Source organism: Stegodyphus dumicola, chromosome 11 (assembly GCF_044657685.1).
Source record: "Stegodyphus dumicola isolate Sdum_Otavi_A_Nest chromosome 11, ASM4465768v1".
NCBI lineage: Eukaryota > Metazoa > Arthropoda > Arachnida > Araneae > Eresidae > Stegodyphus > Stegodyphus dumicola.
In genome coordinates, this window is record NC_140778.1 from 67,966,921 (window position 1) to 68,039,009 (window position 72,089).

Here is a 72,089-nt window from a genome sequence, read left to right on the forward strand (position 1 = left end):
TTGACTTCGTCTTTGTAACTGATGATTATTACTTGCAAATTATTCTCTTGCTGGTGAACTATTAACAACCCTTTCTATTATTAAGACACAATAACACGCCGAATAAATACTAATTCAGAAGTCAAACAACAAAAATCAGCGTTATATTTACAAAATTTTCACAGGACTAGTTTCGATGGATTTACCGAACCACCATCCTCAGCTGCAATACCGCCCAAATGATCAGCTGCAAAACCACCCAGGCGGTTTTGCAGCTGAGGATGGTGGTTCGGTAAAACCATCGAAACTAGTCCTGTGAAAATTTTGTAAATATAACGCTGATTTTTGTTGTTTGACTTCTGAATTAACCCTTTCTATTGCTGAGTTAGGGTTAACAACCTTCGCTCTCACTACCGCCTGCCTTGAACCTGGGCTCCTTGTGCACATGCGCGAACGTAGGTGGTGTGAATGGCCTGTTAGCTATTCGCACCGTCGGTGCGATTACCCACTGCGTTCCTAGTGACAGCGGTTATGGAAGATAGTCTTTAAAGTGACTGGGGAACTTCATATGTCTGCCGGTTCTAGTAGTCTTGGTTTCATGATGAGTTTCTGAATTTTCTTCAGTGTTCCTGAGTGCAGGTGTTTCCCCAAGTTCCGCTTTCTTGGAATGGAAGTTTTGAAAAGGAATATCAGAATCTTGCACTAGGAAACATGGCTTTAGTCTGTCTATTGAAACTCTTTTAACTTTTCCTTGGATTTCAATATCGAAATATTTATCTTTTCTTGCTCTTACAGGATACGGTCCAAGATAGACAGGCTGTTGTGAGGAATTTTTAATGTTGTTGTATAGGAATACGTGAGAACAGTTGGAAAGATGTTTAGAAACAAAGGCTATGGGTCTTTGTCAAAGAGTCTATTTCCATGGGTGGTGGTAGAACTTGTCTTCATAGCTCTTATTATTTTATGAAGGTTTTGAGAAAATTCAGACTGTTTCATATGAGGTACTGTTGAAAAGAATTCACCAGGTAATGCTAAAGGGGTTCCGTATACAAGTTCTGCGGATGAGCAACCTAAGTCTTCCTTGATGGCAGATCTTATACCTAAAAGAACGAAAGGCAATGCTTCCAGCCATGATTTTGATTCGAGTAGATGACATTTGAGACTTGCTTTTAATGTTCGGTGTTGTCTTTCGATCAGGCCATTTGCCTGTGGATGGTACGCAGTTGTAGTGTTTGTATGAAAATCAAGATATTTTCCTAAAGCTTAAAAACGTTGGCTATCAAATTGTCGACCTTGGTCAGATGTTATGCGATTCGGAATTCCAAAGCGTGAAAACCAAGTATAAATCAAAGCTTTAGCAATAGATTCTGCTGATTGATGTTCTAACGGTACCGCTTCGATCCATCGTGTATAACGATCGATGATGGTTAGAAGATATTTAAATCCTTTACAAGGAGGTAGCGGACCCACCAGATCTATGTTTAAATGCTGGAATCTGTGTGGAGGTACTTTGAATTCTCCCAAAGATGACTGTGTGTGTCTGTGAACTTTACATCTTTGGCAAGATAAACATGCTCTAGTCCACAGTTTTCAGTCTTTATTCATGTTGGGCCATATGGAACATCGTGTTATCAATTTTATCGTGGATCTTATTCCAGGATGAGATAAATTATGGATTGAAGAAAATATTTTCTGCCGAAACTTTGCAGGGATGTATGGTCGATTATAATTTGCAGAAGTATCACAGTAAATTTTCTTATCGCTGTCCGGTATAGGGATCTGTAGGATTTTTAAGTTTGGGTTGATTTTAAGTATCTCCAAGTCTTCATCTTCTTGACAGTCTACTATAGTTTAAGTCTATTGCAGATGGTACAGAAATGGTGTCTATGCGAGAGAGAGCGTCAGCGACGGTATTTTCATGCTTTTGTATGAATCGGATATCGGTTGAGAGCTGGCCTATATATGATAGTTGTCTAGCTTGTCGTGGCGAAGCTTTTTCCAAATTTTGTTGGAAGGCAAATGTTAGTGGTTTGTGATCCGTGTATACTGCAAAAGTATACACGGACTTGTTGAAATGTTTTACTGCTTTAGTGCTGGCTAAGAGTTCTCTGTCGTAGGCACTATATTTTTGTTGTGCTGATGTCAAATTTCGGGAAAAGAAACTTAAGGGTTGTTTTTCATTATTCACAATCTGATGTAAAACGGCTGCAATGACAGTATCGGAAGCATCGGTTGTTAGCGATATTTCAGCCTTTTCGGATGGGTGAGTTAAGTTTGTGGCATGAATGAGTGAATCTTTTAAGATCTGGAAGGCGTTTCTTGTTTCTGCCGTCCAGGTTATTTCTTTTCTGAAGTTCTTTTCAATATCACTGAGCAATGTTGTTAAAGGTTGTTGCAGTTTCGCACAATTTGGTATGAATCTGTGATAAAAATTCACCATACCTAAAAATCGTCTTAAACTAGTAAATGACTTTGGTTCTGGGAAATTTTTGATGGCATCAACTTTCGTTAAAAGAGGTTTAAGTCCTTCAGCTGACAATTCGTATCCCAGGAATACAAGTTTTGTTTGACCAAATTTACACTTTGCCGCATTAATACACAGGCCATATTCGTTTAGTCTCTCGAGGACTGCTCGTATATGTTTCCGATGAGTTTCTTCATCTGGAGAGGCTATTAGAATGTCATCCAAATAGCAAAACACGAATTCTAGTCCATTCAACACACTGTTCATGAAACGTTGGAACGTTTGGGCCGCATTTCGTAGGCCGAACATCATGAATGGGAACTCGAATAAGCCAAAGGGGGGAGAATGGCCATTTTCGGTATATCTTTTTCGCGAACTGGAATTTGTTGGTACGCTCTAATGAGGTCTATGGATGAGAAAACTTTTTTCCAGCTAAAATGGAACTGCAATCTGTTAAAAATGGGAGAGGGTATCTATCAGGAATCGTGACGTTGTTTAACGCTCGATAGTCTCCACAAGGTCTCCAATCACCTGATTTCTTTATAGCGAGATGTAGTGGGCTCGACTAGTTACTTTTGGATGGCCTGCATAAACCCATTTGGAGCATAAATTCAAACTCCTTTTTAGCCGCTTTGAGTTTCTCAGCTGATAGTCTCCTGGCTTTAGCGAAAACTGGTGGACCTCTGGTTTCGATATAATGTTCGATGTTATGATCTTTAACTTTATTACTAACTACATTTAGTTTTAACAAATCCGGAAAATCGTTAATGATACGTTTATATGGATCATTTACGGCATTTAAAATCGGAATATTATTATTGTTATTTTGAAAACAAGGAGTTCCATTGGTTGTTAAGAATGTAGTACCATCAATCAACTTGCGATTTTTAGAATCTACCAAAAGGATAAAATTTGAAAGAAAATCCATGCCTATCATCGGTTTGTTTACCTCCGCAATTACAAAAGGCCATGTGAATGATCGTCTGAGTCCAAGATCAATCTTGAGTAATTTTTGGCCATATGTTTTAATTTTTGTACCATTTGCAGCAAAGATTTCTAATTTTGAGATGTTTCTTTATCTGCATGTAAGAGAGGAATGACAGAAATTTCTGTCCCAGTATCTATTCAAAATTGGGTAGCCGATTCTTTGTCGCTGATGAAAAGACGATTCAGCTGCACCCCTTGTCCCTCCGTCGTTAATGAGAGACGGGGAGCTAGTTTTCCGGACTATTTGTCTGTGATTTTGATGAGTAGTTGCAGGGTTGTTAACACTTAAATGACTTGTCACCGAATTTTTTATGATAGTAACAAATATCACTAGATCTGTTACCACTGTAACTCCTATCTCTTGATTTGGATCGGTTACGACAATAGGGACGACTGTGGCGTTGCTTGTAAGCTAAGTTCACTAACCTGTTTTTGTAAACTTTCAATCACTTCCGTTTTTACCGTTATGGATGATGCGGCAGCTGTTTGGGGAGTAACAGGGTTTAATTCCCAAATCTTATCGGCCATTGTAGCAACACCGACTCTACAAGCCAGAGACGTCACAAGTTGTGGTCATCGGGGATTTGATGCGTCGTCCGTTGTAACGAACGAAGCGTTGTTGTTGCCATCGTTATTTTACAGTGTTCTTTTGTTGACATATTTGTTGGTCGATTCCAAGGAGGTTAGAATAGAAGGAGGGAGGGTTCGCAGTTTCCTCCACTATCGGGGAATGAAACTCTACGGAACAAGCGGCTTCCATGTGTGTTACTTCAAAACATTGCAATACGGTAGTGAAACCTACGTGTTTGTAAGCTGTTCTATGCATGAATTTTTCAGTAAAAATATGTTACATTTAGAATGAAATGCTTCGCTACTGTTAGTTTTTTGTGTTAAAGTTATACAGATGATATCTGTAATTTACTAAGTACAGAAAATCATTAAGAAATATTTCGAAATCTAAATGCATGTGCATAACATTAAAGCCTTTAAAAATTATGTTTCTGCATAATTTCAAGAATTTTTTTTGGTTTTATTAGCAACTTCTCGGGTATACTTTCAATTTTTTCTTTAAGAAGTGATATTTCTGATTTATTCGCAATATTATTATAATTTATTAAAGAATCATTTTTACCTGAAATTAATAGCAGATAATTACTTAAAAAATGGTAACATGTTGCTTTTTTTTTTAAATGAAAGTTTTAAATAGATTCTTTTCACAACCAACAACCTTATATCAACAAGAAAATAATTCTTAATAAAATAAAACAGATTTATGTGAATTCAATGATTTCAGTTTATGCGCGTTTCATATTTATGAATTTCAAAGAAATTACCTTGAATTAAACTGAATTACAGAAATATAATTATATAAATTTTTGGATATATCTTTTCACATGTTCAATTGTGTAAATATTTTACTTATGTTTATCGCTATACTGCCCAGAAATTTGTAAGCTTATGCAAAAACATTTTAACAGAACAGTTTATTAAATTATATTCGTAGCAGTTCACAAAACTTAAGAATGAATAATAATTAATACATAAAGAAAAGCGTTGCTTTATTTAACACCTTTACAATTCATAAAAATAGTAACAATTGATTTCTTACTTTTCATGAAAATTATAAAACGAATTATCTAAGCGTTCAAATTATACAGCAAGCATATAATCCTAGCATATATCATTGTATGTTAAGGAACGAAGATACCAGCTGTAAGCAAAAGCATTAAAATGTATTGTATTTAACATGTTTCGATTATTATTAAGTCTTTTTTGTCACATCTGGAAAGAAAACAACATGACATTGTGACATTTTTTTAACATATTTATGAAATTACATAAAAAAAAAAAAAAAGAAAATCAATACTTACGAGTGAACAGTTATCCCAGGAATATTTTTCAAAAATCTATTTGTGCCTCCATATGGAATATAAGCTGATATGCTTCAAAAAGAAAAGGAAAAAAAATGTTACAATTACAGACTTCCTTGCACAAGTCACAGCGATAACACTAACATGGCCGCCAAGCTTCACCGTTTGAGTTGAACCTTCCCTCCTTCAATTCTAACCTCCTTGGTCGATTCCGACTTAATTTTCACAAAGATGGGTGGGTGTGTTGCATCAAATTGTTCCAATCATTCAAAAAAATAAGGGTAAAAGCGCAGAATAGGCTGCATCAACAAAGTTCAGTAGGAGGAGCTGTGTGACGTCCATAAATGGGTGGGACTAAGCTTATGACGTCACATTGTAGTCTCGCATTTACACTACGTGTACTTTCTATTTTTTCTTAAAAATAACAATAATAAATTATTTATTATTGTAAATTAATATCAAATTCTTTACTTTTAATTTACATTTATAACATTTAAGCTTAGGCGTTACTTATAATAAGTATAATAAATTGTTTATATTTAAAATTACCATGATACAGTGAGCGAATTCTACCAATTATTAAAACGATAAACAACGTCGCATTCTCTAATACTTGTAGAGCTTCAATATTTTCAAAGATTTTTATTAAAATATTATTATTATTATTATTATTATTATTTATACAAATAAATTTTTTTTAAAATTTAAATTCATATTGTGGAACATTTCAATTTTATCATTTTTACAAATTACCTTCTTGCTACGTAACGACATAATTCCTTACATACCAATAATTAGACAATTTTCATTATTTCTAAAAATTCTAAACTTTACATTAATAAAAAAACAAGAATATTTTTTATTGCATATGAACATCATTACACAGATTTCATATCAGTTTCTAAAATTCCTAAATCACGCCATATTCTGTGTAGGCATGCTAGAATTCTACGCATTAATAAATAAAAAAATCTAATTTCTCAGAATGAAAGAAAATAATATAATAAAATAAATACTACAAACTTGGAACACTAAGCAATGCTTCACATACGCACACACACACATATTATAAATGAACTCATATTATCAAGTGCAATTACGATACCAAACACTACGTATTAAAATATGAGGTAAACGTTACGTCAAGAGTTAAAGTTAACAATTTTGCTACTGTTGAGTAGATCGTCGGGCTATCGATATATGTCGTAAGACGGAAAGCGTTATAAACATATCAAAGTCAAAAAATTAAAAATACAATTTAAATGAAAAATGACGTCTTAAATATAATTCACAATTAAAACAATAATACAAATTTAAAATACACTAACGATATGTTAAACATTGCACATAAATAAAGTTACATTACTGCGGGGCATCGCACACAACCTCGTTTTCTCTTCTACACAACGATCAGTATTCGCTCGAAAAACATCAAAGAATTCCACAAACTCGGTGTCCATGCGCTCATCCATCTATTTTCACTTAAAGAAGAATTGCTCAAACTCGGCATTGCGCAACACATTAAGTCTGACCATGTTTACATCGATCTATTTTCACTTCAAAATACATCCCAGAATTGCACAAACTCGGCATCGCGCACAGCATTGGCTTTGACCATGTACACATCGATCTATTTTCATTTAAAAAAAATCCCAGAATTGCACAACCTCGGCATTGCGCACCACATTGGCTTGCCCATGTGCACATCGATCTATTTTCACTTCAAAAAACAGGCCAACCAGCGACCGAGCGGTAAAGTCGCGGAACACTAGTAGTTCGGTCCGAGGTTCGAATCCCGGGAACGGGCTGGCTGCATGGGTGTTTTCATAATTTTTCCCATGTGTAACGTGTATACGAGCCAGTTCCCTTAGAAAGTCCTCCACGAAGGCATCCCTCCCATTAGGCAGATAGCCCTAGTGAGCTTTGCTTTAATTAAATACACCACCACACCACCACTTCAAAGAACATCCCAGAATTGCACAAACTCGGCATCGCGCACAGCATTGGCTTTGCCCATGTGCACATGGATCTATTTTCACTTCAAAAAACATCCCAGAATTGCACAAACTCGGCATCGCGCACAGCATTGGCTCTGCCCATGTGCACATCGATCTATTTTCACTTAAAAAAACATCTCAGAGTTGCACAAACTCGGCATTGCGCACCACTCAAAATCGTCTATACGTCTCAAAACCGTCTCTCTACTAGTTTCATATTTGTTCCACAAATTGGGCACTTATACGATATTGTAATCAAACTTTTCTCCATACACCACTCAATAACACTCTTTTTGTTTCTTCGCTCCAACTGATTAAAAAAATCCAGATTCAGATACTCATCCATTCTGCAGTAAGCACCGATTTTGATACACTCATCAATAATCGAAACAAGCAAGAATTCTTTTCTGTATTTTCAGAAGTTACGGTTGTAATTTTTAACTCATGCATTCAATATTTTCAATCGTTTGGTGATGATCGTTTTAAATCGTTTGGTATCTTAATAATACATTTGTCAGAGATAATTCGTTGCGTTAAATGCTAACACTACCACACACCACACAAAAGTAGATTTATAATTAAAAAAATCTCGCGCAGAAGATTATAAACCTACCATTTCAACTCAGTTAAAACTTCATTTAAGTTTTCTTTAAATACGAAGCTACACCATACTTATAACTTGTTTTTAAGGAGAGGCATAACCAATATTACGTCATAAAAAGGCGTGTCCAAGCATAAGAGAAATAAATACAGCATCGACTGATGCAGCCTATTCTGCGATTTACCAAAATAAGTTTAGGAACGTTTCGCCAAAAATGAAGAAAGACGAAGAAAATGGATAATTAATTCTCGTCAAAATCAATGGATTCCGGTCTCGAAAGCCTGTTTTTGAGGTAAGTTCAACTTCGAATTTTCCCGTAGAATGTTAGAATAAATTACTCTTCGTATTTCTTTAAAACGTGCGTTTTCGTTTAACTATCATTTATTGATGATCAAATGATTTTATAAATACAGAATAAACTGCGGAATGTGTGTGTGTTTGTGCAGTAAATTATAGCCGATACTGTTTGTGATGTTTCTTTTATTATAGTGAATAGTTTATGCTGTTTGTAAAATTGTACACTACATTTCATGTAAATTTTGTGCTTGGTTAGAAATGTGATATGCCTTTCCGTGTTTCAATTTTACTCTACGATTAGTAATTTAAAGTCGCATGCTATATTTTGATGTATTGTCACCAAACCTGTTGGTTTGCACATTTTTTAAAAATTGGATACATAGTTATGATCTAAATTATAAATTATTCAGGTTTTTCGTTATATTAAGATAAATAAATTGTGTATTTTTCTAGGCATTTTGAAGAAGTATTAATTTTAATATTCTATGCATCATTTTGATCCTATTATCATGCTTTTATGTTATAGTAAACCTTCATGTTGTATTTCTAACTATAGTTACTTTAAATTTATTTTCAATGTGTGAACAGGAAATATGTTTTAATTAGCAGTATTAATTAATTAATTTTGCAAATTTAGGTGGGGTTTAAAAGTCCTGAAATTTTTAAATTATGCTTTCTATGTGAAAAAATAATTCAAAATTTTCGACACAAAATAATATGTGGAAATATAACTATGGATGAAAAATTTATAAATATGCAAAATCAGATGAGGTAAATATTCCCTCCTGTTACAATATCAAAACAAAGATAATAAAATGTTTGACTGCACGTGGAATTTTTTTTTTCAAGAAGTTTATTCAAAATAAAAAGCAGCATGAGGAAAGTTTTGAAGCTCCTGCTTTTAAAAGGAAGAAACTAAATTAGAATCTGAATCGACAGTTTAAGAAGTTTTTACTGTTCAGTTCTGTCTGTGAAAAAGTACATTAGTTATTGCTGAAAAATTTTTGCTTATCTCTTAGAACAATAGTTAGGCCCACGAGTAGCTGAATGGTTAAGGTTACTGAATGCTAAGAGTATATTTTCTGTTCTTTTTCTGAACATGTTGGCTGCATGGTTGTTTTTTTTTTTTTTTTTAAAGTTTTTTTTACGTATAATGTGAATACAAGCCAGTTCTCATTAGAAAGTCATTCACCATGAGCAGATAGCACTTTTGAGCTTTGTGATAGTCAACTAACCAAACTGTTATGAATATTAGATAATAAGTTAACATTGGTGAAGATCTTTCTCGTAAATTTGACATGGAATATCTCTTGGTCTGCTAAATCAAATTTATTTTTGTGTGACCTTAAATCAAAGGCACCAATCGTGAATCTGTTTTGGCGTGTTATTAAGAATTATGAATGAAAAATTTCTTGCTATTGTGGAAGAATGCTCAACTAATGTTTACCTTACTAATCAATTCTTATGGTATTGTAATGGCTTGCTCTATTGCAAATTTTTCGCTAACCAGAAACTTTCAGTAGTGCGTTTCCTTTAATTGTGTTTTTGTTTATGCCCTTTCAGTTGTAATTCTTATAATCATAGGGATAATGAAAGTATTTAATTACATTATATTTAAGAAATAATTAAGTTTTTTTATTTATGGTAATATTTTGCACAGATTATAAAGTAAACATTTCACACAAGAGAGCACATATTTTCAGGAATATTGTTTAAAGTAAAAATTATTTCAGTTTTTAAACATTATATATATATATATATATATTAAGAAAATAAAATCAGGCTCTAATGTAGAATTGGGTGCCCCTTTGATTAGCGACATTTTTATTTTGGCAATGAAACCTCGCTTCTGGTTACCATGATAGTTTTAACTTTGTTTTAGCTTGCTTATTTAAATGAAAATAGATTGATGTGTACATGAACAAATTTAAGGCAGTGCGCAATGCCTAGTTTGTGCAATTCAAGGATGCTTTTTTTAAGTGAAAACATATCGATGTGTACATGGACACAGAGTTTGTGCAATTCTTTTTTTTTTTCTTTTACTTATTACATGCTTCACCTTTAGGCACTACAGGAAAAGGAGGAATGCCCCGTGGAGGTCTTGGTAAAATCCTAGTATACGGTGCAGCCTTGGCGCAATTTTGAAAATTATCGCCAACACCAAAATGACCCAAAGAACGTCTATGTATATGCTATACACTACATACATAGTATATGCTATGTATAACTATATATATTTTGAATGACCTGTTTACTACTCATCGTATATGTCCCGTTTTTACTGCTCATCATAAAGTCGCCAAATCCCGTGTGCACCAGATACTAGGATTAAACCGGGTCTTTTTAAGGGAAACTGGCTCGTATCCACGTTACACATGGGGAAAGCCACGAAAACGCCCATGCAGCCAGCCCATTTGCCGGAATTCGAACCCTGGACCGAACTACCAGTGTTCAGCGGCTTTGACCACTTGCCCACTGGTGAGCTTGTGGAATTCCTTGACTTCTTATTTTGGTTTTGTATAGCGACCATTTTGAAATTGTGCCTTCCTGACGCCGATCTTGGCGTCAAAAAAGAATCGCCAAAATTCAAGGGACACCCAAACTTTTACCTAAAATCACTACTCATCATGACACCAAATTTTTTAAAATCAATTTAGATCAGTAAAATATTCAAGCCTATGCAAATTGTAAACAAAAACCAATGCACGTATAAAGAATTCTTTATTTGATTGCAGTCTTAATGTGACATGTCAGAACACTTTTTATATTTCACATTGTATTTATTCATTGAAAATTATTATGCATTCAAGTTTTTCATTTTAAACTTAATTTTGGAAAGGCATAATAAATTATTTTCCAGAATATAATATCTGTTGTAATGTCCATAGATGGATTTATATTAAAATATAAAATTTTATTTGTTAGAAAATAATACAAATTTTCGTAAATTCAACTGCTAAAGAAAAATACACAACAGTACATTTATAACAAATTTTATTACAGCATCTTTACACATATCATTATAACTGAAATCCGACACAATTTATTCTGTGTTGACACAAAAGAAATACAATGCAAGAATATAAAACTTGATCATTATACGAAATGAACATTCATAATATGAATTATTTATTATCTTCATAATAAATGGTTTTCTCTCCTTTTAATGCAATATTCAGATATAGAATCCAGTACAGTTCTGTTATGGGGAAGCCATCGGCAAATTTATTGCTAAACTCGCTGTTCTATCATAAATTATAATATGACATTTAGTTTAAGACAGCTTCTCCTTACGCATGCGTCGTTCGCATTTATCCGCGCGGTGATGATGACGTAACTGCTTATTACGTATGTATGTATATGTATACCATTCTTACTTCTTCGCCCTTTTTCTCTGCTGTACGCAACTATGTTTAAGTTAATCTCTGTTATTAAAAATTTTCATTGATATTACAATCTATTCAGACTCGTTTATTTCTTCACTCGCCAAGAGACTGGTTCATACGAAGTCGCCAATGTTTACTTCTAAAGTCATTATAATGTTAACTTTTTTAAGAAAATGTAAAAGAATGTCTTTTCAAAATTGGCAATGAGAATGCAAATTCCAAAGACGTAATGGTCACTTGTGTTTCAATCAACAGGCCTTCAACACAAGTTTCCCATATTCTATTATAAAATCTCTGGTTTCAATGATAATTGTAAGAGAATACATGTCAATATAGAATAATGACAATACACCAATGGCATTTTAGAAAAAAAAAAAAAAGTTTGCTTATTATCAATAATTAAATTCACAATTATATAAAATAAAATAAACATACCCATTAGGTATGCATCACAAGGTAATTTGTTTAAGAAATATTTTTCCATTCTTATGATACTCAGTTTCATAATAGCCACAATTATCTGGGATATTTTTTACTTCTTCAGCACATAAAGCTCTTTCTATCTATTTTACAATACTGACGATTTGTTACACAAGACACCACACTGATAAGCAGAAATGTATATTACCAAATGAAGAGTTTTTGTTGAAAATAAGGAGGATGAATTATTCCAATACTTATATTTGGAATTCAATCACGCACACAATTAAGTTCTAGATATTCCTTAGTTAATCATTTTCTTTATCATTCAGGACTGATCGATATTCTTGAACAGAGTGGTGTGACAATGGATATTGCATATATTTTTTAGTCCACAAAGCACCAAGTCTTAACTTCAATAAAATAAGATATATCCTATGTATTTTTACACCTGAGAGCCATTTCATGATAAAAACACTCCTTTCTTTGTTATACCTGAAACAAACAAAGAAAAAACAGAACAAATTTATTTTTTAGTCTTTAAAATCATATATCATATAACTATTATACAGGTGAAATGTTATAAAGACCTATGTATGTAACTTTGTAAAGACTTATAAATTAATATCATAATATATTTATAGAGCTTGGGTCAAAATTATTATTATGAAATATAATTATTGTTGTATGTCTCTTTCTTTTTAATAAACAACAAGGTGTTAGCCGAGGTTTCCAAGCCTCGTTACCAAAGTGTACGTGGTAGAGCCTTATCATGTCAGGAAAAGTGCAATTACAGAAAAGGATACCGGACGTCCCTTGCAGTCACACTTCATCATTCTTTATTTACTTATTTCAATAACTTTTCAAACTTTTAGTCTGTTTGCTTATTCTTCAAGTTCCAAAACAGAAAGTCCCTAGGCCATTTCCAAGTCATTTTCCAGTAGAAGCAGTCCGGCTAATTCTATCTTTGGATTTCTTAACAGTGAGATTTTTCATGGGGTCGTGTAGTTAGCCCCAAACCCAACCCCCAACCTGGAGGACCAGTTCCCTGATATAATCCCCAGGGGCAGGATGCCCGGCTATAGCCCCAGATGCTGGGTACCCATTTTAGTCGCCTTTTACGACATGTATGAGCTACACTGGGACTATTCTTTCACACCCGGTCACCACACGGGTATATTAGTAGATTGATTTGTGCTTATTCACTGTGAATAATGTGAAGAGCAAATATTACTTGAACTGGTACTTGAGCTGAACATGTAGTACTAACCAGAAAGAGTCCATACAATTATTGCATAAATAGAAATATTAGAGTTAGATTGTGCAGAAAGAAGACATTATGGAATTTATCTTCTTTCTACACTACTACACTATGCCATGTAATATGTTCTTTCTACACTTCTCTACACTATGACTACACTATGCCATGTAATTGCAGGATACAAAATCTTAAATAATGACAAACATTTTAAGAAACACAATTGAAATACAAAATAGAAACTTTGGGAACTTGAGAAGTAACTGAATATAAAGAAAATGTTAAATAATATAAAATCTTCAGTAATACCGAAAACTTGGTTAAATAACTAAATAAGCAAAGAATAATATCTACAAGTCCAGAATAAATTATGATATTTAGCATTTAAATGTATAATAAACATGCTTCTTAAATCTCAGCTGCTCAGCAACGATGACATGTAGATATTTAGCAAAGGCGCTTGTAAATACAATATAGAAATTTCAGGACCTTAAGAAGTAACTTAGTATAAAACAAATTAAAAATAATATAAAATCTTGAGTAATATTAAAAACTTGGTTAAATAAGCAAAGAATAATATATACAAGTCCAAAATAAATTTTGGTAAAGCAATTTAAATGTATAACAAACATGCTTCTTAAATCTCAGCTGCTCACCAAAGATGACACGTAGATATTTAGCAAAGATGCAGTTTGAGAGAACTTTAAAAATTACTTTTAAAGACAGCATCAATGTTACTTTGCAAGTGTCTGAAGTTTTCTTTCTTTTTTCTTTTCTTTATTGGAGTTGATATCATCATTTTTCCTATTGCAAAGATTCTTGAGCATGATATTTGTAGATATCCAAATTATCAGTTTGCTTATACTTTTGTATGACCATTATCACAAATAATATCATCAAAGAGCATTTCTTTTAATTCTAAAATTTTAAAGTCAAATTTGCTACAGTTTTCCTCTGATTTTGTTCCAACAAAAAATCTTTATATTCTTCACTACACAGCTTATTTACAATTAAATAATTATACATAATTATATTTACAATAAATGGTTTTGGCCACCTGAGTCCACCACGATCAAGATTCTTTATAAGATCATACGTTTGATCATGATTAACTGTGGAATTTATTGCAATGTTTTGTTTGCAGCTACAGCATTTTACTTTCTTTAAAACTGCATGACAACAGTAACCACCCAAATAAGTCAGAACTGGCAGATGGCTACTAATGCCCTTCACATCACTCTCCGTAATATTTAATGATGGGTAATATACTGTATTATCTAATTCTATAATATCATGAAGATTATCATCATATTCAATGATGTTAAAGGGACAGTAGTATTTTTAACAATCAATTCTAACTTAATACTTGATTGTATTCTTAATTTTTTTTCACATTCTACTACCTGTCTCATTGAAATATGATACTGAGAACCAGAAAGTTGTCTGTATTTACCAAACCGGGCTTCAAGAGCATCAGTCTGAATTTTGACTGGAAGTATATATTTCATTCCAAGCTCTTCAACACAATATCTAGTTAACTCCAGTAACCATAAGTAGTTTGTTTGAGAGCTGCATTAGTTTCTTTTGTAAGCATGCCTGTTGAACATTTCATTGATTCCCATGCATCTAACCAGTTAAGAAACTGATTGAGGAAAATAACTTTTGGATCAGAATCATCTGCTGTTAATGGCTTCATAAATTCACTCTTTTGATGTATACCTTTAAACATAGTTTTAACATTCATAATATCCCACCATTTGCATATTATGGATATAAACTCAGATGTATCTGAATAGTGTGGTATTTCATGCAAAGGACCCAAATGAATCAGACCTTCAATAGCAAATTTATTGAAAATCTTAAGAACCAGTTTAATGTTTTGTTTCTCTAAATTAAAAGGTGAAAGACTTTTTAGAGTTAAGGCCCGTCTACACGTACCGATTTTATCGGCCGACTTTCTCGCAGAGGAACAATTTTCAGGATGTGCGCATGCGCTAAAAATCTGTCATGTTCTCTTCGACGATTTCAGAGCTAGTGTTCACCGCTCACTAGCCGACGATAAAATCGGCGACTCTAGCCAATTAGATTGCTTCCAGAGATCACGTGCTTTTCTCTCTCATTTTGGAAACATGGCGCTTTTTCGTTGGAGCGAAAATCAAATTTTTCAATTGATTGATTTTTATAGAGACCCTGCTGTGTTGTGGGACACAAATAACATAAATTATAAAAATAAAAAGTTAAAGGATTCCCTTATTTTGGTAAGTTATCTTCCCGTTACTTTATCATCAAATATTTTTTTATTCGTGATGAAAATTATTTTATGTTGGTTAAACAAATTACAGCTCAATTTAATATAATATTGCTCAATTTTATTAGCTGATTAACTGATATAGCAATATGATTACAGTTTTCAGAACTGTATTAGCTATTAAACTATACCGATAGTATTTTTTAATATTCAGTATGATATGCTATTTTAAGATTTTGCATATTTATATTTCTTATTTGAAATTTTTGTATTGAAATTACACTATTCCTTTCTACTATAGTAATCTTTATTCTGTATTAGTACTTTTTACTCATATTGTTGCGGTTTTCATAACATTATTGTCTATTTATTTAATAGTAAAGGTTATCATTTAAAGCACAGTAGTTATTTACTTTTTCTGAAGCATGGTTATTTTAACATTTCAGGACTTAAGCACACAAATATGCGTTCCAGAAAATGAAATTAAAAAAAAATGGAGTAACCTGCGTACTCAATTTACAAAGGAGAAACATAAAGAGAAAAAAAATTATACATCTGGTGCAAGCACTGCCATGCAGTACAAATCGGCATGGCAGTTTTACACATCGTTACAATTTTTAAGTGATGTCGTGTCCTTAAGGAATACTGTGACTTCTTTGGTAAGTGATTACTTTTTAAATTTATATAATTTGGCTTATAAAGTAAATAATTTCCCTTTACTATTTGAAAATTTATAGAATTGTTTTTAATATAGGCAAAACTTTAACAGTTTTTGTGATAAATAAAATAATATTGTTATACATACTTAGCTGTGTAAATTATATTAGCCAAATCTTCAAGCTCATGCAGCAGATGGGTCATCTGCAAAAGTTCACACTCACAGCAATTTCTATATAACTTCAGTACAAAAGTATTATTTTATTTATCCTTTTACAACTATGTGTGCTATTTAATTTCTTAAATGGAATCTTTATATTTAAAGACTATTCTTAAGCTCATTTACTTAAAAATAATCCCATTTCCCATTAAAGTATAGGTGCAATACCCATTAAAGTATAGGTAAAAGTGGATAGGACCAGGGCTTAATTTCTAAAATCAGAAGTTATATTTTGAATTTATATGAAGACCTAATCTTTTTCTTAATTTCCAATGAATGATATTCTATTGATAATTTCCAAAATAGCTGAGCAGTAAAACTGCTAAATAACTGGTAATTTGACCAGTGTTCGAATGCCAGCAAATAAGCTGACTGTAAGGTTGGTTTTTGTTTTTTCCTATGCAGAACATGGATACGAGCCATTTTTCCCTAAAAATTCTTCTATGAAGCATCCCTCTCTATAGGCAGATAGTCCTTGAATTGCGTTGTCTTAATCAATTAGTCTAACATCCAGAAAAGCATATGTAATTTATTTTGAAATGAGAGTTAAGGTACTTAAATTTCTCTTCGTAAGTCTATTTTGGTACTCATGTATTAACACAACCACCTTGTCACATATTTGGTGGTCTTTATAAATGTAAAGGTAAAAATTACTTACTGGTACAAGTTAGTGGTTTTTATGACTTTTTTTTAAAAAAACCATTCCCAAATATCTGATAGTAAGTCAGCAAAGTATTATCGATATACCGAAAAAAGCCGAAAATTCTAAACATGAATTTTAATTATTAAGTAAAAATTATATGATACATTAAAAAATAGGTTCTTACATGTTATCACAAGCACTTTAGTACAAGCTCTTTTAAATTTCCAGAAGGTGCTAAAATCTGTCGACCATGAGCATAACAATACTTTAGGCAACCATGCTCATAAACATTCCTTCAGTCAAGCAACATTACCCTCATTCTTTTTCATTTATAAAAATTTGCCAAACTTGAGGTGATTACGCTAATATGTTAAGTACTAAAAAATAAAACACTTATGAATTTGCAAAATACTTCTCTAACTTTTAGCGTTATTCTTTTCTCCATGTACACAGTGATCTGTTTTCACTTAAAAAACCAATAAATTGCATAAACTTGTACTGCACATCAACTGTTTACCAAACACATCTCATCGCTGTTTGCGTTAACGGTTTTGTGACAAAATACTATATTCTGCAGAATTTTTACTGCAGTTTCTTCCATTGCTGGCAGATTCCACAAGTGATATTTTAAAAGTAAGTTAAAGGTTCCCAACTCCCCCCCCAAAAAAATTACGATGTCTGTCAAAATCATTAGAATTCCAAATACAACAAAAATAAACAATTGAAACATTGCTTGACTGAAGGATTTTTATGAACAAGGTTGCCTGTGAAATTTTTATGTGCAGAGTATGGCAATTTTTATTAAGGTGGTTGAGATAATATGTGACTAACTCTAATTTTAAAATATTAATAGAGAAACATGAATTCTTATTGCATTTTAAGTAATTATTACTATCAAAATCTTACTCATATTGTTCAAGTTTTTACAAGTAAATGAAGTCCAACTCCGCTTCACATTGAAAAGTTATAAAAATATGGGATGTACATGCACAGATACTGTTCTTTTAAAAACACTCAAATTATTTCTTTTTACTGTAGTAATTATTAGCTTTGCTTTCTTCTCAGTTTATATATATATACCATTTTCAATGATAAACTTATATTCACAGCTAAATCAGACATAAGTTAGTCAATTTTCTTACTTTTAACATACTTAAACATAAGCATTAACTTCTTATATATTTTCTTTTAAATATATGTATTGCATGTTTTTATTGATACCAAATACGCTACAACTTAGACAGCAGAATTACGAGGTTTTTTCGTATTCTTATTCAAGATATTTGACTATTCAACTTTGATATCTCTTGAAAAATCAAGCTTAGGAAATATATTCATTATCCTTATAAATATTTATTTCTGCATGTTTTCCCATAGCTTGTTAATTATGATTTGTTATATATGAATGAATGATAGCTGTAATAGTAAAAATTAAAGTGTTATTTTAATTTTCAGGATTTTAATGATACTGGTACACAAGAAAGAAGTGCAGAAGTTACCAGTCATTCTGAGGAGATGTTTGACATGAACGATTTTGAAGACACTGAAGAGACACAGAGAGAACTATGTCATACACAAACACTACCACAGCTAAAAAGACACACATCAAACACTACAACTTCAAACAAAAAACAGAAACACGATCACATTTACACAGCAGCCACAACAACACTGGAAGAAATTTCTACAATATTAAAAGTCGATAATTGAAAATCCTTTGCTGAGGAGAGATATTTTTACCAGGATATGGCTTCATCAGATAACATTTCAAAGGAAACGCCTCATCTGCAACCATAAAATAATTCACAGGCTCACTACTTGGAATCAAAGGTGTTGGGCTGGGCAGATCAAGCAAGTTATTGTCTAGCATCGAAAATAAACTTGTTTGGGCAAAAACTCCTCCGTCTGATATTCGTCCATTACATCCAACATCAATAAATGTAAATTTATATTCTGCATCAACTGATGCCATCAGAACAATGCTGTTGAAACTTTTATAATTGTAAAAAGTGCTGCCATCCCCTGCTGGTGCTTTTGTCATAACGTGTTTTCCATCGATGGCACCAACACAGTGTGGCAGGTTCCACTTTTCAGCAAAAGCTTCTTCTATGGCTTTCCACTCCTGAGCAGTGTTTGGTGTCTACGAAATGAGAAAATAAGTATTAATTATGAAACTGAAAAAAGGATGCGAATACAAAATATAAATGCAGAAAATGCTATTTAAATATTGGCAAATAGTAAAATCAAATATTTTATCAACGAATATTAGCTACTCATTTGTTATAATAAAATTCACATCAAAGAAATAGATAAAAAAATGTGCTTATATATTTTGGTTGTGTTCCTATGTTTCACTTTTTATCTAATTTTTCCCCATTTTTTTCTCTCTTGTTTTTGATTAAGCTACACCATAGATTCTATTTAAAGTTTTTAAAGTAATGAATGTGTCAGATACAATAAATGGAATTAAAGCTAAGTGACTGTGGGTAAATGAATGTTTTTGATCACAATACCCATACAGACAGAAAAACTGATAATTTTTGGAAAATAAATGATTAAAAAATAAGCTGTTATTGTACAAACAATAATACAATAAACAAAAAGGGCTTATGCTTGTTTGTACACAGAAACAGAATTTTCATTTAAACAAGATGTTTAAACATTTTATAACTGAATATATATGCTTCTTAATTTGAAGAAAACTCAAAACTAAAAGTGTCTATTGAAGAATTTTGGATGAACCCATAGGTGGTCAATTTAGCAGATTCATTATGTGTTTTATACAGGGTTGATACTAGGTTGTCAATTTGCTGTCCAATGCAATCTCTGCAGTTCCTACATTCTATTGCTAGATGCCTCCTTAATTATAAAACAATGTTTATTATGATTTTTCCAAAATCAAATAATCATATCTCTTCTTATAAATGAAAATTTTATTTAAATATACTGAAAAGCATAAACAACATTATGACAGACATTCCCATTGAAAATGGTTCATTCTAGAATCTGAGTCAAATTATAATCTAGAGCATGGACCAACAAACTGGTGCCTGCAAAAGAATTGTAAAATTTTAAGAAGCTGATGAGATATTTTAATGTTGAGTGGGAAAAACAATTTCATTTATAACTTAAAATTATTTTCTTAAACTGTTGGTCGCGACCCCCATAGGAGGTCGCCAAAACATTTTAGCAGTTTTTGATAATCCTTTAACTTATTCCAATAATTTTACAATTACCAAATATTTTTACACAATGTATCTGAAAATAGATAAAGATAAGGCAATGCATAAAGTTCTCTTTCTAACTGAACAAAAATCTGATTTTGTGAATTTAATTCATAATAAGTTATGGCTACAAAAGCTGCATTATTTGAGTGACATATTTGAAAAACTAAATGATCTAAATTTGTCGTTTCAAGAAAAAGGTTGCAACATAGTCATATTCAAATTAAAAATTGATGCTTTATTAAGAAAATGACCATATGGAAAACTATGATGGAAAAGGGTTTGTTAGAAATGTTTGTCGCAACAACTGAATTTTTAAATGAAAATGATGAAATAGATAAATCAAAAAGATGATGTCTTGAGAAAAACTTTAAGAAATATTTCCCTTCAAATTTTAGTGTCAAAGAACTAATATGGATTGTGAAACTATTTAGAATTAATGTGGAAAATATTACTCATTTGCCATTAAAATCACAAGAACAACTTGCTGATTTATCAAATAATTCGGATTTTAAACTTTATCTTTAATACGAAGTCTTCAGATGATTTTTTGCTAGCAATTGCAAAAGATTTCCAACAATTTCTGAAACTGCCATAAACTTTTACCTTTTTCTGCAACATATTAGTGAGAGACATTTTCATCTCTAACCACCATAAAATCAAAAAAGTTTAAAAAGCCCTGATTTATTACATGGTAAAAAGTGCATGCTTATGCAACTGAAGTATAATAGTTAGTGTAAAATATAACTTGGAGAGACATTTCATCAGTACGGTGTTTGTATAACATTTTCAAGAGAATGTTACATGAGTAATGAAATTCCAATTGCTATACTAAATCTCTCTCTGCTAGTACTTACAAAGAAAAAACTCAAAGTTATCCGTTATACAGATACCCCAATGCAACTATTATTTTATGACTTTAATTGTAAATAGGTTACTTAAATTTAAATATCACAAAGCCTCGAGGACTATCTGTGTAAGAAGATTGATACCTTCGTAGAGGCCTTTCTAAGGGAAACTAGCTCATATTTATGTTACACAACCACAAAAACCAACCATGCAGCCAACCTGTTCGCCTGGGACGGAACCCAAGCCAGGTCGAACTACCAGTATTCAGTTGTCTTAACCACTCAACCACTGGTGGGGCTCTTAATTCTAAATAGAAAATTATACATTGCACTCCTGTAATACTCTTTTTAAATGAATCACATTTCAAGGAAAACAAGCTCTGAAGTTAATTCAATATTACAAATTCGAGAAAAATTCAACTTAACATTAGTATCCTGATCCTGTAAAAATGAACATTTTTTTTTAAAAATTAAAAGGTCATGATGTTGTTGTGAATTATAAGACCTCATATGTAACATTGATATATTAAGTTTTAACTCACCTTTATGTAATCTTGCATGCATTCCCATAAAGCATCCAATACTTCTGGTATCACTCTTGAGAATGTTTGTTTAGGTATTCTAAACAAATACTGTAAATTTGAATAGGAACACCCTGTAACATAATAAAAAACTTAAAAAATAAATTTATTAAAAATGATGTAGTGATATAATTATGATATTTATTCATTATAAATTTCTCAAAATTTAAAAAATTGTGGTTAAAATTATTGTTTGAATTTGTATTTCAATTTTTGTGAATTTGATTTATTAATTTTATAAAAATTAATTGATTTTTTTTCAATAAAATAAAAATTAACTTACCACCAGCTAGAAAGCGTAAAGTAACATGCAGCCTCTCAGATGGTGAAATTGCACAACGCATAATCGTATCCTGTTTTTTAATTTTGCTGCTCACTAAGTTTAATAAATAATCAAAATCGCACGGCATCATTCGCAAATACTTTCCAAATTCCACCCTGTCTTCAAAACGCAGCTCTTGGAACAGGGTATTATGGGCTCCATGAATTTCTCTGCATTTCACCCAATTTCTCGTCCAAATACGCTTTCTTTTTTCTTCTTCTGCAGCAGCAGCAGCGAGGATCAAAATCGCAGATGTTGCTACAGTAGCAATTAACGGGAAATCTTCATCCATTTTTATTATTGTCGCCTAAATTCACTCCCGCACAGTTTTGTTTTCACAGTTGTTGATAGTGTGACGCTACATAGGGCGGGAATTCTTCCTCGGACAGTGATTGGTTAAGGCATTTCCTGTACCGACGACAAAATCGTTGCGTGTGGACAAGCAAGCTCTCGCAGATAAAATCGTACGAGAAAGTCGGCCGATAAAATCGGTACGTGTAGACGGGCCTTTAAACCATTAGAAAATGTAATCAGTTGGTCATTTTCAATTTCATGTAGCTTTCTCAAAGACATAAACGAAGCAGTTTTGAAGTGCTTCTTTGAAAGATCTTCAATATTTGGAAAAAGCATACATGTACCAGGATTTTTCTGGTACAGCCAATTGTTCCTTATATTTTTAAATAAATGAACTGCATCTATTATGTAGAAAAGAGGCCTATTCCCATTCATTGGATGTTTGTAAACAAATGAATTACATGGTGGATTTGAAAACATTGCTTTTCTATTTATTGCATTGTTGTCTGTAATAACACAAATAAAAATAATTCCCATATTTTCAAGACCTCTAATCACTTTTTTAATTACATAATGTAATGTTTCAAAATTTATTGTGTTAACAGGCATAATATGTACTACCTCTTTGAATGAAGATACCAAACTGGATATCATAAAGGTTGCCGGACTGAATGTTGGTTATGCACTGTTTGCTGGACTGGAAGAATCAAATGCAGCCCCAACAACAGAGCCTCCTTTGTAATCAAAATATAGCTGAACATAAATTTCATCTACCAAAAGAATCACTTTTCTTTCTCGATCCTCAAGGAAAGTTACACGATTTTTTATATATTTAAAAAAAAATTCATCAATAGTTTCATTACATGGTGACAATACTAAATTGCTACAAATTTTTTTTAAAGTCGAAGGATGAGGCATAATAATACTGCCACTATCCCTTAAAAATTTATATGCGTGTGGTGATATAGTATTTAACAAGCATGCTAACACTAGTATATCAGGATTATATCTAAAATTATTTTTAGGGCAAAGTAAAAGATTCATCTGGTCTTGCAAAAATTTAATAATGCTCTCATTTTTGTCATTAGAGATAGTTTGCAGTAATTCATTAATTATATCAATTGTTATGGTTAATTTTGAATTTAACTCTTTGGTTTGAAGATTAGCCAATTTATTTAAAACAGTCCTAATTTCATTAAAATTTGTAACTTTATGTGGGAGTGTGTAAGGAGATAATTGCATAATAGATTTTTCTTTAATAAATACAGACATTTCTTGATTGTCATTCACAACTAAGAATAACAACACAGAATAATCAATTGATGGCCCAGGACTAAAAACAATATGAATAAAGCAAACAGTTGAGGTATCTGGAACCGTGTTTACATGCCAAAATGCTGATATTCCATAGCAATCAATACATGACAAAATATCATTAGAACAATTAATTTTCAAATCATTATTATACATTTCATATTCTTTAAGGCTTTCATGCAATGCTTTCTGTAAATTATGGCACTCGCGGTCAGTTTTTTTTTTTGCATCAGGATCTTTTCGTACAATGGTGCTACTTTTTGAACTGTATACAGATGGATAGTCCTTAAATATCGATGGCACTGTATTTTCTTTTAATCTACGCACCTGAAGTGGAGCAGAAATTAAAATTCCATTCTTAGAATCAAATGCTGAAGCTTCAACTTTAAAATCACTTTCCCTGAAATGCAATTCACAAACCTTTAGAGAGAAAAAAAAAAAAAAAAACTTACGGTTATAGTAATAGTTTAAAAATCAGAGGGTTCATTCTGAGCATTTGTAGTAAAGAATATTCATTTCTCAGATAGAACCAGAGAATATCTGCAGTGATTAAAGCTCTATTTCAATCCTTTATTTCTGTCTATCCTGGTTTATGTAACAAAATTTTATCATTTAAAAATTTCTGAATGAACCCTTGTATGTAATTAGAATCTACACTGTTAATTAATAACTCTACTTTACTTACCTTTGAACTCTTTTTGGGTAAAAAGCCTTTCCGTTGGATTGCAGAAAGCCACTCTCTCTTCAAATCTTCATTTTTAGGAAAGGAGAATACAGACACTTTTCGTCCTGTTGAGTAGTTTCCCTTACATAATGGTACACAGCATCTACCCGGCATTTTAATAACTAAAATGTTTTTATTTAAATTAATATACAAAAAGGAGTAAATAGTTATGTATAAAATATAAATTAATTATTTTTAAATATAAAAGGGAGTAAATAGTTATAGTGTATAGCTAATGGCATGTAAAATTTTAAAAATAAGCTGTCTTAGCTTGTATTATAACATCAAACTTATACAGATCCATAAAAAAATGTTTTATTCTGAAACAGATCAGGTTATATAATTATGCAAAGCCCGTTTGTTCTACGATGGGCTGACACAATATTATTCAAAAAGAAATTATACATAACACAGCAGCCTTGTCTCTACCAGAAATAACACATGTGTACTAGAACATACGCCTAAAAATGTTGATATAATTAGAAAAATATAAATTTACAGAAGTAAAGTAATGTATTCTTATCTCTCTAAAATACATCCAACCTTAAAACCATAAAAAAATCAAAAGTATTCTGGTTCAGCGTTCGCACAACGTAAGAAGCTTCAGCAAAGAGCCACTGCATGCGTTCCGAAGTTTATTATGACCAGAACATGGACGTTATAAGAAATAGACTAACCCAAACAGGTTTTTCTCTCTCATCTGAGGCATTGTCGGCTGCCACCTTGATCACATCCGGAGGAGTAGGGACAACTTGCAGAAATTTAACGTTGGTTGTCTATTCCAGCATGTATAATTGTCAAGAAAAAGCTCGTTGTAGTGCCTCATTTCACAAATTAGAGTTTCTACATAGTTTTATTTTTGAAACTGAGATTGATTTTTAAAAATTTAGCATATTTATCAAGCATAATTAACATTTCAAATAATTATAAAGCTATTGCATGCTTTCAGGACTGGATATTTTTTTAGCTTTTCCTACGCTGTAAGGAAATTTGTAACTACTTCTTTTAGAAAATGATATTTTAAATCTGAACTAATAGAAAATTTCAAATCAAGCAATTTTCTCTTGCAATTTTTATGCTTTTTATTGGTGTAAATAAGTAAAAAATACTAAAATACAGTCAAAAGTCGTTAATCCGGACTCATCGGGACTTTGGCGATTCCGGATTATAGATCATCAGTTTAAATCACGTTAGATGGAATGCAGAAATTCTAAAATTAAAAATATGAAACTGTAATTTAAGAAATAAAGAACAATTATGATCTAAAGGGTATCAAAATTTACAAAAAAAAAAAAAAGCTTAATATTTATTTGTTTACTTTATTAAACATTTCTTTCAATGTAAGTTGTTTAAGTTGCTTCGTTTTACGTGATAATACTTTCTCTTTAATTCTATAAACAGACATAATTTTTTGTTCAGTTATAAAGTTCCGCTGTTCAAGTCCCGTTAATTGCTGTGCCGAGAATACTGACTAACTTGTCAATCGAAATTTTTTTGTTTTCACTAACTCTCTGTCACATTCTTCATGTCTTTATTCATTTTTTTGCAGCAATTCCACTTTTTGTTTGATGGGCCTCGAAACATACTTTCGTTTTGTACGATCCTTTGGGAGCTCCAGAATCGGAAATTCTATTTGACATAATCGAAAGTTCAAGTTTACTTTTATAGTATTGCTCTTACAGTCTGCAAAAAATAATAAGCCAGATCCAGTTCGAAAATTAAGGAACAACGCAATCATCAGCATTACCTGAAATAGATAATTAGACAATTTTAGCTTATACTGTCCGTTATACATAAACCGCGCACGCGAAAACGTATTCTGCGTTTGCGCACACGCAAATGCGCAGTCGTAAGAGGTATTATGCGCACACGTAAACGTCTATGCGCATGTGTCAACACGGCACATGTGCAGAAAGTTTTTATCTTTGAGGTCCGGATTATAGATCATTCCGAATTATGGGTGTCCGAATTAACGACTTTTGACTGTATCATGTATATTCATGTAATTAATTTTATCTCAGAGACAAAAGTGCATAGTAAAATCCTACCTTAGTATTTGAACATACTTCTGTTACACATGTTTGCATTTAGAGTTATAATTCTGCATGCAAATATATTTATAAAATAGTTTTTATTTCACTCTCCTTCATGATTTTTTCTTAATCAACAGCAAAATCAATTTTTTAAAAAAATAAGAGGTAAAAAAGTTATAGTACAGTCAAAGTCGTTAATCCGGACTCGTCGGGACTTCAGCGATTCCGGATTATAGATCATCAGTTTAAATCTGGTAAGATGGCATGCAGAAAATATAAATTAAAAATATGAAACCATAATTTATGAAATAAAGAACAATTATGATCTAAAGGGTATCAAAATTTACAAAAAAAAAAGCTTAATATTTATTTGTTTACTTTATTAAACATTTCTTTCAATGTAAGTTGTTTAAGTTGCTTCGTTTTTTATGTGATAATACATTCTCTTTAATTCTATAAACAGACATAATTTCTTGTTCATTTACAAAGTTCCTATAATTGCTGTGTCGAGAATACCAACTAATTTGTCAATCAAAATTTTTTCGTTTTCAATAACCTCTGTCACATTATTCGCTATCGGAAGCGAATTATAATGACGAGGAATTTGATTTAAATCACATCAAAGACGGAGTACATCGAGATGAAATACTACATTTAGTAAGGAATTATAAGCCAAATAAAACAAAAACAACTGCCCTGAAGATAAGGTAGTGCTGACAGATCAACTTCCAAATCATTGCGCGCCGTGGCGTTAAAGATAAACAAACGTTAAAGTTTAGATAAACAAAGGATATGCCTTTATCCATTTTTTGCAGCAATTCCACTTTTTGTTTAATGGACTTCGAAACATACTTTCGCTTTGTAGATCCTTTACATATTAGTAAATATATATCAGAAATTCTATTTGACATAATCGAAAGTTCAAGCTAGATCCTTTACATATTAGTAAATATATATCAGAAATTCTATTTGACATAATCGAAAGTTCAAGCTTACTTTTATAAAATTGCTCTAACAGTCTGCAAAAAATAATAAGCCGAATATAAATCGAAGATTAAGGAACAATGCAATTTGCAACATTAACTGAATTAGATAATTTTAGCTTAGCTTATTCCGTCCGTTATACATTAAACGCGCATTCGTAAACGTATTTTGCGCACGCGCACATGCATATTCGCAGCCGTAAAGGTCTTACGCGCATGCGCAGAAAGTTTGTAGCTTTGAGGTCCGGATTATAGATCATTCCGGATTATGGGTGTCCGAATTAACGACTTTTGACTGTATTTAAAAACGAATTTTTGAGATTTGGGTTTAAAATTGTAAATTGTGCTGCTCTTTTAAAATTATAGATGAGTATTGTAGCACAATTTCTATAAAGGAATTTTATTTCAATTATATTTCATAATACACCATAGTGATAAACACTTTTAACTCCTTAAAAATGTTTATACATTTAATTCTAATATTAAAATTGTATTTAACCGTAATAATTAATTTTGCTTGTATTTTATAGTGATTATTTTTTTAAATTTATTTTTAGTTTTGCATAAGATTTTTTTTTATTTACTGTTAATTTAATTTATTAGCCAAAATGGGCGGTAGCCTAGAAAGGCTGTTAGTTTCAAAGCGGCATTTTGCGTTGTGCAAAGTGTTGTTACCAAATATTATCGCCCTGTATTATATGTAAAGAAATTAAATAATGAAGAATCTGCATGAATACATGTATGTTTCTTGCACTGTGACAAAAACGACAGTATCTAGAGCTATCAAATTTTGAATAATGTAATCCTCCACCCGAACATAGACATCTGGACAGCCGAATTTTGAATTTGTTTTAATCTATTTCATATTTTGTAAAACTTTAATGAATTTTTTATTAACAAACTCGAGTTCAGAGCGTGCACTGTACGAAAAATAACAGTTTTATCTCCAATGCGGAAATTCTAAAGGTATGCTGTTTTCAAATAAATGTATATGTTTTATGGGCAAAGAGCATGATATTCAATAAATATAGGTAACAACACACAAACTTTAAAAAAAGGTTCCTTTTGGGTGTAATATAAAATCTGAGTGCTTCTAGATTTTATTTTATCTTTCTTTTTCCTTTCACTACGCTCAGAAAATTTTATGCTCCAAATTTTATGAATAATTAAAATAACTTTAATGTTAATAATTTAATGATCATATATTCAAATAAATATGATCGTTTTGTAATGTTATTATAGTTTGGAAAATCACTGCCTGAAAATGTTCATTTAATTAAAAAAAAAATTATCATATACAACTTTACCTTATTTATTCATCATGTTCTATCAATCTTATTTAACTTTACGTTATTTGTACGCAAAATTAAGTTCATAAATTTTATGCTTAGAGTTTTTACCGTTTTACCAAAATAAAGATGTTTGTACAAGAATTACGCGTGAAAAAATGCGCGAAATGGAGTAAAAAGTGCTTTAATGAGATATATTAAATCTTATTTGGAAAAAACTGTGGTTTTCATAATCTCATCACTATACAACGTATCACATTTAATAATTAAAAAGAGTTATGTGATACAAACGCCATAGGTTTCAGTGTTAAAAGTAAACCAGATCGTCCCTACTCTTTCTTCCCGACATGTCGGTGACGCGCGCCCCACCCACTGAGTTTGTCTTTCTCTTATAAGGTCCATGGACCAGAAGTCGTGACGTCACAGGAATTTTCAAACAGCGCGCTTAGGCTTGAAGTAGAGTCGGTGTTGATTGTAGCCACTTTTGACAAATCTTTACTACTAACAGACATAATGCTACGCATATTAACGGGTAAACGTTGTAGCCACAATGTTTTTAGGAAAGTATCTGTTACTTTATCGCCCACCAAATTATGCATTTCACACAGCAATTGAGATGGCTTTTTGTCACCCATTTCTAATTCACTCAGAAATTTTTGGGTTTTTTGAGTCTTTGAACTAGCATATAATGAAGTTAGTCTATTTTTTGTTGCCTCATATTTATTATCTTGTGGTGGACATAGCAAAATATCAGATACCTGTGACAAAATATCGGGTTCAATGAAACTTATAACATAATCATATTTTGTTTGATCTGCATTTATTTTTGCATTTCTAAATTGTGCTTCTAGTTGAATAACCGGTTTAATCCTATTATCCGGTGCACACGGGATTTGGCTACTTTTGGCGACTTTATGATGAGCAGTAAAAACGGGACATATAGCATGAGTAGTTAACAGGTCATTCAAAGAAAATATACAGTTAAACATAGTATATGCTACGTATATAGTATATATACTATGTGTGTATATACATATACTATGTGTGTATAGTATATACAGTGCCTCACAAAAGTGATGGGACACTTGTGCTTTACAAAAGGAAACTGTAATAAAATAAATTAAAAAACATGTAAAAATTTTTTGTGGGTGTGTTTCAAACTTAAATTTAGTAACAATTATTACACAACATACATTTTCTCAAAATATTAAAATAATAATTTAATAAAAGTACAATTGTTTAGAACGGAGCAAAAAATGGCTCACGTAAGTGATGGGACACCATTAGATACTACTACGTACTACAATAAAAATATTTTTTGGGGTTTTTATTTTTGCTCAAAAGCAATTAGCAATAATTTATAAAATCGTCTGCAGTCTTTCTCTCCAATTTGTTTTGGAATTTTTGTGTTTTTTAGCTCTGTGCAGCCATGAATGCTAAACGAAAAGAAACTTTGCCTGAAATTCGATAATTAGTTATTAATTTGCATACTGAACGTGAAAAATCTATTAGAGAAACTGCTGAAACAGTTAACATGAGTCATTCAACAGTTTTCAGTATCATTAAACGATATAAAAAGAATCATATGATTCAGGATAAAAGAAAACCTGGCCTTCCATCAAAGCTATCAATGGAATAAAGCGAATTATTGTTCAAAATATTAAAAAAAATCCAAGAATGAGTGCTCCTAAATTTGCTGCTGATTTACAAGCATTATATGGAGTAATTGTTAATCACGAGACTATTAGAAGAGTAATTCGATCTGCTGGATATCACGGTAGAGCAGCCAGGAAAAAATTCTTCGTAAGTGGAAAGAATAGAAAACTCAGACTGGCTTACGCAAAATCCAACATAAATAAGAACTCTGATTACTGGAATGATGTTATATTTGCTGATGAGAGTAAATTTAATAAATTTGGTTTTGACGGTAGAATCTTGGTGTAGAGAAAACCCAGGAAAGAGTTTCGCAAACAGAACTTGGTGCCAACAGTAAAAGATGGTGGAGGAGGAGTTATGGTATGGGGGTGTATGTCGTCCGCTTGAGTTGGTAATCTTGTTTTTATTGACAGTCTAATGGATCAGGACAAGTATATTGACGTTTTAAATCAAAATTTGATATCTTCAGCACGAAAATTGACCCTTCATAACGATATTAAATTCTACCAGGACAATGACCTCAAGCACACTGCTTTGAACGTTAGACTCTGGCTGCTGTATAACTGTCCTGAAATAATAAAAACACTACCACAATCTCCAGACTTAAATCCCATACAGAATATTTGGCAAGAATTGGAATCAAGAATTCGCAAACACACCATTTCTTCAAAACAACAATTAAAATCATTGCTTCAAGAAGAATGTGGTAAAATCACTCCAGAAATCACAAAAAAATTAGTCGAATCCATCCCAAGAAGATTAAATCACGTTTTAAAAGTAAAAGGAAATCCAACAAAATATTAAAACATTTTAAGAAGTAAAATTTTTGGATAAATATTTGATGGAAAAGTAAGTGTCCCATCACTTATGTGAGCCACTTTTTGCTCCGTTCTAAACAATTGTATTTTTATTAAATTACTATTTTAATATTTTGAAAAAATGTAAGTTATGTAATAATTGTTACTAAATTTAAGTATGAAACACACCCACAAAAAATTCTTACATGTTTTTTTAATTTAGTTTACTACAGTTTCCTTTCGTAAAGCACAAGTGTCCTATCACTTTTGTGAGACACTGTATATATATATATAGACGTTATTTGGATCATTTTTGCTGTTGGCGATAATTTTCAAAGTCACGCCAAGACTGCACTGTATACTAGGATTTTACCGAATAACCATATTTTAGGATATGGCTTCCAAAAAGGAGGATCTTTAACGCTTACCTTGGCGACAGACGCAGTTGTTACTATAATTTCGGTTTCCTCTTCGTCAGTCATTCTAGAATTCGATGCAAATATACGAAAATAACACTTCTCTGACTCTAATAGAACAAATATTTTATTCCTTACGAAATTATGGATTCTTATTCATAAGATTTATTTACATTTTACATGCACGTTGAATCGCGTGACAGAAAATCGAAGTTTTCACGGAGACTAGAAAGTGTTGCCATTCCGCTTTAACTAAATTTAATTAGAAACTTGAAGGAACTGAAGCGAAACTACACTTTGCTGTGTGAATAAGCACATGGTTGTTTAAATCAAGGAGGTTAGAATAGAAGGAGGGAGGGTTCGCGGTTTCCTCCACTATCGGGGAATGAAACTCCGCCGAACAAGCGGCGTCCATGTTTGTGACTTCAAAACATTGCATTACGGCAGTGACATGTACGTGTTTCTAACCTGTTCCGTGCATTTATTTTCCAGTAAAAATATGTTAAATTTATAATGAAATCCCTCGCTATTGTTGAATTTTTGTTTTAAAGTAATAAAGATGATATCCATAATTTACTATGTACAGCAAATTATTAAGAAATAGTTCGAAATCTAAATGCATGCGCATAACATTAAAGCCTTTAAAAAATGATGTTTCTGCATATTTCACGAACTTGCTTAGGTTAGAAAATAAATCTTAATAAAATAAAACAGATTTATGTGAATTCATTGATTTCAGTTTATGCGCATTTCATATTTATTAATCTAAAAAAAACTGCCTTTAATTAAGTTGAATTACAGAAATACACCTATATAAGTTTTTGGATACATCTTTCCACATGTTCAATTGTGTAAATATTTTACTTAATTTTATCACGATACTGCCCAGAAATTTGTAAGTTTATGCAAAAAATTTTTAATAACAGAACAGTTTATCTAAACTTAAAAAAATGAATAATAATTAATATATAAAGAAAAGCATTGCTTTATTTAACACCTTTACAATTAATAAAAATAGTAACAATTGATTTCTTACTTTTCATGAAAGTTATAAAACGAATTAACTAAAACGTTCAAATTATACAATTTAAATCCTACCATATAGCATTGTATCTTAAGGAGCGAAGATACCAGCTATAAACAGAAACATTAAAATGTATTTAATATATTTTGATTATAGTTATATTAAATAACCTATTTTAAGTCCTTTTTTTTCACATCTGGAAAGAAAACCACATGACATTGTGATATTTTTTGACATGGTTGTCATATTACATAAAAAAAGAAAATTGATACTTACGTGTGAAAAATAATGCTCGGAATTTTTTTCGAGAATCTATTTGTGCGTCCATATGCAATACAAGCTGACATGCTTCAAAAAGAAAAGAAAAAAATGTTGCAATGACAGACTTCCTTGCACAAGTCACGGTGATAACAGGAAGATGGCCGCCAAGCTTCACCGTTTGAATTGAACCTTCCCTCCTTCTATTCTAACCTCCTTGGTTAGTATAGATGGAGTAAGCATGACGTCACAAAATTGAAGCCAAGGAAGGATCGACAGCGTGACGTCACGACTGATGAGCCAGCATGGCTGCCGTGTAGCGTACGGATAAGACGAAAGCTTTGTTTATGATTGTATTAAAACTGCTCAGCCAGATAAAATTGGTGAATGTAGTGAAGGATGTCAATCATTCCCGCTGCTACGCAGCTAATTTCATAAGTAAATGCCATAAACAGGTATTTTAGTATTTCTATTATTCTGACTTTATTGCTACTCGCTATTAGTTCAGCTTTGCTTTGTTGATCGTTTCGACCTGATTTTGAGAAATATGGATAGATGTGCTGCACCAAATTGTCAAATCATTCTAGAAATAACTTTAGGATCTTTTGTTTAGAAAAAAATGAAAAAAGACGAAAAAGAAGTAATTCTTTCTGGTCGAGATCAATGGATTTCGGTCGCAGGAGCGTGTTTTTGTGAAGTAAGTGCAGCTTCGTATTTTTTCATAGCATATGAGAAAAATTCCCTTATTATTTTTGGAAGCACTTCCGCAGAGGATCCGTTAAATGTAAACATCGCCAAAATTGGCGATAACAGTTCAAAGTTGGTAACCCGGCGAATTCGGTGATCGTAGGTAGCAACCTGATTCTTCAAACGCTTAGACAACGAATCTGTTCTCGTATGTTCTGTGCGTGCTCCGTTTTGCCGCTGGCTGGTGGTGCATCGCTACCGGATGAGCAGGTGAAATTGCGGCGGAGGGGGGGGGGGCTTATTGATAATTGGTAACACGCCTTTCAGAGTAGTATGACTGTTCTTAATAATTAAAATACTAAACACTCAGAACCATAGGGTACCCGAGTCCTAAAACATGATTAACGTGGGCCGCAATAATATAAGGTTTTAAACAATTAACTAAAGTTTTTATTTTTATTACTCTTATTTTTATCTAAAATAATAGGAATTACATCACTTTTCATGCTTAAAAATTTGACATATTTTTAATGTATCTTAGCAATTACCTTTCAGAAGATGCTAGGTGTTTATATATGATAGATGATTAGAATGAAATAAAGAAGTAATAATGAATAAAAAAAAGTATTATTGGTTCTCTGAGATGAGATTTAAAAAAAAAAAAAATTAAGATTTTTTTATTGGTCATCAAAGTTAGTAAACCACTGCTTTGAGTAATTAATCAAAGTTTGACTTTTGAAAGATAACAAAATGTATAATGTTCTTATAGTTTTATTTACAATGCTACTCTAAAGGATTTGAATATTATTGAAGATTCTTGGCAATGTCCAGTTTATTGTGAAAAAGGCAGTTGTTTCAAAATAAAATATTTTAAGCTATCAGCAAGTAAATTCAAAAAATAACTTTGAAAATTGCTTGCATAAAATGGATATTTGAAATGTATTATTCTGTAATGAATCCATTAATCTATTATATGTACAGTAGCATTTAACATATGAAACACAATTTTGGGAATATTGACAAGCAAAGCACTTAATGAAAAAGACACTTTTAAATGTACTAAAATATTAGTATCTGTATGAACAACAGAGAATATATGTAATGAATAATACCATGACCAAATACCTATATAAACAAAACAAAATTAAGTATTCTCATCCTCGACACTTGAAAAAGTAATCCTGCTGTGCAACATTTAGTGAATTTCTGATTGCATAATATTGCAAGCATTTTTTTAGATTTTTCCTACTAGTGCTTAAGACCATTGAATACTGGTAGTTTGATCTGTGTTCATATCATGGTTAAAGGGCTGGCTGCATGGTTGATTTTTCTAGTTTTCCTCATATGTAATGCAAATACAAGCCAGTTTCCCTTAGAATGTTCATAAAGGCATCCTTCTTCAGGTCAACAGCTGGTATGCTTTGCCATATTCGAATAACCTAAACTTTCCTTCAGATTATACATTGACGGGTTATATCTGTAGTAAGCAGGACAATGATCATTCAGCTTCTATCCGTGTGGAAGGAGTATATTTAAAACATGTCAGAACCACGGGATTCATAACAAAATCGACCATTAATCTTGAACATTTTATCAAGTGTGCCGTTTTTCTTACGTTATGGGTTTCACTAACAAGATATTCATACTTTTGTTCAAGTTCACAAGCAGTTCAGCAATACAGTTGCTGGATACTGGTAGTTTGACCCTAATTTGAATCTTCAGTACTCAGTATCTTGGGCCATCACACTGTCATGGCCCCTAAAGCTATTACTGCTTGGCATAATATAAGCAAAGCATTTACGACTCATTTATGATACAACATTCTGAGAAGTGTTTCATCTGCCTTTCTCATACACCTGAATGCATCATTCAGAAGAAAATGATGTTGCTGCGTTTAATTTCATCAGGCCTGATGAAAGGTCTAGAATGCTGCAAGTGCTGGTTTTTTCCCACATCTGTTTTAAGGAGAAATAATTTCAGCGATATCCTGCAACTAGAATTATCCTAGTTTACATATGAATTTGTCAACAGCATATGCTATTTCCTAAAAATCAATGAAAATATTGCTTTTTTCATTCTCATTTTGGATATTCTAAAATGCAGTAATGTATACAGCATTGATTTACGTCCATTTTAAGGTAAATTTGCTGATCATTTCTTATAAGTTTTCAAACATCTTTTTAGAGATGGACTTTCTTCTTTCCAAAGTGAAATGTGTGTCAATACAATTTATTTCAAATGACTATGGCATGACATCTAGTCTTCACTTTGGCATTCATGTTTGTTTCATTATTTTATGGAGACATTGCTATTTATTTTTAAGTGTTTTTAATGTGTTATTGAAAATATTTGTAATATACGCATTTATAAAACTTTGCACTGACCAGAGATATAAAGTTAGTCTTCAGTTAAAAGACTTGTTTAGGATTGTGTAAAGTTGAACAATTACTTTGTTTATATAAGTTGAATAGGAGACTGTTGTTTTATGATTTTTTTTGTAATGTTGGATAGTTTCCACAGGCTTTGGGAATTTTCTTCATTTGATTATCTCTATGTAGTTGAATAGAAAAATATTTTGAAATTATCAAAATAAATAAGTTATCTATTTTGGAGATTAATTTTGATAACCAGCACTTTGTAACAGCATCATGTTCTTAGCATATGCTAAGAATATCGTCAAAAGAAAAGAGTCAACCAACGTGTGCAGATCTGTGATAAATTTTACTACTTTTTGTTATTCCTATGTATATGTAGTTATATAATGATTTGAACAACTGTAATTTTGGAACACTGAGAAACAACTGCTTCAAGTGATTGTTAGACTGTAACTAAATTACTTCAAGTTGCAAATGTGGTCTCACGGCTTCATAGTTTATATTGCAAGGCATGCTGAAAATTTCTAGTTTTGAAATCTGTGTTTAAACTCAAAATGCAGGTTTCTTTTTCAGGCTATCTTCATAACTATTGCATTTTGATATTTAAATTGTTCATATGACAAAGAAATGTGAAAAATGCTAAGTTGAAAACCATGCTGTATCAATATAAATTAAATCCTGTGACTAATCACTTACTAGTCCTGTGAAAATTTGCAAATATGACTCTGATTTTTTGTGATTGCTTTCTAAATTAATTGATGCTATATATTTTAAAATTTCACACTTTACAGAACAATGTTTCTCATTGAAGAATGGCACAGTTTCGTTAATCAGTTGCCAAACTTTCTCGAAAACACATCTTGCACTAAGCCATCTTACTTTTGTTTTGTGTAATACAGCACATGCAAGTATTCAGATTTTAAGGGCTTAAGTAAATCTCGTAATTCCCTATGGGTACATCAACAAGATTGAATACTATTCCCAAGCCTCATGGTTACATCAAGCACAGGTTTAATGTTCAATGGAAATTTAAACAGACCACTTGAAAATAGTTAAAATTTCCACATTCAAAAAAAAAAAAGATTACCTTTCTTCATTTCGTTACATTATCAGTAATTCTCGCTTTCTGGGGAATTTTCAGTGGGAGATCTAAATCTTGTTATACTTATCTGTGTTCATGATGTAACAAAGTCGATGAGCACAGTATACATGTCGATGAAGTGAGATAACAGATATCTATGTGAACTCATGTTATGTGCAAATCACGTGATATTCCTTTACATTTTATTTATACAAATACAGTATACATTGTATAGCCAAAACAAAAATGAATATATATTTACAATATACATTATGTATTACATAGTAAAATCCTAAATATATTTTGATAATTTGCTGAATAGAATAATATATATCTATATAGAAGCTTTAAACAGGTAGCTGTTCACTGGCCATAGTTTGTCCATCCTTGAACTCAACTTTCGGATTTGATAGAGTGAGATTGTGACTACATTTTCAGTAACTTATTTGATAAAATTATGATTTGAAAATTCAAAATAGATTCAAAATCAGAAGATGAATTTAAAAGAAATACTGTGCCTAAATATATTATTAATAATAATTAATGAGCCCACCAGCGGCCGAGCGGTAAAAGCTGCTGAACACTGGTAGTTCGATCCTGGGTTCAAGTCCAGGCGAACGGGCTGGCTGCATGCGCGTTTTCGTGATTTCCCCATGTGTAACATGGATACGAGCTAGTTTCCCTTAAAAAGACCTCTGCAGGGCATCCCTCCCTTTCCGTGGAGTGCCTAAGGGCGGAGCACGTAATAAGAAAAAAATAAAAATAATTAATAACAAAAAAATTAAGTAATCATATAATAAGTATATGCAATATCACACTTACATGATAATTTATACAAAACTATTCCTACATGATTTTTCAATGAAATTTTTTTCTTATTCATTGATCACTCAGCATAGCTCTCCAATAACAATAACCGAAATCAGGTTAGGGTTTGAGGGTTAGTTAAGGAATATTTTGAGTTTAAAATTGCTGGTGGCATGTATCCATTTGGTTTGGTGTGTTTTAATTATGTCAAAGCATGCAAAAAATATCTGCGTAAGAGAAGGTGTGCCTTTGAGAACTTTATAAGGGATTTTTGGCTTTGCATTCCTGTAACATATTGAAGCACCGTGAAAACACCCATGCAATTAGCTGTCTTTTTTTAGATTAGGACCTAAATCAAACTACCAGAATTCAGTCACAGAACATCAGTTGGAAAGTAATGAATCATAGTATGCTTGTTAGAGTTACATGCAAAAAAGTTAAATTCTGCCCTTACTGTTTTAGGTTAGCATGATTGTTAATAAAAATAGTGGATATGTTAGTTTTTATTTTATGACACATGCACACATAAGCACACACTTATTTATGCATGCATAAGTAAGTCAGAGCAGAATATAATTTATTCCTATACAAACTTTATTTTTTACCTAGTTCAAACAGTTGCAATAGTTTATATTTCAATGAAAACATTGTTTATTTCATTTATGTGATGAGAATTTATTTTCACTCATACTTTGGAAAGCATTTTGAAATTATGTAATGAAGGTACAAGTAGTAAAAGTGCCTTTTTGTTTTTCTTGTGTTTTGACAATTTTCCAAGAAACTGCACTGTTAAAAACAGGAATATTTTCTAATTTTATATTCTTAAAGCATATTTAAAGAAAGATATGAATTTCACTAAGTTATTTTTCAACAAATTGATAACTTTGCCATGAAAGACTCATTATTTGCTGTGATCTGGTTCTGTTTTAAATGGAGAAGACATGTATGTATCACCAAAATAGCTAATGAACAGTCAATTACGATCAACGCATTTCGCGGAAATACGTTAACAGGCTGTTTTTTATTACAAACAGGAAATGGCATACTGCAAGACAGAGGGAATATGGAGTTAGGGGATCTATGGGAACATAATATCCAGTCCTTTCATTGCTATTAACGATTTTCAGTTTACGGTTTGACTGACTGACTGATAACTTATAGCCAGAATACCACTGAGATCAGTAGTTTACCTGGCTCAATCAAATTTATGCCGGATGGGCACAATAACATAGAACTATCTTCACATAATGTCCGCAGTAAGGAGGAGAAAGACGGATAAAGAATAGGAAGACCAGCAACGCAAGAGCTCACATGTTTACGGTTTGTATTACGGTTAACCTTTTTATATATCTTGTAATGTAACTGTACACCGCTAAACTCATGGCCGATTAGCCGTTGACAAGCTTGGCGAGTAAATACGCTTCGCCGCCAACGGATCCTCTGCCGAAGCGCCAACGGATCCTCTCCGGAAGAAAACCCTTACTTTTTTTCAAAATGTGTACTTTCATTTAGCTGTCACTTATTGACGCTGAAATGATTTTACAAATATAAAATCAATTGTGGAATGTGTGTGCATTTGTGCAGCAAAATATCGCCAATACTGTTTTTTACTGTTGCTAATAGTTTATACTGTTTGTAAAATTGTATTCTATATTTCATGTAAACTTTGTCTCGGTTGGGATTGTAATAGGCGTTTTTTTATTTAAATTTTACTGTACGAATAGTGTATTAGAGGTCTATGCTGTATTTTGATTCTGATGTATTGTCGCCAAATATATCAGTTGGCGCCAGTCTTAAAAATTGGTAAGTATAACATAAATTATAAATTGTTTAGGTTATTCTGTATAGTGAGGTAAATATATTCTGTGTCCTTCAGGAAGCTTCATAAACTTAATTATTTATTCTTAATTTTGTCCTATTTTCATATAAAAGTTAAAATTTTTCACAAAATTTCATTCTTAATAGTGTGATTAAATTCATTTAGTACATGCAACTGTAATTAAATACTAGTGTTTTTGATTTTAATGTTAAACTTCATACATGCTTTTGTTAAATTTGAAGGTGCATTTTGAAGAAAACCAGTTTGAATGTTCTAGGAAAGATGGGTTTAAAAAACTAAAGCCTTGTTTAATGTGCCTAATCCAACACAACTGTTGACCCCACAGCATGTAAAAGGCATTGGGTTTACCAAACTACCATTCAATGATATCCAGTTTTTAAAATGTATGTTTTTTTAAGTTTTATAGTTTTCATAAAAAATGTTTCATATTAAAAATGGATTAATTTGTTTTATAAATAAATCAAAATATTGAAATTCAGGCATTATATGATTAAGCTTTAATTTCAGTGCTTAAGAATAGATTAAAAATTGAAATTTTTAATAGATAATAATTCATAATACTGTTTAAATTTTGCTGTTATATATATATAATTAAATGTGTATTTTATTATAATAATCATATTTAAAATGAGGCATAAAAGCAACCTCAATTTGATATAGTTTTTGATTAAAATTACTGATTTCGAGGCCTATCAGACACAGGTCTCATTTCTTCAGATTTGCCCCTAAAAAAGAGAAACCTGTATTTGATTGCCTTCAAAGTCTACAGAGGTTTGTTCAAAATCAGGATTAAACTAAAATAACTTTTTTGCTTAATTTTAAATTTTACATATATATAGGAATATGCATTAAGTAAGCAAAAGAACAGTATTATTGAAAGTAATAATTTTGAGTAATATAATAATATGGTAATGTATGTTTTAATGTCTTGTCTAAGTCCTCGCTTTCAGAAGTGGGGCTTCATTGTTTAAATAATGTAAAGTCCTTCACCTATTATAAATTTCAGATTTTACATAGAAATATCATACAAAGTAAATTTGCAGTACTCAATTACATTATTGTTTCCATCATTATTGGATTAATTTGAAGTTAGTCATTAAGGTTAAGTATTTATAAAATGTTTGTATTTTGTTCACAAAAACTTCCATCATGTAGCAGTTACTTTTATGTTATGGAAGATATCAAGCTCTGCTAAATCAAATTTACTTTTTTGTGACCTTAAATCTTAAGCACCAATCGTAAATTTATTTTGGCATATTTTTAAGAATTTGAATGAAAAATTTATTGCTACTGTGAAAGAATGATCAACTGATGTTTACCTTACTAATCAATGTCTTAAAGTGTTGTAATGATTCGCAGGATTTTTCATAATGTGATGTTGCATATATGTTTTGATCTTATCAAATAAATATAAAGAATGTATTCCTAATCAGATATTTCTTCTTATGTAAGATTATTATCTATCATGATGTGATGCTTAGGATTTGTTTTTAGAAGCCAAAACACTATTTTTTGAGATGCTAATAAAAGCAATGTATTTTATTTATTTACTTACTGCTTTAAAACAGGTTTTGAATTAAGGCTTTCCCCTTCCTTACAGTATGCACATAAAACTCACTTAAGCTATATTTTTAACATATTAATGAGATATATGTAAATAAAATATGTCTCTTAGGGTAGCTCCTTTAATAGGGGGGAAAACTGAACTAAAATGGTATACCTTAAAAACATTTTATTGAAAACAAAAATACTATCATAACAGTGTCGGCTAAGATTTATTCAGATTTTTTTTTTTTTTTTTTTTTTTTTGCATTTATTCCGGCATTTCCCCATAAATTAATATAAATAAAATTTAAGGTAAAGTAGGTCTAGCGTTATATCATTCTATACAAAGCTGTTGACTTTATGTATATTCTACATAAAGGTGTTGACTTTAATGGAAAAAATCCGGTTACTGTGTTTTAATAAAATTTGATTATAATGGAATGACTTGCACTGTGTTAGAAAAAAAGAGTGAAAAATAACAATTTTTGTTTTATTTTCACTATAAGTACAAGTATTTTGCATATGTTTGTTATCAAAAGATGTAGATTTAAAGCTAAATAATACTTTTGTTTTTACTTATGCAAATTAATTAATAAGGATATTAACTAATTATAGAATTATTGGTACTCTTCTGTTATCGGGACCGGATTCAGAAATCTTTATATGGATGTATATTGAATGTATGTATATATGAACCATGCATATGTATGTGTGTATACATACATTTTTGATTTCCATCCCGATAACAGAAGAGTACTGAATTATCATTAAATATTCAGATATGTGTAATAATATATTAACAACATTGTTTCACGAGAAAATAGTAAAATTTAATTAATTTTAATAATTTTCTTGTGCCATTGCTTCAAGGAATGAAATTTGAATTTAACAAATATTCACTATTTCTATAAAGCAAATATAAAATTCTCTACTCATATAAAGCAAATATAAAATTAAAATTTTAAATTTTATGTATGTTTTTTCCCTTGTTTAATTCATAAATTTACCAGTTTTTCTATGTACTGTATAAAGTATTTTCTCAATAGCAAATGTATCGGTAAATAGTGTCTAAATTTTGTGTGGAAAGGTATTCTTTTTATTTTTTATTTATTAATTTTTAAAATTTTCTTTTTAGCTAAATAAAGAACAAAAATAGTATTTTTGATATGGAATTTTTACATTGCTAAATTTATATAAAAATATATTTTTAAAATATAGATTCCCACAGCCATTAGAGCATTGAAATAGTTTTTATAGCATTCTGCTAAAACATCAAAATTTAAAGGTGTATATCTCAAATCAGTATTTAAAATCATAAAACTTTTAGCTACCTTTTTCTGGATATGCACACAAAATACATTTTTAACCAAATTGTTGCAATAATAAACATTCGATTCCATGTGAGCAAACTTCAAACTGCATATTAAAAATGATAAACAAGAAGTAGATTAAAAATGAAAAACAAGAATTATTATGCAGACAAGCTATTAAATTTTTCAGAAGTTTAAAATGCGAACTTGCTAGATATATTAAAGCATCAGCATGTATTTATCCACTTATCATATAAAATTTGCTTACAATTTTAGAAAAGTAACTTTTGATTCAGAAAAGCTTTAGAAACTTAAAAATTACTGAAGTTTTCTTCATACAAATTTGTAGCCACAGCTTTAATGTTCTCTAAATAATTTAACATGTAATGTAAATAAAAGTAATATGCTTAACTCCATCAGTACTGAAATGGTATAGTTAAGATATTAAGAATTATCATACAAGTATTGTATTGAAAGGCTTATAATTTTTATATAATACATGAAACTACCTTGAATTATAAAAGAAAAGTAGTTACATAAATATGAAAACGTGATTTCAAACCCATTATAACCTCATGGAAATTAAGAATACAGCTGCGGGAAATCTCTTGTCAAAAAGTACATTTTTAGTTGTCTAACATTATGCATGTATTGTATGCATGTATGTAAAAGTATAAACTGAAAATTCAGAAGTAAGTTGACAAAAAAGTTTTTGTAACTTATATATGAATTTGAAGTATATGTGAAAATGTTTTAAAAACGCATCATGAATCATATGAGAAATTCGTCATTTTAAAAAACTACGAGAGAGAAGTCACACATCTTTATATGAGTGCGAAAAATCGGAACTTAAGATTCTCTAAAAGGTCCTCTAAAATGTTAAATAATTAAAGTTTTAACTAATACGGCTAAAGAGCCAAAGATTGGTCCCCAACCGAAATTGCAACCCTAAAGGGTCGCAAAAACATGGCTGACGACTCACACATATCAGTCGTGACGTCACGCATCGTGACGTATCATGGCTTCATTTTCATTGCATGGGAACATACGGGGAAGGCTTACTCCATCTATTCTAACCTCCTTGGTTTAAATTACTCTTTATATGAAACATCTTCTTGCATAATTCACACATATAAGGTTTCTCTCGTGTGTGAATATGCACATGCATGTTTAAACTACCTTTTCGTTTAAATGACTTTCTACATATGTCACACATATAAGGTTTCTCTCCTGTGCGAATATGCATGCTTAAACTCGAATTTGCACGAAACGTGTTCTTACATACAGGGTTCCATAAGCTACTGTTATATATTGCTTCTTCAAAAAGATGGGTTGCATACACCTGGACAAGAAGGTTCTCAATACTAAGAACTATAAACTTGTTATATAAATCAGGACGATGTTTATGCTCTGCATGAATGTGAAATAGGGAAGTTACCTGAATTTTACCCCAAACTACTTCTGGATATTGCACAGTTGTTTTTAGTGGTTTGTGTAAATACACACGTCATTATTTTGATCAAAATGTTCATACATATTGTTCATGCGACTTATCTAACTTATTACGTAAGTTTAGCTTGATTTCCAGGAACACTTGAGAAAAAAATCAATTTGCTACATTAACACAAAAATACAATTTATCGCTCAAGAATATTTACGCAGTTCATCATATATGTTTCATTTTTATTATATATAGTTTTGATTTTTCTAGATTTCTTAGTTAGTGCCTAATAGTTTCTCCTAAATGCTGAAAAATGTGAACATTTTACGGCACTCCGAAGTCCACATTGCTAAGCGCATGACTATAAAGTAACAAAATTTCATTTTAACTGTCAACACATAGAGTTCATTTATTACTCATATGTGTCAGACAGAGGTATACCGAAAAAAAAAAAAAAAAAAATTGGGGATTTTCCCATAACCAGCACTAGTGCGACCACATGTCCCGTTTTTTTTTCACAAGCGTCTAAATGCTAGATGGACAAACAAGCGTCTAGTTGCACCTAGATGCACAAGCCCCTCAGACGCTAGTTTCCTTCCGGTTCCATCCTGAACATTTGCGCGAATTACTGCGCATGTCGTCATTTTCCTGAAGGCGCGCTTACTCAGTTATTTTTCTGCTCTTTGCATTGACAAGCATCTAGCCCATCCGATACTAGTTTACTCCTGATTCCCCCTTCATCATTTGCGCAGATTCACGTCCAGCGTTTTTATGTCAGGGATCGTGGAATGCAGAAGGAATCAGCTGACACCGGCGCTACCAATTATTAATTACGAACTTGGTGCGCATTTCTCAGTGTACATCAATTTCTTTTATTAGTTTTTCTACAATATTTTTCTTTTTAATTAAGATATATATTTACATGTTAAATAATGGTTATTTCTCATTTTCTGTCAAATAATATATTATTTTGATTTATGCTTTCCCTTTTGCACCTTCTTGTTCAGATGATTCATCATAAATCTATATATAAAGGAAGAATTCCTGATTTATTCATTTATAGATCATCGTCCAAAGCTATTAGAGATACACATATAAAAACTTAAGAGCTTATTCCTTTTGTACTGAAGGGCGTCATTTAAAAAGAGATTTTTTAAAATTCGGCACCCAAGGAGGGCAAGACGTGTTTTTACGTTTTTTCATATAAGGAAGAAACAGATGTGCATAAGATTCTTGTTTTGAAATGTAATGGAACATTAATACCTAAAAACCAGTTTCAGAAGTTTACAAAATTGGGTCCCCAAGGGGCGGGGGGCAAAACGCGTTTTTCACATATTCCTTCATACCTCAGATATGCATTAGAGTAGTGCTTTAAAATGTAAGGAACACGAATAAATGCTGATATCAATATGAGTGAGGTGGAGGACTGATTGGCATAAACTACAAGTTTATATAATAGAAAGTAAGCCTTATTAAAAATATGTGAAGCTAGTTAGTATATAAAAAACTTTAGGTTTCTCTTATTAATGTTATTAATAATTACAATCACAAAATTAAAATGTAGCAGTATGTGGCAATTCACAAAACTGTGATGCGATTTTGAAATTGTGATGAGATTGTTACGATGTTTAGTTAGTTTTAAAGAATTCTCCACATAATAAAAAGGCCAGTGCACAATATGTTTATGTATATGTGGTAGAATAATTAGAAAATAAAAACTTGACAAATATTAAATAATAGAAAATATTGCTTGCCATTTAAATTTGGGAATGTTTCAGTGCCACGAAAATATATTTATGTGCATTAAAACTATTGGTAATAATCTATTGACTGAACAGTAGAAAAGTAAAAAAATAATAGATTGTATGAACAATATTTGATATTGTTGCTCTTGTGAAAAAGGAAGGCAGTAAGGCAAGGAAGAGACACAATTCTCAATAATCACAGAATAATTCAACGAGCACCAGAGATAAAGTTTCAAGACACAGTTCTGACCTCCTGCATCATGTATTTGTTCCTTATCATTAAAAAGATCAGAGTTGTAATTATGTTATTATCTCTGTGCATTTTAATTTTGGCATAAGCATATATACAGCTTCCATAACATGCGACCCAACCTCCTGCATGCCAGGTGTTTCGGTTGATCTTTACCATGTGACATTCTTACCGTGAAGACACCATGTTCATTGACACAGGTTCTGATGCAAATGCGCAAAAATTAATATTATGATACACATGTGGTTGGGCACCTTTTCCCATATATTCTTACAGTGGCTCGTTCGGCTAATCTTTGGAATAGGGTAACAGGTAGTTTGGCGACATTTTGGTAAGGCGATAAAGGTTACTAGCTAGGACTTTAGCAGTGTACATGGATAAAGTTAAAAGTGTGAGCAATGGGCCATTTTTGTGCAATTCTGCGATGTTTTTTTAAGTGAAAATAGGTCGACGGGTACATGGATGATACCGTGTATGTGCAATTCTTAAAAATGCTTCAAGCAGTGGACAATTCTGGACTTTGTCCCAATATCGCACCTAATCTTCGTCATGATTAAGCACTTTTGTTCCATAAGAGTTCTACAGTCAAAAGTCGTTAATTCGGACACCCATAATACAGGATGATCTATAATCCGGACCTCAAAACTACAATCTTTCTGCGCATGCGTCGCGTTGACGCATGCGCGTAAAATCTTTACGGCTGTGAATATGCGTGTCCGCATGCGCGTTTAATGTATAACGGACGGTATAAGCTAAGCTAAAATTATCTAATTCAGTTAATGTTTCAGATTGCGTTGTTCCTTAATCTTCGAATTGGATCCGGCTTATTATTTTTTGCTGACTGTAAGAGCAATTTTATATAAGTAAGCTTGAACTTTCGATTATGTCAAATAGAATTTCCGATATATATTTACTAATATGTAAAGGATCTACAAAGCGAAAGTATGTTTCGAAGTCCATTAAACAAAAAGTGGAATTGCTGCAAAAAATGGATAAAGGCATATACTTTGTTTATCTAACCATTCCGAAATCTGTTTATCAATTTCACTCTGCTCTGCGGCGGGGGGAGGGGGAACGCCGCGGTACGCAATGAATTGGAAGTTGATCTAGCAGCACTATCCTTATCTTCAGAGCAGATGTTTTTATTTTATTTGGCTTATAATTCCTTACTTACTAAATATAGTATTTTATCTCGATGTACTCCGTCTTTGATATAATTTAAATCAAATTCCTCGTCATTATAATTCGCTTCCGATAATGAAGAAAGTGACACAGAGGTTATTGAAAACGAAAAATTTCGATTGACGAATTAGTCGGTATTCTCGACGCAGCAATTATAGTACCTCAACAGCGGAACTTTGTAACTGAAGAAGAAATTATGTCTTTTTATAGAATTAAAGAGAAAGTATTATCACATAAAACGAAGCAACTTAAACAACTTATATTGAAAGAAATGTTTAATAAAGTAAACAAATAAATATTAGGCTTTTTTTTTTTTTTTGTAAATTTTGATACCCTTTAGATCATAATTGTTCTTTATTTCATAAATTACAGTTTCATATTTTTAATTTTGTAATTTCTGCATGCCATCTTACCAGATTTAAACTGATGATCTATAATCAGGCAAAATCGATAATCCGGAATGTATGTTCCTAAAACATACTCGCTGTACCTCCTGCTGTGATAGCTGCTTCGCTGCTATTGGTTAGAAGAATACAAACGTAACATAGAGCTTTCGGCGTCATTTGTTTTGTCACGTGGTAAAGCTTCTGGAGCCCGTGTATTAAAAATCGTTTTATGGCGTACAGCGGTTATGTTTTCATCCTTTAAAAAAAAATCAGTTAAGAAGTCAGAGGTGATTTTATGTACAACTGAATATTAATTCATATGTTAATATATATTTTTACTTTATGCAATACACCTTGAGAAATACCGGATCATTACAAAGGAAGGAAAATGGGTTATTTGCTTGAGAGGGTTATATCCTTATTCTATTTTGCTAATGGAATGTTGGAAAAACAATATTTAACATAGTTTATTAATGCTTTATCGTGATACAACTACATTTTTAAGAACAAGATTACAAAGCTTACAGTTTTACCCTGAGATGGAATCCCAGGAAAAATATTGTTAATAATGGACTAGATTAAAGTAGTGATATAGAGAAAGTACATGTGGGATCTTTTCCTTTACTGAATAACATTTGCCAGTCAATTTACAGCAAAATATACATGCCTACATTGCCTACTGTCCCTTAAATTAAATACAACCTTTGAATCGCTCTTAATATTATTATTATTTTAAAAGTAAATGTTGTCAGTTAAATCTATCAGGTACCTTTAGTATGCATAAGGTAGTAAGGAATATACTTTTTACACACATAAACATTGCTTGGATTATCCCAAATTTTCATATATATTTTAAAATACACAGTGTCATTTCCATTATCTATTTCTACTTCATTACCTTTTTTTTCCTTTTTCTAAAGATGGGGATGATCTAGAACTGTGACAGATTGCATTTTGAATGTATTTTAAATTTACCATTATTATTTTAAACTACATTTTGCAACAATATTTATGTTTGCTCTTCCCTTAAGGGAAACAGAAATAAGTTTTTGTGTTTAAATATTATAAGTTATTAAATTAAAATTCCTGTGTTTAATTCCATCTTTAACAAGAGCCATAAAATATATGGAATTTATATTCTTACCACAGATGTGGTAAGTCATGAACCCATTGGCAACTTTGAAGAGCATTTGCAAACTTGTTGGTGAGTTAGGATGCTTGCATATCTTTAAATTTATTTCAATGATGCATCCACCACCACCTATTGTTTTACATTCTTCAATACAAGACACGCACAATTCTAGGCTTTTTTTCACCGTTGTTCTTCCTATAAATCTTTTTAATTAAAAAAAAAAAATCAGAAAATTGCAAAATTTTGGCACCAGAATCCTAAAATGAGAAAGGAAAGAGGGGCATGTGATGCCTTTTATGTTGAATGCATGCAGAAAGCTACATTGCCAATGATTTTACCAGAAACTGCAGTATGTGGTCCACCGCAATGCTGAAGTACTGAAATTCCCATAGGAGGGATCATAATCTTCAACCACACTGGTGAAAATATCTGGAGAATGCTATGTGTATACTTGGGTTGCCACATAAATGATTTTTAGTGACATGTGTAGCCACATAAATTTTTCTTAGCAACATGGTTTAGACCATGAATAATTTTTCACAGCATTCTGTTGAGGTTCAGAAAATTAGAAAGTACCAAAATTCACCATTTTAGAATTATTTTGAGAAAGTTATACACTTTGTGAACTCTGATGAACAAAAATTAATAAGCTATGCTTCCCTCAAACCAATTTTCTTTCTTTCACATAATGATTTATTTGCATATATCAGAACTTTACTAGTACTGCAATATGCTTTTGGAATGATTATTATTTCATTCTATGAGATTTTTACTATCCCATGACATAGCAGACTGAAACTAGAAAAAACGAACAGTTTTCTGTTTTCATTATTTTTAGCAAATCAAAAAGAACCATATTTATAAAATGCAAAATGGCTAACAAAAATGAAATATAAAATTACATACACCATTATCAGAAGTCAGTTATGATTATATATGACTGTTACAGTTAAATACTATTTATTGGCACTTTACCACCAAAGAAAACACACAGACATCATTGCTGGGAAATAACTACCTCTAAAAATCTGAGATGTAGTAAATAATCAATGGGTACCTTTGTCACAATTTGAATTATCATTTTTAAAGCACATTGATACTTATTTATGTTAAAAGAAAAAAAAAAAAAAAAAGAAATATCCTACTTGATCTGGTTTTCCTAAAGCTGGTGAATGCTTAAGCAATGAACTCACTAGTTTGACTCATTGATTAAGATAACATAATCTGTATGTATGGCTGTTTCAGTTATATTATTCTTCAGTTCAGAACTAAGTAGGTGCTACATAGCAAAAAATTAAAGTAGTTTTTTTTAAATGACCATTGTTTCAGCTAACTTTGGTAGAAAAAATAAGCAGCCCTCAGGTGCTTTGCCATATTCAAATAACCTAACTAAACCCTCGTTAGAACATTATAAGTGACTACAGCTATAGTTGTGCATAGAACTTTGCAAATACAAGGATAAATAACATAAATTCATTTTTTCCAGATGAATCTTAATACATCAACACCATCAAGGATCACATCAATGGTCTGCATCAACAAAATGCCACATTATGTCATGCATTATGCATCTCCATACAGTTCTGAAACCAAGTGTAATCGTATGGTCCATTACATCCCAGTTGCCTTCATGTTTAATGCTCATCGGTGGCCAGGGCAACCTGTATGAGTGCAATGAGCAGCAAGACATAGGAGCGTCAAAATTTTTAGAATTTTGGCAGGAACTGGAAAGCATAATTTGCAAGCAGCAGTTATTCTATTAGGTAATAAAATGTCTAGCTCTGGCTTCACTAGCAGTAAAGTAGCTGAATACTGATAATTCAACCTGTGTTCACATTCTGGCGAATAGGTTGGCTGCATGTGTGTTTTCATAGTTTTCCGCATATATGAAATATGTATAAGCTAATTTCTCTTTGAAAGTATCTCTACCCTTAGCCACACTATACTGTAATCAAATAAATTAAACACCCCCCCCCCCAAAAAAAACAGCTTCCATGTTTAATGTGCAGTTGAACAGGTGCCATTGTTTAGGGCTACTGCAAATGATTTATCAGATTTAAAAATTCTAATATTGAAAATATTATGCATATTATAATGATTGAATCCAAATAAAGAATGAGAAATTATCCAAATTTTCTGTACGTACAACAAATGTTTTGTTGTGTATGTTATGTGAGCACCAGATACATTTTGTACATAATGTATTACCAGTACATTATGTAAAAAAAAAAAAAAAAAAAAATGCACTCCTTAATGTTTGCCCAATGGAAGACTTCAAATGTGATAGATGATGCAGTATGGAAACTCGGGGTACAAAAAATGTGATATCAATAGCCATTTGGAAGTGTGCTGTGTGATCAATGTTCATAAAATGTCTGTAGCACGCGAGGTAATTTTTTAGTTTCTAGTTCATTTCCATAAATTGATTATTGTATGTGTACTACTTATGAAAAGGCAGTGTTTTTAAAATCTGATGAATCATTTACTATTACTGTGAGGTTTTCGAAGCTCACTGCTGTCTAACTTTAGAGGTTGTCTAGAACTAGTGATCAACAAGGAATGTCTGACACATAACAGAAAACAACTTTTAAATTCCCACCATTTTTTTTACTGATCTATTTATCCCTTGATCTATGATTTCATCAGATCTCTTATCTACTGAATATATCAGGCCTATGATTATGCACCACAGTCTACCCATGGTTACATCAGCTGAACACTGGTAATAATTGAAATCTCATTTTCTCACATATTCTAGGTGCACATCTAAGTATCTGTTTACCTTCATGCAATGGCTGTACGAGGAGGTATATTCCAAGTTTAACTGTTTTTTAAACCATGTACTTCAAGTCTAACTGATTTGCTTACACATGTACAGTTAAATCATGTATTAAAAGTTATCTGCATAATAAATATGATTTTACCTACTGTCTTCTGTAATGTTATGCTTCTAATAGCTGTCAGTGTTTTATGATTACAACAGTTATTTATATTAATGTTAACCCAAAAAAATTTAATCACTATGGAAATCTACAAATTAGACAAACTGCAATTATCATTTTCTTCTAATATTTAATCTAAAGCAGCGGTTCTCAACCTTTTGACTAACGCATACCATCTAAAAAAAATTGAAAACCTTTAATACCACCACCACTCCTGAACAAAGCTCAAATCATATAAATTTACGAGTGTTCGAAAAGAAAACTCAATCAGGATGTTGGGTTTTAATTTTTTAATTTAAAAGTTAAAAATACTTTGCTTCTTTGCGTACCACCGGTTGAGAACTGATCTAAAGAAATGTTCCTATGTTGTTTAGATTCATCCACACTCATTCTGCAAACAAATTGTGGAAATTTTCATATTTTTGTTTATTAACAGTCAAATGGTAAGTGTGTTAAGTGATAATATCAGTAGAACATATTTGCTGCACTGATGATTTTCATACTCTTTCTGAAATGTACACATAACTACTAATAATTTATTCATAGTAAATCATTAATAGAAGATTTTACTTTTTGATGAAATACATTTTACCTAACTTGTTAGCGTTTATGCACTTTTGTAACATACATGTTAAACGTCAGTTTACATATTTTCTAATTAATATTTCTTTCACTTAAATCATCATTTCCTAGAAACTGGTACAGTCAAAAGTCGTTAATCCGGACTCGTCGGGACTTCGGCAATTCCGGATAATCAATTTTTCCGGATTATAGATCATCAGTTTAAATCTAATAAGATGGCATGCAGAAATTACAAAATTAAAAATATGAAAGCGTAATTTATGAAACAAAGAACAATTATGATCTAAAGGGTATCAAAATTTACAAAAAGAAAAAGCTTAATATTTATTTGTTTACTTTATTAAACATTTCTTTCAATGTAAGTTGTTTAAGTTGCTTCGTTTCATGTGATAATACTTTCTCTTTAATTCTATTAAACAGACATAATTTCTTTTTAGTTACAAAGTTCCGCTGTTCAAGTCCTATAATTGCTGCGTCGAGAATACCGACTAATTCGTCAATCGAAATTTTTCGTTTTCAATAACCTCTGTGTCACTTTCTTCATTATCGGAAGCGAATTATAATGACGAGGAATTTGATTTAAATCATATCAAAGACGGAGTACATCGAGATGAAATACTACATTTAGTAAGAAGGAATTATAAGCCAAATAAAATAAAAACATCTGCCCTGAAGATAAGGATAGTGCTGACAGATCAACTTCCAATTAAGTGCGCGGCATTCCCCCCCTCCCCCACGCAGAGCAGAGTGAAATTGATAAACACATTTTGGATTTCGAAACATACTTTCGCTTAGTAGATCTTTTACGTATTAGTAAACATATATCGGAAATTCTATTTGACATAATCGAAAGTTCAAGCTTACTTTTATAAAACTGCTCCAACAGTCTGCAAAAAATAATAACCCGGATCCAATTCGAAGATTAAGGAACAATGCAATCTGCAACATTAACTGAATTAGATAATTTTAGCTTAGCTTATACCGTCCGTTATACGTTAAACGCGCATGCGTAAACGTATTATGTGCATGCGCACATGCATATTCGCAGCCGTAAAGGTCTTACGCGTAAACACCTATGCGCATGCGCTAACGCGACGCATGTGCAGAAAGTTTTTAGCTTTGAGGTCCGGATTATAGATCATTCCGTATTGTGGGTGACCGAATTAATGACTTTTGACTGTATTGCTATTTGTTATTAATTTTTCATTAAAATGCATTCATAACTTTTTTTTTTCTTCTCAGAATTTTACTTCATGTGATGAGTAAGCATTATTTCCATTAAGTTGGAAAATTTGTATCTAGGAAAATATAAATTTTGTCCAGTTTTGTCTGACATCATTCTAAATCTCAAAACAGAGCTATAGCACATTACTTCAGAGACAATGTTCATTAAAAAATCTGTGCAAAATAACATCAACAAGAGAAGTTATGCTAGCTGTATCTAAGCAAATGTTCTGTGATACATATTTATGTAGGTATAATATATTTATGATATATTTTATTATAAAGATTAAGAGTTTTACTAAACACACATCACTTAACCTAACTTCATATTTAAAGACACAAAACATTTGTACGCTGATCTCAGGCAGGTAATGGCTGGTTTGGTCTATCATGTATTTTCTAATCGGAAAAGCAGCTATGAGACAAATATCATTTAGTAGCTTCCATGAGAGCATCTCTCAAGCAAAATACTTGTCAAAATTAATTAATTAGCTTTTAAAGGTACATTAAAAGCATGATGTTATGAAGAAGAGAAAAGTTCCACAAAGCAGAAAAAAAATCTAAAGTACAAATTAGCAGGAAATATAGCCTTAGTCCTATGAAGCTTTATTATAGCACTATTAGATTTATCATTTTAAACTCTAATTCATTTATTCAGAAAAACCATTCTATTAAGAAATTTTAAATAATCATCATTAAGAAAAATATATTGTTTTTAATATGTTTTTATATTACTACTTCATTTTAGACAATATATTACTTTATGAAGCTAAATAATAGATATGCAAGACTTAGTTGAATATCAATTGTGTAAATCTTGTTTTGAAATTTTAATATATGGTATTTTCTAGGGAAGATAATCTTTTAGAAGATTTTTGCTTACATTTTTGTTTGATTTATCCCTTAGAAAATTTCATGAATATCATGATGTTGATTGAGCAATGCTAGTAAGGTATTAGTTTTATATCATTATGCACAATGGCAAATGGTATGAGAGCGACTAAATGGCTAGTCAATAAGACAGTGTTTATTTCTGGTGCTTTTTATTAAATAAGATCTGTAGCTTTCATAAGTATAATAAAATCTGAGATAGAGTTAGTAATTCATCACGAATCAATTTGACTGCTTTATGTAATCTTAAACAATGCCTGAGACCTATGGAAAAGCCACTTTAATAGGGAGTGTACCAAGTGTCTTTCTAAATTTACAGCTGATATCACTCAAAACAGTTTTATGCATCTTATCATGCACATAAATTATGTCATGATGCAAAATATTTTCCCAACATGATGATAATGTAAGTCGAGCCTCCAGCAATGGACATTTCACATTATCAGATATATCCCATTGATAGACAGTTCCTGATTTCGAAGCAGAGAACCACTGTACACATATATAGTGATCCTGTAACTGTCTAGTAGTGGGTGGTTTTACTTTTGTTTTAATGATGCCATTAATTATATCTTCAAAGATATCCCTGCCACTATGATAATAAAAAACTGCAGTTACTTATGACAGTGTCAAACTTAATTTTTCATCTGTTAAAATATTAATTTGATCCAAGACACTCTGATATTTATTAGTAACAAAGTGTCATGCACATATTATGCGAATATAATTATTTTGGCTTTGTATATATTGTTAATGTTTACTTCAGGACAGTCTGGCTGTGTTGTAATTGTAAGTCACTTTGTTTTTTATTTGCAATCTACTGGGTTTGGTGGGCGGGAAACGTATCAAAGAAAATCATCTAATATGAATGTGTTGTCATCTCCATTGATGGCTGCATGAAGTCTTTAGGTGCTATCTATCCTGAATCAATAATTTTTTATACAGAAATATGCAATAATTTCATAAACTATGTTAACTAGAGTACCTACTCTTGAAGTCTCTTAGATAACTGTTAATCAATAATACACTAATAGCCATTAAAATTGCTACAGCATGAAATAAAGCAAATAAAAAAAATATTTGTTGTACGTAAATAGTATGGTATGAAGACAAAATGATTAAATTTGTAAGCAGTTTGGGGGTTTACAAGGGTGCGAAATCAGTCGAAACAACTGCTCCACCTGGCAGGTAAAACGGCCCTTATCTGGTTAGGCACTGAGTAGAATTTCGCTTGAATGACAGAAATCGGCATCTTATTCCATTCTGATTCAAGCCTATGCCACACTTCATCAATCGTATTAGATGGAGAGGGTTGCTAGGCCAGTCCTCAGCAAACCATGAACAGGTGTTTTCAATGGGTGACAGATCTAGAGACCGTACAGGCCAGGGCAGCAATCAAATGCACTGCGTATCGAGAAAGGTCAGAACACAACGTGCAACATGGTCTTGTATTATCCTGTTGGAAGATTGCATTTGGCAGGCCTCAAAGATAGGGCACAACCACTGGACGTAAGATGTCAGAAATGTACCGATCTGGCATTCAAATTACGATCGATCCGAACTAGAGATGTGTGTGCCATGTGCTCATTGGCTGCCCATACCATCACATTAGGGTTCCTATGCCGATACTGAATGCAACCAGGCGATGTGCGGTCTCCTTGGAGCCTCTAGACACTAATACGATCATCAGAATAATGCACACAGAAACGAAACTCATCTGAAAAGACGACATTGTGCCCCTTCTATATCCAGCTTTGTTGTTAGACACACCACAGTAGCCGCTTCGCTCTGTGCTGCATTTTCAAGGAAAGCTAAAGTAATGGACACTGTGCTGATAGTCCATGCTGATGCAAACGTTGACACACCGTACGAGCAGATACTGGGAACGCTGCAAACATGCCCATTTTCTGACTAATGGTCTGTGATGTGGTTGTAAATTTGGAGGGCTGACCTCACAATATGCCTGTCCTCTCGGGTATTAATAATGGGATGGCATTGAGATCCTGCATGCCGTTCAGTATAATCCTCAGCATTCCATACATGCCATATTCGCTTAACAGTGGTTGGATGTCGAATAGTGCAACGGTCGATAATCCACACTCTCTATAGGCAACAATCCTGGCTCATATAGAATGATAATCCACTTATATATAACGATAATCCAAACTCTCTATAGGCAACAATCCTGGCTCTATTGAATTCTGACCCTTGATGGTAAGCATTTCTTCTTATTATTTAAGGCATATCATGATATTCTGAGCACATTCCAACCTTATAAAGTGCTTTTCGAATGACAAAGCCACTATACAACTTTTTGAAATTATTAATTCATCATGACAAACTGTGCCTAGAAATACCATAATGACTATTTCCAAGTTTTTGAATGCTTATTTTTTTCCTATGATTCACATAACTTAGTATGCAACTGAATACCCACATCCAAAACTGAATCGATGTTTTCTGATACATTACTGGTGACAAAGACAAAGTAGTGTTCTAGTTTGCCTTTTTGTACCTTTTTAAAAGACGGACATCATCAGAAGTTGCTCTATATTTTTAAATAATCGAAAACAATATTCTTTTTCAGAATATAGGTTATTACTGCAAATATTAACAGTCCTCCATTTTTTAAATTTTAGTTCCAGAAAATATTAACATACCAATGAAATATTAAAAGATTAAACTGTTCTTCTGCCAAAAATTTTCAAAAATACAAAACCAATCTTGTTTTATTAAAAATCCCTTCATGTCAAGCTCCAACTCCCTGAAAATTGAATCTCTTATGTTAAACCAAAATTCTCTTACATTATTTCACAACTTCTGATATTTGAAAATCTAAAGTACAAGATTAGATACTTTTATGCTCTGGTAACGAAATTTCTTTTACATAATTATATATTTTGCTTGCCGGAATTTGTCTTCCTAGTAAACATATCTTATGCCGTCCAAATAAAATACTTCAAGCGTTTTGTCCGAAGAGGTTTGTGTTCTATATTCTTTACCAGCTGTACCTTTAAGTGGTTTATTATTAATTCAGAATTGTATATGCATACAAAATTTATTACGTTTTATAGAGCAAACTACAAATTACAATTTACAGCGGTTCCACGACACTTCAGAATACATGCAATCGGCTTATCACGTGACCAAACAAGTGACGTTTTTATGTAGCAAGTCGATCAGCCAATAGTGATTCAGCATTGTCACAGCAGGGGGTACGGCGAGTACGTTTTAGGAACATGCATCCGGAATCGCCGAAGTCCCGACGAGTCCGGATTAACGACTTTTGACTGTAGCATGAGCATAATGCGGCTAGCAGATTGTTGGAAAAAAAATGTTGAATTAAAAAAAAAAAAAAATATGCCTTTACTTCGTGAAAATAAAATGGCGTCCAAACAGAAACTAGCAGGCTGCTGTAGCAGGGTTGGTCGCCAAATTTTCGCTAAGTTACCATAATCCAAAGATTATTCGCTCGTTGTTTACCGTCAGCTGTTTGATACACGAAGTGAATGTCTTCAAATTCTGAATTCGTAAAACGGTATATACTCTGTGGTTGTAATCAGAAAGCTTTCCTAGTGCCTACCAGGAGCAGTGGCACAAAATACAGATTTATCTGTTTCTGGCCTTGTTGCCCTATATAAATACGGTTTATTTGGTTTGACTTTTGTTAAAGATATGAGTTCTGAGTCAGCCTGTATATATAACAGAAAGATGAATTGTATTTTGCCGATGCACACGAGAGGTTAGCTTTAAAGTGGGGAACTTCACAAAGCAAGGTTATTTGCATTTATCTCATAATGGAAAAAAAAAATGTTTTTAATATTATATAATCCTAACTAATATTATAAATGCGAGTTTGTTTGTTACGCTTTCCCGCCTTAATTACTGAACGGATCATCATGAAATTTTCAAGAAATATTTTTGATATATTAGAAAAGGTTATAGGCTATAAAATGTAACTTATCTGTTGGAACTTAAACTATATAATAGGTTTTATAGTTAAAATGATTGTCGTGGTATAAACAGTAAATGTTAAACGATGTAAAAGTTTGTCTGCGGGCGCAGGTGCTTGGCTTAAACCAGGCAAACATTTTATAGACAATAGATATTTAATTTATAAACTTTTCTAATATATCAAAAATATTTCTTGATGATTGGTTAAGTAATTAAGGCGTGAACGCGTAACAGTTATTAATTTTTATTTGTTTAATTTAATTTATTATTTAAAATCCTTCAGAATTTCCGGGTTTGGGCTCTTCTTTCACAAACATTTTTCAGTCATTACGAAATATACGTTGCAGTTTTACTAGATTTCGTGGCGATACACTCCGCGTAAATACAACATATCCGCTGTCTATAGGTATTGAAGAAGGGCAGTATTTACTGAAATTTCACGCGGAGTGTATTTTTAAAATTCTCTCGGAGTTGAAACTTATTTAAGGACATCAACGCGAGTGAAGCCGCGGGTAAAAGCTAGTAAAACATGACGCTATATTAATTTAATTTACCGGAAAACAAGTTTGAAAAAAATTAATCATTATTAATAGGAAGAGGTATAGGTATTTCTTCCTCTTTAAAGCGGTCCTTCATGGTATAATCGAAAGCCCGTCTGCCTAGCCATCATGAGGTTAGGAATTCGAAAATAAGGCGAGGACAACGTATATTTTTCCTGTCTATTGGCGCCCGAAGTAAAATGTGGTAGACTATAATATGTCACTATCAGGATTTATCAACTGGGTCCCCACCTTCCTAGTCGCCCTTAAAGTGGGGGAGAATGTAGGGAATTTTCTCCTTTATTACCGCATGACCTCGTGGTGTAATTAGAAATAAGTATTGCTAGCAAGCGAAAATTCGGCTAGGGTATTGCACCTTTTCATATTCTGGCTAGGCAAAACAGCCAGGCCATGATTAAGAGGAGAGGCCTCCGAAGAATATTAAGTTTTTAAGTATATATTAAGGACGAAGTTAAAATGTGGTCTGTATTGGAAGAATCAATCCCTAACTCATATTTGGCACTAAAGATTTTTTTTTGACAGTGTATGTTTCAGTTGCTCCATGCTAGAGAAGCTTTTCCAAGTTTAAGTGGATTAAAAGCTATCTTCGATCAACAATACGCCTAGATTTAACGGCTTGGCAGTTTTTTTGCATTGAAAATACGGTAGCTAAACATTGAATTTTTGACGAAACTATAAACAAACTTTTATAAGTCAAAATTCACTAAAAACAGTTATAGCTCTTTTATTTACAGAAAATTTAACAATCATCAAAAATAGCTGATTAATAAGCTTTTTTAAATATAAACTTGTTTGCTAAATGCAATTTTTTTCCTTAATCTTAAGACTTTTGCTTTTCAAATCAATTCGAATATTTCATTGTAATTAAATAAATGTTAATTTTATATTTGTGTTGACATTTTGTATGGTGATCATTCCGATAAGTGGTGCCCAAAAGAGATTTCCATCCTGAGCCTCGATAATTAAGTCTGGCACTGCACATTTGTTCTATTTCTTGCTTTGACAAACCTAAGAATTTTACAAAATTACATTTTATATTTTTACAACACTCTTCCATCCTTAGAACAGTCAATATACTAAACATAAAACCTATTTCAAACATTCTGCGTCTGTTTATTTGTTTTATTTAAGCTAACAGAAAATATTTAATAATGGAAATTTCCCTCATCCAATCAGTTTACAATCATAAAGTTTACAATCCATAAAATATAATAAGATTAGTAACAGTAACAATGTATAAATAATGTAAATTGCAGATGTATTAATCTTGAAATAAATATTGATAAACAAAACAGAAAACAAATTTATGCTTATTTTAAAATCGAATGAAGGCAACATTATCTATGAAAAGTAACATTAATTCTTCTACATTAAGGGGCACCAAATGTGTAATCCCATTAGCGGTATTGATGACTTTGCACTCAAGAGGGGGGGAATCACAATTTTTTTTAATAGGTAAAGAAGCTAATGGGATAAATGAAGCTAGACATATGCGTTATTTTGTTCCATTGGCCATACTCGTTTTCACATTGATCTCATGATTGAATTTTTAATTAAGAATGAATTTGTGTACTTTTTTCCTCAGGGGAGGGAGGTATGCTTTACAAAATTATAAGTATGCTATACAATTAAACAGGAAATGAGAGTTGTATGAATAAACTACCAATTTAAAAGGGAAATTTAATTTTTTGACAGGATTAAATTTAAAATGCTTATCAACAATTAAAGTCAGAGTTAATAAAACTTAGCTGAATATTAAATACATGTATCAGATTTATTGAGAATAAAAATTGAAGCTAACACAATTAAAATAATAAATAAAAATTTTATTTACATGCATACAATTTTATGTTAAGTATACAGAAAATTATCATACAAGAATAAATAATTGTTTTATTAAAGAGTTTCAAATAACTGTAGTTTTTTTCTTTAGCTTTCAAATTCAATAACTTTTAAAATTACAGTGGTTTTTATTACAGCATAATAAAAATTATTTGATTAAACTTTCCTTTTACATATTAGGTTAACTAATATTACATATCATGAAATTTTCAAACATTCTTCTTTACATATATATAACTATAAATATATCAGTTCATTTTTTCTATAATTATATTTTGTGAAAATATTTTTAAACTATTGAAAAGAATGAAATTTCTTTCATTTTCAAATGATTATGAGACAGATTTTAATGTAAGACTGATAAAAAAGACATATTTCACATTAAAACAGAAAAATTTAAAAGAGCTAAAACATGAGACACCTTCGGAAAACATTTGTGAGGGAAAAATTATAAATATTAATGAAAATAAAATTTTTGTAGCACATAATTTTAGCATTTTAGCAAAAAATTATAAAAATTCTATCTATACTTTGCATACAGCCACTTTATTAAGATATTTATTTCTGTATAAATATGTAAATTTCAGTTTCATTTCCTATCTATCTATTTCAGTATCTTCTAATTTACCAAATTTTGTCTCAAATCTCAGATAATGCAATATTCTAAATTCAACAGCAATTACTTTCACATAACATATATGAAACTAACAAGATGCTATTAATTTTGCACGAAGGCTTTCCATAGAAAATTAACTTCTCAGATTTTCTATATTTATATAGTTCTATATAAAAAGTGCATCCATTCTGGAACTAATATGACCAATATGAAATAATAATAAACAAGTTAGAATTTTAATAGTGACAGCATACTGAGATATTATATTTGGCTGATTGTAAGAACCCATAGCCTTCACACCTAGCATTGCAATCATTACCATAGTCTTCATATCCAATGATGCTATCATTTTGCTTATCATCTGATAAGCTTGCTTTAAATTGATTTCATTGAAGGGTAAGATACAATACCTGTCATAGCTCTTCAGTTTATTCGCATCTAATTTTATGGCGGCACTAAGCCTAGCAACTGAAAAATTGGTCACAAGATTTGTAGCTTAATTGTCCGATTTCTTGTTTACGAAATTTAGGTATCAAGTTTTTATTTTGACTGACATTCCGTTTTGGAATGTCATTGGGTTTACTTGGTGCAGCCACTTGCCCTGAAGATGGTTAACTTGGCTGTGCACAGCTTAATGATGCTAAAATGAAGCTTGCTGCAGGATGGTGAATTTTCCTGCATACCTAAGCAGATAGCTCCTCCACATTTACAAGTCTGCTGCTTCTGCACACCTAATCAGCTGGAAGTGATAAAAATTAAAAACATGAAATAATTTGAGTATTTATTACAAAATCGATTCACAGTAAATTTTATATTTTTAGTTCATTTATTTATCGAACAAAATAAATGCTAAAGTTATTAAAAAGCAGGGTTGATCTTTACAAAATGGTAACTGGTAGTTTGGCGACATTTTGGAGGCGATAAAGGTTACTACCTGGGACTTTGGTAATAATGTGAGCAGTACTCATTTCCGATTACGCATTATTTTGTGTGAGGGAAATGAGAGATCATGGGATATGTCATGTGATATTAATGGACGAATTACGGTTCTTTAATCGGAAAAGGGGGGAAATCGGGAAAAAATCTGGAAATTTTGTATTTGGCTTTATTCTGTGTTGTGTGAAACAGTGTTCGTGAATTTTTGGATCCCATGGCCGTATCAAAAGTGAATTCGAAATGGGTATTTATGTATGTATTAATTTAATGTATGTGCTCATTTATATTTTAAGTAGTGTTTTTGAATTTAATTATATTTTAATTAAATGATAGTTATTTTGTGAATTTTATGTTCGTAGGAATTTGGTATACGTTTTAGTTGAAGTAAACGTGCATGGAAATAATTTAAATATCTGACACTAAGTATTTGTAATGGTTGCGGTATGAATTCGTTGGTGACGTGTATAATGTAATAGATGATTTAGAGGTAAAAGTTTTTGGATATTTTATTTATTTTATATGTGGAAATGTTCATATTTGGAAAGGGTAAATACTTTTTCGCGATCAGGTAATTTCATATATGTTCTTTTTACCGGTTTTAAAGATTGAGAAAATTGTCATATATTTTCGTGAAATTTTTCTAATTTATGAGAAAAAAGCAGTGTACATAGATATAGTGAAGAGTGTGCGTAATGCCATTTTTGTGCAATTCTGGGATGTTTTTTTAAGTAAAAATAAGTCGACGTGTACATGGTTTAGTGATATTTTAATTAAATGATAGTTATTTTGTGAATTGTATGTTTGTAGGAATTTGGTATACGTTTAAGTTGAAATAAACGTGTATGGAAATAATTTAAATATTTGATACTAAGTATTTGTAATGCTTGCGGTATGAATTCGATGGTGACGTGTATAATGTAATAGATGATTTAGAGGTAAAAGTTTTTGGATAATTTATTTATTTTATATGTGGAAATGTTCATATTTGGAAAGGGTAAATACTTTCTCGCGATCAGGTAATTTCATATATGTTCTTTTTACCGGGTTTAAAGATTGAGAAAATTGTCATGTATTTTCGTGAAATTTTTCTAATTTATGAGAAAAAAGCAGTGTACATGGATATAGTGAAGAGTGTGCGCAATGCCATTTTTGTGCAATTCTGGGATGTTTTTTTAAGTAAAAATAAGTCGACGTGTACATGGTTTAGTGATATTTTAATTAAATGATAGTTACACTCACGTTTGTGAAAATTGCAACACCATGAAGGACTTACGCGAGTGAGCTGAAATTTTCAGGAAATGCAAAGTAGCGCATGATATGCAAATGATTAGAATTGCAAATCCGTAGCGCATGCGTATGCTGAGCAGCGCCCTCTGAACGGCTGATGGATCCGAATAAATAGACGGCTGTAGCGAGGCGTGTATGGTTATCGGTGGTTATCTGCTAGTGGTAAACGTTAACTCAATCTGTACTTATGCCTCGTCGACGAAAGAGAGCGAGATTTGAACAACTTACAGAGTTTGAACGAGGGAGAATCATCGGCCTTCGTGAAGCTGGATTGTCGTATCGTGCAGTAGCCTCTCGTGTGCAGCGCAACAGCAGCACAGTGATGCGCGTTTGGAAGCAGTAAACGGACGAGTGTCGGACAACTCGGAAATCCGAGAGTGGACCCCGAAATGTGACGTCAGCTCGCGATGATAGACACCTGGTCCGCATGGCGCGGACGGACCGTACAGCTTCCTCTAGACAATTGGCAGCACTGTGGTCAATAGCTACAGGTGTTTCATTGTGTGCTTCATCAATTCGTAGACGTCTGCTGCAGTGTGGACTGCGCGCACGGACTCCTTTATACAGGATCCCCCTAACGCACGACCATCGCCGCCTGCGGCTACAATGGGTCAATCAGTATAGAGACTGGCGTGCTGATTGGCAGCATGTCGTGTTTTCTGACGAATCCCGCTTTAATTTGTGGTACCATGATGGCCGCATTCGTGTCAGACGCTATGCCGGTGAACGCCACCTTCCGGAGTGCATTATCGAACGCCACAGTGGACGAACACCCGGAGTTATGGTCTGGGGCGCCATAGCATATCATAGACGATCTCAATTGCTACGAATTGTGGGCAATCTGAACAGCAACCGGTATATCCGTGAAGTTCTACAGCCCGAAGCTGTTCCCTTCCTTCAAAGTTTGCCAGGCGCTGTATTTCAACAGGACAATGCCCGCCCTCATACTGCTCGGATTGTTAAATCCTTCTTTGCAGCGCAGCAGGTACAGCTTCTTCCTTGGCCTGCGTGTTCCCCGGATATGTCGCCAATTGAACATGTGTGGGATGTCATTGGTCGGCGTCTTGCTCGTGATCCTCGTCCTGTTGCGTCTGCAGACGAACTTTGGGTACGCGTACAAACGATATGGAATGCTCTTCCTCAGTCAGACATTCAAACTTTGTTTGACTCCATGCCACGTCGTGTAGCAGCACTTATTGCGGCGCGTGGTGGCCACACAAAATACTGATTCTGATCTCTTGTTCTTGTTTGTTTGCTTTGAACATTTAATCATTTATTTGTACCACTACCACTCAACTGTGTATTAAATTGCATTCAATTATGACGATTCCTTCTTAGTGTTGCAATTTTCACAAACGTGAGTGTATTTTGTGAATTGTATGTTTGTAGGAATTTGGTACACGTTTAAGTTGAAGTAAACATGCATGGAAATAATTTAAATATTTGATACTAAGTATTTGTAATGCTTGCGGTATGAATTCGTTGGTGACGTGTATAATGTAATAGATGATTTAGAGGTAAAAGTTTTTGGATATTTTATTTATTTTATATGTGGAAATGTTCATATTTGGAAAGGGTAAATACTTTCTCACGATCAGGTAATTTCATATATGTTCTTTTTACCGGGTTTAAAGATTGAGAAAATTGTCATGTATTTTCGTGAAATTTTTCTAATTTATGAGAAAAAAGCAGTGTACATGGATATAGTGAAGAGTGTGCGCAATGCCATTTTTGTGCAATTCTGGGATGTTTTTTTAAGTAAAAATAGGTCGGCGTGTACATGGTTTATGTGTATGTGTTATTTTGAAAAACGCGTAAGGAGTATGGTATTGTGCACTTTTTCCCAATTTTGCAGTGAATATTTGTCATGATTAAGCAGTTTTGTTAGATAAAATTTCTAGCATAAGTGTAATTCGATTAGTAGATGGTTGGAAGAAGTGTTCAATAGATAAAAAGAAAAGAAACATGTCTTTACTTTGTGAAGACAAAATGGCGGCGGGAAAAAAAATAGAGGGTACCTGTAGGAGAGTTGGTCGCCAAATTTTCGCCAAAAAAACGCCAAGTTACTATAATGTAAAGATCAACCAAAAGCAGCACTGAATTAAAATATTAGTAACACTTATACAGTCAAAAGTCTTTAATTTGGACTTGTCGGGACTTCGGCGATTCCGGATTATAGATCATCAGTTTAAATCTGGTAAGATGGCATGCAGAAATTATAAAATTAAAAATATGAAACCGTAATTTATAAAATAAAGAGCAATTATAATCTAAACAGTATCAAAATTTACACACACACACAAAAAAAGCTTAATATTTGTTTACTTTATTAAACATTTCTTTCAACACGAGCATGCGTAAAGCATACATTACGCATAGTCGAAATTAGAAAATTGCAACCAGAAAACTATTTGATTTGTATTCGTGATATTTATAATGACGAAGAATTTGATTTAAATCATATCAAAGACGAAATACAGTCAAAAGTCGTTAATTCGGACACCCATAATCCGGATCTCAAAGCTACGAACTTTCTGCGCATGCGCCGCGTTTACGCATGCGCACAGGCGTTTATGAGAGCGCGTAAGACCCTTACGGCTGCGAATATGTTTGTACGCATGCGCATTTAATGTGTAACGGAGTTATACGCTAAGCTAAAGTTATCTAATTCAGTTAATGTTGCAGATTGCGTTGTTCCTTAATCTTCGAATTGGATCCGGCTTATTATTTTTTGCAGACTGTTAGAGCAATTTTATAAAAGTTAGCTTGAACTTTCGATTATGTCAAATAGAATTTCCGATATATATTTAGTACAAAGCGAAAGTATGTTTTGAAATCTGAAATCTGTTTATCAATTTCACGCTGCTCTGCGGCAGAGGGGGGGGGGCAGAAACGTCATTATTAGATTATGATAGATTAGAAAGATTATGTCAAATAGAATTTCCGATATATATATTTACTAATATGTAATTTGTATCTACAAAGCGAAAGTGTTTTGAAATCCGAAATCTGTTTATCAATTTCACGCCGCGGATTGGAAGTTAATCTGTCAGCACTATCCTTATCTTCAGGGCAGATGTTTTTATTTTATTTGGTTTATAATTCCATACTAAGTGTAATATTTCATCTCGATGTACTCCGTCTTTGATATGATTTAAATCAAATTCCTCGTCATTATAATTCGCTTCCGATAATGAAGAAACTTACCCAGAGGTTATTGAAAACGAAAACATTTCGATTGACAATTTAGTTGGTATTCTCAACACAGCAATTATAGGACTTGAACAGCGGAACTTTGTAACTAAACAAGAAATTATGTCTGTTTAATAGAATTAAAGAGAAAGTATTATCACATGAAACGAAGCAACTTAAACAACTTACATTGAAAGAAATGTTTAATAAAGTAAACAAATAAATATTAAGCTTTTTCTTTTTGTAAATTTTGATACCCTTTAGATCATAATTGTTCTTTGTTTCATAAATTACGCTTTCATATTTTTAATTTTGTAATTTCTGCATGCCATCTTATTAGATTTAAACTGATGATCTATAATCCGGAAAAATTGATTATCCGGAATTGCCGAAGTCCCGACGAGTCCGGATTAACGACTTTTGACTCTACTACATTTAGTAAGAAATTATAAGCTGAATAAAATAAAAAATCTGCCCTGAAGATAAGGGTAGTGCTGACAAATCAACTTCCAGTTCATTGCGCTCCGCGAAGTTCCCCCCCCGCAGAGCAGTGTGAAATTGATAAACAGATTTCGGAATGGTTTTTGCAGCAATTCCACTTTTTGTTTGATGAACATCGTAACATGCTTTCGCTTTGTAGATCCTTTGGCAGCTCCACAATCGGAAACTCTTTTTGACACAATCCAAAGTTCAAGCTTATTTATTATAAAATAGCTCTAACAGTCTGCAAAAAATAATCCAATTAGAAGATTAAGGAAAAACGCAAACTGCAACATTAACTGAAATAGACAATTAGATAATTTTAGCCTAGCTTATACTGTCCGTTATACATTAAATGCATATGCGTAAACGCATTAGCTTAGCTTATACTGTCCGTTATACATTAAAAACATTAGCTTAGCTTATACTGTCCGTTATACATTAAATGCACATGCATAAACGCATTAGCTTAGCTTAGACTGTCCATTATACATTAAACGCGCATGTATGACGGACAGTATAAGCTAAGCTAAAATTATCTAATTACCTATTTCAGTTAATGGTGCAGATTGTGTTGTTCCTTAATCTTCTAATTGAATCCGGCTTAATATTTTTGCTTATGCGTTTACACATGTGCAGAAAGTTTGTAGCTTTGAGGTCCGGATTATAGATTATTCCAGAATATGGACGTCCGGATTAAATACTTCTGACTGTACTACAAATGCTAAATTAAACTTTGAAGTATATGGGACTTTAAAGCATAAGAAATGAGTGAGTATTAATACAAAGTTAGCATTTTGAATGCATTAATTCATGTCCCACTGAGAAGAAGTTATGAAAAATTTCATGCAGCCAGTCTATTTCGCAAGATACAGAAGTAATAAACATGTTTAATAATGAAATATGATTGAATAAAAATATTAATAATAAATGAGGTGAAATTTATAGTTTTATTCTTTTGTATTTCAGTTAATATTTTTAGTGTGAAAACTATCTGACTTAATACACTCTCTTCACTAGTACTAAACATTAATTTTGAATTATAATAAATTTTCTAGCTGCTCTTTTATTCATTCACAATGATAACGGCTTGAGTTAATTTCTTTTGCACGGAAAAAATTGCAGCGAAAATGTATGCGCAAAGGCGCCAAATCTAGCGTATGCTCTGGTTTCAGATTGGGCAAGTTTATACTTCTATATTTCTTAAGTTTTTCTTTCTAGGTTAATTTTTAAATCCTTTTTTGATATCCCATGGGTTTAACAATTTGAGAATTGCCCATGATGAAAAGTCAGCAATAGAATTTTGGGTAAAGTGCAGAATCACTCAATGCTTGATGCGTTTTTAAGAATTGCACATACTCGGTATCTATGTGCACATTGACCTATTTTCACTTTAAAAAAAATCCCAGAATTGCACAAAAATGGCATAATACAGTGCGTGTCCTCCCGTGTTAACTATACACTGCTAAATGTCATTATTAACCTATTCATTTTACTTCTACATGCTAAATATCTTATAACTTGACTGTACACTGCTAAAAATCATGGCTTCCATATGATAAATATCTTGCAACTTAACTGTAGATTACTAAAATCATGGCCGATTAGCCATTGGCGAGCTTGGCGGATAAATACGCATCGGCGCCAACGGATCCTTTGCGGAAGAAAACAGGTTTCAAAATAAATATCTATTATACAAAGATTTCTTACCTGCAGAGAAATGATGTTTGCCAAATTTCTTCTTATATGCATTATATACATGTGATTGCTCAATTTGGTATGTCCAAGATTTGACTGAAAATGTCTGAAATTTCATTTCACCTTTCTAACATTGCACTGATTTCACAAATGTTATACACTGACACATTTGATACTAAAGCCGGATAGGCATGGTCTTCAGTACTTTTTCATGACAAATGGAAATAGCAAATATATTTTTCATGACAGGCACCAAGAATGACATTTCTATATGTACTAGCCCAGCTGTAATTCATAAAAGTACAAAATTCAGACACAGTTAAGTTTAACATAAAACACATATAATTTACTGCACAGATATTCAATTAAACATTTAGCTACCTTATAGTTGGTGTTGGTGTATTTAATTATGGCAAAGCACACTAGGGCTATCTGCCTAAGGGGAGGGATGCCTTTCGTGGAGGACTTTCTAAGGGAAACTGGCTCGTATACACGTTACACATGGGGAAAACCACGAAAACGCCCATGCAGCCAGCCCGTTCGCGGGATTCGAACCTCGGACCGAACTACCAGTGTTCAGCGACTTTACCGCTCGGCCGCTGGTGGGCCCTACCTTATAGAATTTTTGTTTTTGAAATTATCCGCAATTCATTACGCACCAGATATAAACATTTATTATCATGCAAAAATATCTTGAAAAATGTTTCATATTATGGGAATAAATAATTTATAACTTATTTTCATCAAATGAGAATTTATGTTTGTCCCACAGGGTCACTAATGGGCTGTATGCTATTCAGATTTGCCTCTCAAAATTCTAAAAATTTTATTGTATTTAAATTTTGTTAACCGATGAGAAAAATCCAGACTTGACCTCAAATATTGAGGTTTTCCCAGCTACACACAGAAGTGCTTACTGCAAAGGTTAAGTAAAAGTTGTTTTCAATACATATTCAAAACACAGGAGGTATCTCTTCTGTATATATAAAATATATATTTCTTCAACTTCCTTATCGCTCTTAATGATTTGTTACGTACGTAACTCGTAACATTAGTCTCTTAGAATGATATCGATATTTAAATCATCTTTATGCAAATTAATGAGTATTTAAATACCACACATAAAAATTTTCTCTCCAGTGTGAATAATCATGTGCTTCCTTAAACTACCCTTTCCACTGAACATTTTCTTAGATACTTTACATATATAAGGTTTCTATCCTGTGTGAATACGCATATAGTTCTGTAAAGTTCGATTTCGATAAGCATCTACTTACATACTATAAAATTTCTCTCCTGTGCTTTATAAACCTATGATTGTTTAAATTAATTTTTCGATTAAATGACTTCTTACATACTTCACACGTGAGGATTCTCTCCTGTGAGAATACGCCTATGCTTGTTTAAAGTAATTTTTTGATTAAATATATTTTACATACTTCACACATATAAGGTTTCTCATCTATGCGAATACGCATATGCTCATTTAAAGTATCCTTTCTACTAAACATCTACCTACATACTTTCACACATGCAAGGATTCTCTCCTGTGTGAAGAAGCATATGATTGTTTAAAGAACACTTTTCACTAAACATTTTTTACATACTTCAAACATGTGAGGTTTCTCTGCTGTGTGAATAAGCATACGGTTGTTTAAATGACTCTTTACACAAAACGTCTTGTATACTTCACACATATAAGGTTTCTCACATGTGTGAATAAGCATACGCCTATTTAAACTACCCTTTTCACTAAACGTGTTCCTACATACTTCACACATTTAAGGTTTCTCTCTTGTGTGAATACACATATGCATGTTTAATGAACATTTTCGATTAAATGATTTCTTACATACTTCACACATGTGAGGTTTCTCTCCTGTGTGAATAAGCATATGCCTGTTTAAAGTACATTTTACCCTAAACCTCATCTTACATACTTCACACTTATAGGGTTTCTCTCCTGTGTGAATAAGCATATGCTTGTTTAAATTAGCTTTTACATTAAACATCTTCTTACATACTTCACACATATAAGGTTTCTCTCCTGTGTGAATACGCATATGCTTCTTTAAAATACCATTTTTGCTAAACATCTTCTTACATACTTCACATATAATACTATAAGATTTTTCTCCTGTGTGAATATGCATATGCTTATTTAAAGTATTCTTTCGATTAAATGATTTCTTATATATTTCACACATGTGAGGTATCTCTGTGTGAATAAGCATATGCCTTTTTAAAGTAGTTTTTGGCTTAAATGATATCTTATATACTTCACACATATAAGGTTTCTCACCTGTGTGAAAAAGCATATGCTCATTTAAAGTATTTTTTGTACTAAGCATCTTCTTACATACATCACACATATAAGGGTTCTCTTTTGTGTGAAGTAGCATATGTTCGTTTAAAGTATCCTTTCTTCTAAACACCACCTTACATACTTCACACATGTGAGGTTTTTCTGCTGTGTGAATAGGCATATAGTTGTTTAAATGACTCTTTAGACGAAACATCTTCTTGCATACTTCACACATATATGGTTTTTCTCCTGTGTGAACAAGCATATGCCTGTTTAAAGTACCTTTTACCCTAAACGTCGTCTTACATATTTCACACATATAAGGTTTCTCTCCTGTGTGAATAAGCATATGCTTGTTTAAATTAGCTTTTAAACTAAACATCTTCTTGCATACTTCACACGTGTGAGGTTTCTCTCCAGTGTGAATAAGCATATGCCTGTTTAAATTAGTTTTTTGATTAAATGATATCTTACATATCTCACACATATAAGGTTTCTCACCTGTGTGAATAAGCATATGCTCATTTAAAGTATCTTTACTACTAAGCATTTTCTTCTCTCCTGTGTGAAGAACCATATGCTTGTTTAAAGTATCCTTTCAACTAAACACCTTCTTACATACTTCACACATGTGAGGTTTCTCTCCTGTGTGAAAAAGCATATGCTTGTTTAAAAAACCGTTTTCACTAAACATTTTCTTACATACTTCACATAGGTTCACATAGGTTCACATAGGTTTCTTAGTGAAGTGTCTGGTATGCTTCCCGTCTGCTAAATCGCAGAATAGGCTGCATCAGTCGATGCTGTGTTTACTTCTCTTACGCTTGGACACGCCTTTTTATGACGTAATATTGGTTACGCCTCTTCTTAAAAACAAGTTATAAATATGCTATAGCTTCGTATTTAAAGAAAACTTAAATTATATTTTAACTGAGTTGAAATGGTAGGTTTATAATGTTCTGCGCGAGATTTTTTTAATTATAAATCTACTTTTGTGTGTTGTGTGGT

General features: G+C 32.0%; 1 protein-coding gene across 2 annotated transcripts; it reads left to right on the forward strand.

Annotated features, from left to right (window-relative positions):
• Positions 1 to 33,081: 33,081 nt before the first annotated feature.
• On the forward strand, positions 33,082 to 51,504 carry LOC118200210 (uncharacterized). Of its 2 annotated transcripts, XM_085826800.1 has the most exons (4): positions 33,082 to 33,246; positions 33,405 to 33,488; positions 39,466 to 39,544; positions 39,803 to 49,709. In XM_085826800.1, the coding sequence occupies exons 1-4, from the start codon at positions 33,139 to 33,141 to the stop codon at positions 39,811 to 39,813; spliced, it is 282 nt and encodes a 93-aa protein (XP_085682926.1). In that variant the 5' UTR covers positions 33,082 to 33,138; the 3' UTR covers positions 39,814 to 49,709. The 2 variants fall into 2 exon arrangements, with proteins under 2 accessions (XP_085682926.1, XP_085682925.1); XM_085826799.1 differs by lacking the exons at positions 39,466 to 39,544; positions 39,803 to 49,709 and adding an exon at positions 50,059 to 51,504.
• Positions 51,505 to 72,089: the final 20,585 nt, after the last annotated feature.

What these genes read in the sequence shown, in the direction of transcription:
- LOC118200210 (XM_085826799.1), top strand. Translation starts at nt 33,139, where the DNA reads ATGATTGTATTAAAACTGCTCAGCCAGATAAAATTGGTGAATGTAGTG. An exon ending in TAAGTAAATGCCATAAACAG is followed by an intron (nt 33,247 to 33,404) that starts GTATTTTAGTAT and finishes TCTTTTGTTTAG; the next exon opens with AAAAAAATGAAAAAAGACGA. An exon ending in CAGGAGCGTGTTTTTGTGAA is followed by an intron (nt 33,489 to 50,058) that starts GTAAGTGCAGCT and finishes CATTTTTTCCAG; the next exon opens with ATGAATCTTAATACATCAAC.